This window comes from Cibotium barometz, chromosome 52 (genome assembly GCF_041138505.1).
Source record: "Cibotium barometz isolate CiBa-2024 chromosome 52, ASM4113850v1, whole genome shotgun sequence".
Classification (NCBI taxonomy): Eukaryota; Viridiplantae; Streptophyta; class Polypodiopsida; order Cyatheales; family Cibotiaceae; genus Cibotium; species Cibotium barometz.
In genome coordinates, this window is record NC_141097.1 from 40,559,628 (window position 1) to 40,631,716 (window position 72,089).

The 72,089-nt window shown below is 42.6% G+C and overlaps 1 protein-coding gene across 9 annotated transcripts; it reads left to right on the top strand.

Annotated features, from left to right (window-relative positions):
- The first annotated feature begins 3,891 nt into the window (after window positions 1-3,891).
- Window positions 3,892-42,476, top strand: LOC147609119 (uncharacterized). 9 transcript variants are annotated; one of them, XM_086788494.1, is made up of 12 exons: window positions 3,892-4,311; window positions 15,027-15,093; window positions 18,952-19,069; window positions 21,719-21,758; window positions 21,945-22,034; window positions 40,558-40,641; window positions 40,750-40,794; window positions 40,913-40,959; window positions 41,267-41,353; window positions 41,461-41,520; window positions 41,626-41,677; window positions 42,041-42,476. In XM_086788494.1, the coding sequence occupies exons 1-12, from the start codon at window positions 4,032-4,034 to the stop codon at window positions 42,130-42,132; spliced, it is 1,062 nt and encodes a 353-aa protein (XP_086644620.1). In that variant the 5' UTR covers window positions 3,892-4,031; the 3' UTR covers window positions 42,133-42,476. The 9 variants fall into 9 exon arrangements, with proteins under 9 accessions (XP_086644620.1, XP_086644625.1, XP_086644623.1 ...); XM_086788497.1 differs by having other exon boundaries at window positions 3,894-4,311; window positions 41,482-41,520; window positions 42,044-42,476; XM_086788496.1 differs by having other exon boundaries at window positions 3,896-4,311; window positions 41,288-41,353.
- Window positions 42,477-72,089: the final 29,613 nt, after the last annotated feature.

The window sequence follows — 72,089 nt, forward strand, 5'->3', positions numbered from 1 at the left end:
TGATAAGGAAATCTATCTTAAGTGTCAAACAAAGGGAGCATTAGATCCTCTTTCTCATACCCAAGCTAAGAGAGCTATAAGAAAGAAGGAGAATATATTTTTATTCCAATAAACTTAGTGATGAGGCTGATTCTAAACCAAATGTGTCTTATGATCCTTTTATTTCTAGGTTCCGACTACTTTATGGATGATCTACCTCCTGGTTTACCTAAGTACCATCTAGAGGATCGTAAAATTAAGATAATCCCTTCAGCCATGTAAAGCTCATGGTTGAGTTAACATGCTTGAACAAAAAGAGATTCAAAGATAAGTAGAGGAGTTGCAAGAGAAATAATTGATTAGACCCAATAGTTCTCCATTTGGTGCTCCACTTCTTCTCATAAAAAAGATTAAACATGTATCGGTTATTATGCTTTAAACAAGATAAATGTGAAGAATCGATATCTGATACCTTAAGTGGATGATTTTCTAGACAAGCTTAAGAAAGCATGTCTTTAGAAAAATTGATCTCAAATCATCGGATTTGATTGGATGAAGGAGATATTTTCAAGATTACCTTTAGAACCCAAACATGCCACTATGAGTTTTTAGTTATGCCATTTGGTTTGATTAATGTTTCGGCTACTCTCAGTAGAATAATCATAAGAATATCCTTAAAGTATTGAAAATTTGTTGTAGTGTTGTTAAACCATTCTACAGGTTAACATGGTTTCGCTTGCCCGACCTCCTACTATAAGGTGCTTTGCCATCTCATCCGGGCACCTACCTCTTGTAAGACATCACATGAACATATAAAGCACCCTTACCTTATGCTTACTATCAAATAGGGAAAGTCTATGGACTTAGTGTAGATAGTTTCTTAAGACTAGTAATAGAGGCTAGACCATTTTTAAGTTTGGTTGGCTTAGTGTGAAAACTAGTCATTTGTATTTAAGAATAGCCATTTTTTACAATAATCATTCCCTTAGAATAGCCATTTTTTACAATAATCATTCCCTTGGAATAGTTTTCTTATGATCTCTCCTTTTTCCCTCTTCTTGCTTGCTTACATGCTATTATATTCTTACTTGCTTAATGGATACTTGTTTGAATAGATGTGTCTATAGGTTTTCCTCTTCTATTAGCTTCTTCTTTTCCTATCTTTTATGAAAGAGAACCATAACGAAGGACCATCTTTTATGAAAGAGAACCATAACGAAGGACCATCTTTTCTTGCTTCTATCTAGGGATTGAGAGATCTTCCTTCACCTCTTTGGTAAGAAGCATTTCTGGTGTGACAATGGAGTGAGGACGTGACAGACAAGCTACTGCACCCACAATGGGAAGTTGCATTTGTAGCTCATAGGTAAGACTTGATGACACATGCTTTGGTAAAGGTAAGCTCTTGACTTGAATATATTGGAACTGCTGCTCGGGAGGGATTAGCCTATGGCTTAGCTCTATTTTTTCATTCATTCCAAGTATAAGGATAACCCATTATTGCCTGATGTTGGCCAATGGCCTTCTAAAATATGACTTCTACTTCTACTGATGTGACTACTTATGTGAGCACACTTTGAAAAACATACAGTTTTGGAGCCATTGGTAGGGCAAAACCTTGGTTCTTTGGTGATTTGCATGAAATTGGAGTCCAAGAGGCTTAGATTTCATTATTTTGAGCCAAGGATTAGCTTAGCAATGTGATAATACACTCTAAAAACATGAGCATATCGCTCCATTAGTTTGAATTAGAGTGGGATAGTCAATTTTTGTTTATGCATTGTTAGAATTGGTAGATTAGAAGTATGCTAGACCATCAAAAACACTTAATTAGTGACATCACAACCATTAACTAGGGCTAAGACCATTAATCACATCCTAGCAAGTCCAAAGTCTCTCAAAAAACACTAAAAACTAGGCTAAACAACACCTACTCTTGTGGGTAGGGGATGTGAGCGCATAGTCTCACGCAAAAAGGCATAGTCTCACGCAAAAAGGCATGAGCCTGGACACGTGAGCTGTGAGTCTGGATACATGACCCATGAGTTTGGACACGTGATATGTGCACCTGAACACGTGAATCTACAACGTGAGCCTACAAATGTGAGTCTAGAGGTAGGTATACCTTATATAGTATAGACCAATTATTACTATTATAAAGACTCATATGGACATACATACCCATATCCTTGGAAGATTTTCTTGTCATATAATATATACTAGCTATAAATTGTTCAATTTTTTTTCCTTTGTAATTATTAGTGGGGAATGATTATGCACACCAACCCTATCATGGGCCCAATTCCTAGATTTTCATACCTCATGTAGGTTCATTTTATATAAGGAAAGTACTGAGCTGAGTATAGAGATGTGAATCTAGGCACATGAATCTAGACACGTGAACTTGCATACGTAAACTTATAGGCGTGAGCTTGCAAAGGTGATCTTAGAGACATGAGTGTAGAGATGTGGACGTGGACACGTGAGCCTAGTAGCAAAAAACAACAACAACAAAAAAGTGTATAAAATCATTTTTAGACCTGTTGCCAGATATACCAAGGACCTTTGATGTAAACCCGATTTGATTAATTATTGAAAATGATAATACCGTCAATTGTAACGCATTAAGCCACACTTCCATGAACCCACCAAGCCTTAAATCCAAACAAACGACCAACACTCAACGGAGTGCTCCCCAATTAAGAAGGCTAAACTCCTTTGGATCTATCTCAAGAAGTGAGGAGCTTTGGGAAGAAATGAGTCAACATAACATTAACGTGAGGAGGAACAACGAAAACCATGGAAATAGAAGTTGCCATGGTTCTCCAAGCTTCAAATTCACCAATTAACAGAGCTATAAATTTTATAAGGCATTCAATCGACCTCTGATGCACACACCCTAGCTAGGTCCAACACCTATCCCATGTATTTACAACAATTCATGAATGTACTAAGAGGGAATCAAACCGGCCCTTGCTAGGAAATTCAAAGGGAGCAACCTTAGAATAATTGACTTAGGTGGTACGGACTCCATGGTCTAAGTTTTTGTGGTGGAGTTAGGTGCATTGGACAAAGTGTAAGTGTTGTGGTGGACTTGTAAGATTTAGAGTGTAAGTGCCTAAGTACCCCATGGTGAACTTTATGCACCTAAGAGTGTAAGTGTCCATGATGGAATTCCCAAGTCCACCATGTACACTTAGACAAATACTCCTCCATACATTCACCCAAGCCTACCATGGAGTGTAAATGCCTAAGTACCCCATGGTGAACTTTATGCACCTAAGAGTGTAAGTGTCCATGATGGAATTCCCAAGTCCACCATGTACACTTAGACAAATACTCCTCCATACATTCACCCAAGCCTACCATGGAGACTTATGTGCCTTAGAGTGTAAGTGTACATGGTGGAATACCCAAGTCCATTACAGACACTTGGACAAATACTCCTCCAGTCAAGTCTACCATAGAGACTTCATATTATGCACACCAAGTCCACAATGGACACTTAGTCGCTAGAAACCAAGTACACCATGGAGTTTGTGGAGGAGTATTTTCTCCCACTGTTGGACCCAAGGAATTCCTCCCCTTTGGCTTGATGTGACCCCAAAACGCTCCCTTAATACATTACTTTGACCATACGACAAACGCTCCACATTCACACGTGTCAACCATGAAAGCACACACACACCTACCTTAGAAACCTTAATCCAACATTCTATTTTATTAAATAATCGCGACAGAAATACATTTTGCACACATATTGAGTACAAAGCATGCCTAAAACTGGCTACGTCAAAGTTCAAAGGGAAGAACCATACCAAAACACATATTGAGTTGGGTGGATCTTCCCTAAAACTGGCTACGTCAAAGGGAAGAACCATACCAAAACACACACACGCACAAATTATACATGCACATTTTGTACGTTACTAACTCATGAGAAGCGTACCTTTTTTTTCGAGTTGTAGAGTCAAAATACAGCCGCCTCCCTCTTCTCTCCCTTCTACTCTGTACAAGGATCCCTTCCCATGGATACTTAAAATCGAATTTGAATGGAAAGCAAGTGGCGACTTTGTATTGCCTTTGTTCTCTCTGCTCTCAAACCCCCCGCCACTTACAGCGCAGTGGCTATCGTCGCTCACGCCTGCCATAATCGCTCCCCCTCCTCCACCCTCGTGCTCCTTCTCCTCGTTGCGTTCCTCCCCTTGTACGGTTTCTACTGTTGCAGGCGTAGGCACAGGCACAGCTCATGCGGGAGCGCTCCTGCCTACGCCTCTGTCCTGGGCCATTTCGCTACCGCAGTATTGACGTACATAGTCAAGCTTCTCCCAGGTATATCATAAACCACTCCTCTTGAATCTCCTTTCTAAGGTATAAAAGGCACTCATACAGATGAAGAAAGAAGAAAGGATATGTCAGGGCTTATAATTAGATGAGCGCATACGTCCATTATAATTGCAAGTATGCTTTCAAAAACACATTGCAAATCTGCATGCTACACTTATATGAGAGTATAAACACATTGGTCCAGATTCAGTGGAGATATGCAGACTGGAATTCTCCATTTGCACCATAAAAACATGCCACAAATTAGAGCATTTTGTATGAAACTGCAAGGTTGGAACGATAGCCTCTGCTTTCTACTCCCAAGCTTCATACCTCCAAACCCACTTAGCAGCTAGAGACAGAGGACAACAGAGGATATAAATTTATACCCCCCCATCTTGCTGCAACAAAGATATAAGCAACCTTGGATGACATCATTGGAGCTGAAAAGAGCTACGATTGAATTGCTTAGGAGCAATTGTGTAGGGAGCTGGTTTGGGCCTTAAGATCACTAGACCATCTCGCAGTTAACGACCACCACTGTTCCACATCTACCTCAAACAGAGAGAGTAAGTCTGGTTTTTCTCTCAGGATTTGCTCTTCCTATGCCTTCTAGGTAGTTCAACGCTGCTGCATGCAAAGGCTGGCTGACCAGCTTCATTTTATCCTTGGCTACCACTGGCACCTTGACCTTCTTTTTAAAATCCAGTCAGTTTCCCAGTAGTGCTTGATCCTCTAGCTCCTAAGCCACGGCCTTCCTAAAAGCATAGGTTGGGCTCCTAATATTTCTGCCATTTTTAGGACAGTAATTACCACAAGAAATTTGCATCTTGCTATTTCAAGTTCTTCTCCCCTGACAATGCAAACTGGCTGGACCCTCCTTCGATCCGCCATTTGCACTTGGAGCAGGGTTGGTTGCATTGTTGTAATTCCCAACTTTTTTGCTAGCCCCTTTGACATTATGTTCACTCCAGATCCCCCATCCAGGATTACTTAGGACACCACGTGTCCTCTTATGCAGTGTTGCAATCTTGTACTCTCTCCAAATTCCTGCAGTCTGTGGCTAGTGTCTCTTTATTGATGCTTGGGAGTTCCACCAGCTTCTTTGTGTGGATACTATCTTTTGGAGCAGTTTTTACCTGTAATTAGGCACCAGGTTTAGGAATTAGTCCAGAGTGATGTTGAGCCTTATTTTGCTCAGGTCCATAGCTCATACCCTACACCAGTCCCGCTAGTCTTTTGCTTGCTTGGCTCCCGTTGCTCGGGGTTTCTTCTTTCCTCCCCATTTCCGGTCTACACTCCATTTGCTTCTTGCCTTTGGTATTCACCACTTGGATTCCGTTGCAAGGAGGCTTCGACAATTTGGGTTGCTCCGGGCTATCTTGCATCCTTTCATCTTGCCTGCAACAATTTCTTCTTTCTTCTTGGCCAGAGTGGTCTTGTCCGGATTTCCTATAGCTTGCCCTTGTAGGCGTGGGTTTTCTTGCATTGTCCAGATCACTCCTTCTGCATTCTGCACCAGCTTGGTGACTTGCTCGCGGACTTTCTTCTGCCCCCACCATTGTTCTGGCTTTGTCTGTGTTTTTGAATCAACTCTTTTCTCTGCCATGTCTTTTCTAGATCCTTGTGACCTTGTCACTACTAAACTCTTGGGGGCTTTTTTTGCACTCTCTTGGGTGCAGCATCCGCTTTAACCATGTTCACAATCGGATTTGGTCCTCTTGGAACTACATAGCAGGTTAATCCTACTTCTCTGTGGCCAAACCTTCCACCTTTAGCCCCTCTTCCATAAGGGCGATTATTTTGAGGTGCAACAGCTACCTAATTGATGACTAGTGGGCGGTTGTTGGCGTTGTTGTCTCTCCGTTACCCTAGAATTCTTATTCCTAGTACTATAGTAGTAGTTGTGAGTGGTGTGGTTGGTCTTGTTACAGATGTCGCATAGCCGAGCAGGGCGAAGCTGGCACTCCTCCTTAGTGTGTCCTTGATTTTTGCACTTTGTACACCAGACATACGTCCTTGGTCCGGATCCATTTTGCACTGCATGTCCTCCATCCGTTGCCTGTAGCTTGCCTCTCTTCTTTCGGGGTTTCCACTCATCTTCAGTATCCGAATTTGAACTGTAGTCTGAGTCAGAAGTGTCTTCATCAGATTCTCACACTGAGGATTCTTTTTCTTTCTCCTTACCTTAGACTTCTTTTTCTTCTCTTTAGGTTCTTCCTTGTTTTTACTTAGGATCCTTTTTGCTCTCATTGCTCCTACTACTACTTGTTCAAATGTTAGAGTTTCCAGATTAGATGATGCCACCTCATTCTCGAACGTTGTCCGCAAACCTCCCACGAACCATTGGCTTAGGGTAGCTGCTGCAAGCTTGCCAGCTTGATCCATTATCATCAAGAGTTCTTTGAACTTAGCAGCATAGTCTTCTGTGGGTCTTTTCTTTTGAGTGAGTCCTTGCAGCATCACCAACACTTCTATTGTCGTCTTGTCCTTTCGGAATCTCTTTAGGAAGGTATTCTTGAGCTCATCAAACATCTGAAAGTGATCCAGACCATACTGTGCATACCAACTAGCCTTGTCACTCTGTTGTTGCAAAGAACTCTATTTTTTGGGTTATTGGAGCTCTCGTGGCTAGAAATGTGGTTTCGAATGAGAAGACGTGAGCATCCGGATCGTCATCACTCTTTCCCTTGAACTTTGGGTATTTTAGTGCCATTGGTCGAAGTTGTCTGGCTTCCCTTTGATCTTCTTGTCCTCTATTCTGGTGCTCTAGTTGTTCTTTATCATTGCCTTGTCCTTCTTGAACTTCTTGATTATCTTGAATTCCTCGGTCTTGCTCCTCTTGATCTTGGAATTCACCCTCCCTCACAACTTCTTGTTGCTGCTGCTCCTGCTATTGCATGCCTTCTCCCTAGAGCTGATTAGCATGCACTGGCACACCACCATTTTTGCTTCGTCTTGGCTACCTGCGTCGATAACGCATTGCTCTAGATGAGTGTCTCTTATCCTCCATGCGGCTTTCATATGCATAGCTTCTAAGAACCACTTGTCGTTGCCAAGGCTTCTATTCAGACACAATGATCCTACTCTCTTCACAATCGATCAGGCTACTTCCCTCAGTTCTTCCTGCATGTGCAGTCCCTCCAAACCTCCCCGTTGCTATATTCACAGCAACCAATCTAGCAGTCACCCTTCCTAGAAGTCATTCTCTTAGCTAGCTGGTCACCCTTGAGTCAGACAGGTTTCGAGCAAGATCGCCAAAAGTGTCGTCGTTTAATGGTTTTGGACCACATAGTCGACATCACCTAGCGTGGTTTCTAGCTGTGGCTAATGGGATAAGAGGGCAGAAAATGCCCAACATCCTCCAGCTAGCTCATTGTGTAAAGGCGTAATGCTCACAGGGTGAGACGGTGGAACTAAATCAATTTTATGATCAATCGATCGATTGGGTGGAAGACCAGGAGGTAACTCAACTGGGGAAAACATCGGCAAACTCTGCCTTGATGTTCTCTAAAAGGTAGAGGAGATATTTCACTTGGAGTGATTGGTGATGGAGTGCAAGGAGTGTCTAGAATGATGGAGTGATTGGTGATGGAGTGCAAGGAGTGTCTAGAATGACTAGTGTTTACGGCAATGGAATTTATGGATCTCTAAGGAGATTTGTCATAGTTCTCCTTCTGCGAGAAGAACTTTAATGGTCAGCTGCTCAAATTTGATGATTGCGGTCCTTGCCCTCCAGTCAGTGCTCTACGGTCATGTTTGTATATCCATCCTCTTCCAAGGATGATTTCTTCTAGCATAGTCCGTGCAGTCATGACAAAGAAACTACCTTCCATGGGATAAGAGTTGATGTGGAAATCAAGCTTAACAGATCCTTCATATTCAATTGTACACAGTCTTGAAACGGTTTGCACTAAGGCCTTTATAGGCTTAAGGACTAGTTTTTCCAATGAGGTCCAAGTCTCATAGGACATCAAGTTTTTGACTTGCTCCTATGTCTAACAAGGAAAGTTTCACTACACTCTTTTCTTTTGTTATGAAGTCTTCACTTCTTCTTTTGACCCCCTTTATGGGTCTGACTAGTGCCAAGAACGACTTTTGTAGTTCGCCTTATTTCATGGGCTATGTGAGTTTTGGCCCTTATTTCAGCTGGTTCTACTATTGGCTTGGGAGCCATTGTGGCCGTGTGCCTGGGTTCAACTCTGGGAGGTACCTGAGTATAGGATGGTCCCACATAACCATAGGTTGGTGCCCCAAAAGATACTTCTCTTGGTTGCTCATCAAGACTAACTGAATTAAACTCAATCAATCAGCATGAGATGTCATGGTACGGTGTATCTAGAATACATTGAAACACTTCATAATTTGAATATTTTACTATATTACATTAACTGAGAGTTTACAAGAATAGTGGATGGAACATCAAAATCACCCTGTAGACAAAATTGGACACTGTCAATGACGAAAGATAGCTTATGATCCTTCCAATCTATTTATACATCTTGGTTATGAAACCACTCTTTTCCTATAATACCATCTACTCTATTCAGTTTCATAATCATGAAATCTAGTAGCTCCGAGTAGCTCTGTATAGTTATAGGCAACTGAGACATCCACCGATCCCAAAATTGTTGTGTGACGACGTGTCAACATGATACTGGCGACGATCACTTGGCTGTCTCTCCATTCCCAACTTTTGCACAAGCTTGGCCTTCATGAAGTTGTGAGTACTCCTAGGGTCGAAAAGAATGTGTACAATTTTTTCCGTGCTTGATCCATACATCCGTATTAGGTCCGTAGGACTGAGAACTTTCATGTTTAAGGCTTGAAGCTACAACCCTTGCAAGAACTATGATCTAAAACAATGGTATGTACGGAAGTAATTTTACCTTTAGCCTTGGTTGCATGGGCTCCCTTTGATTGTCACTTACCCTTCGACTGCGGGGAGTTCATCCTCATGTGCCCTTGTTGACCATTAGTGAAGCACCGACCCTCCTTAATGTGTGAAGTGTCTGCTCTGTTTTCTTTGATTTCTTGAATTGGGGTCACCCACAGTCTGTGATTGACTTTGGGGAGTCTGTGAAGTCTTCCCATGCTTAAACTTTTGTTTACACTAGGATCATGCTTGGCCTATCAATGAGGGTTGTTGGGGTTTCTTTGGTTGTTTCTTCGCCATGGACTCTCATAAATCGTAGCATATCGGATGGCATCATCCATTGCTTTGCTTCGATTATTCTTGATTTGGGGCTGATATCCATTGGGCAATCCATCCACAAGGAATTCCAAATTAGTGAAAGGATCCATGCGAGTTGCGAGAGCCTGCGACTCTCTAAATTTCTGTAGATATGTGTCAAAAGTCATATTCTTCATTTCCAAGTTTTTAAACTTGGACACTATAGTCTATGGCATACTCATCATCGGCCCACAGGAACTCTTCTCAAAAAACTCTCTTAAAATCTACTCACGTCGTGGGCTTCACTCGTAATTCTTTTCACTAGCTAAGGGCTTATTCTTTTCAGGAACTCGTGCATCATCTGTATCTTCTTGTCCTCAGGGAAGGATGGAACTCAAAATGTGTAACCCACTTGTGAAGCCATGAGTCAACTGTCTCCTTTGTCTTTTGCTTTTTCTCCCCCATATAGGGCTTTGGAGTAAAAGAGGGTGCAACCAATGTTGTCCCAGCTCCCCCTACTGTCACTAAACCCGCCAATGTTGCTTGCATAACAACAATGGTCTTAGTAAGGTTTAAAACCTGCTGCTCAAGCAAGGTCATCCTTGTGTCAAAGTCTACTTCAGTGACCAAGTCATCATACTGTGGTCATTGTCAAGATGAACATTCTCGTCCATCATTTTGCTTCATCAGCAATGATAATTCGAAGCTGATGTGCTGCTGCTCAAGGAAAATCTCCTGTGTTGAGTGTAGAGATGAAGTGCTGTAAGATCCCGCTCTCCCATGATCTCTAGTACAAATCCTGTCTTGGAAGCTGGCTGAGTTCTTTCAGCCCTCTTGAGGAAGCAGATTCACACTTCTCGTGTGGAGAACTAATGAGCAACCCCCCTCTCTTGCTTCTAGAAAACTAATGTGCTTTGTAGTTTTATGAAAAAAAAGCCTCATGCACTTTTACTCGACTTACACAAAAAAAAAGCAGGAAAAAAAAGATGCTGCTTTTTTTTTTCTTTCTAAAAACAAACCAGTGAGTATTTTTAGCAAAACGTCTGCTTTTTCATGCCAAAATTACTTGAGTTGTTTTCTGAAAACAAAGGCGGCTTGCTGGTTTTCTTCTACGCGCACAGCTGCTGCCACCTCTGCTGTGCCCTGCTCGGCCTTCTCTAGGCGCTGCCAGCCTATTCGTTGGGGTTGGTGTAGGCGGCGACTGTGCTCCACAACTGGCCACAACTGGCTTGCCTAGGGTAGCCAAGCTTGGCCTGCCCTTAGGTGGCTGTGGCTGGTTGCCATGGGCCTTGGTCTGCCCCGCCTCAGCCACCCCCCCTTCTACCTCAATCGGGTACTCACGCTCTAAACCTAACACACATACAAAGCAACACTTCTTTCCCATCTCTCTTACACACAACCAACACCAACCTTGATGCCAACATATCCTTGTGCAACTTCAACAAAGCAATTTGTTTCTAGAGAAAGAGACTTGGAAATCTCGTAACATCTATAACGCCTAGACACACATACCTCTTCAACCTTTGCGTTAGGATTGCTGTGATACCAATTGTGAAGTCCTTCCCAAAATCTGCCCTAAACACTGTTGAAAACATGGTTAGCACGAAACCAAATCATGAGGTAGCAGGCTAGCTCACCTCCCAACCGCAACCGGCATCCACCCGTCTCTAACTCTGGACCTTGAACCTGGCCGATTGCATATGTGGAGACACTGGAGGTGGCCGACTGCTCTGCACAGGTCGTGGACCTCCTTGATGTTGGGCTGACCCCCCCTGCTGGCCGACCGTGCATTTCAGCAGTCGTGGGGTTTTGTGGTCCTGTCGGCTGCCCTACAGCAACCCGACTGCTGTTGGGGGGCCATATAAAATGGCCCCTAGCCCCCCTGTCACCATTGTAGTATTCCGGGATTCTTTTATATAGAGCAGAGTTACATGCCTCTATCTCTCTCTCTCTCTTGTGCTGTGATTTTTTGCATTGCGTTTTGCTCTCGTGTTCCCAGATCTGGTCATCATCTCCGCTGTGTATTCTGACATGGTATCAGAGCCTAGGCTCTAGATAGTTCTTGGGATTTGTGTGAGCAAGAGGGGGATTGTTGTGTTGCTGATTGGTGGACTGTTCTGGACTGTTCGGGAAGAGGAGAAGCAAGAGGACGGCGGGTTGATTAGCTGGACAGCCACTTGCAGGTTTAAGTTCTTCTTTGTTCCCACCCACCCACCCTTTTTTCAAAGTACATCCCTGCAATGGCAGATCTGTTAGAGATGGCCGAGAGGCATGTGAAGATCCCGACACTCCCCACGTTCCCGGTGGACCGTCAGTCGGACGGGAACAACTACGGCATATAGAAAGTTATGATGGAATCTGTTTTGGAGTCTTACGACCTCGTTGATTTCGTCGTTGTTGGGGTTTCACGGCCGAAAGTAGAGGAAGGGGAGTCCGAAGGGACCGGGAGGCACAGGCACAGATGTGGGATCGTGTCAACGCCAAGGTTCGTTCGTTTATCTTTCTCAACTGCACACCGCAGGTAATGAATCATGTAAAGCATATGACGCTGGCCAGAGGTATATGGCAGCATTTGGCTTCTCTTTACAACCGGGTATCGCCCATGAAGAGGATTTCCTTGGAAGTACAGATGTGGGTTATGAGCCCTGCAAAGTCGTTGACGATGCGGGAGCATATTAACAAGCTGCAGGCTCTTCAGCAGGAAGTTCTTCAGGCTGGGAAGGAGATATCGTTAGAGGACATGGCCATAACGTTGCTGTCACACTTGCCCTCTCAGTACTCAGCATTTTACTCGTCTTTGATTACCAATGGCAGGCTCAGCACCATCACGTGGGAGGAGCTTGTGCCCATAGTTTTGGACCAGGAGGAACGATTCACGAACCCTCCTCAAGGTGGAGGTTCGGAGGCCTTAACTGGCCAACGATCGAAAGGCCGTAACACGGGCAAAGGGAAGGCTTCATCGGAGAAGTCTTCTGAGAAGAAGTCCGTTACTGACCGCGAGATACTAAAGGCAGAGAGGACCTGTAATGATTGTGGCGAGAAAGGCCACTACTGGAGGCAGTGTCCCAAGCGGAAGACCGAGAAGGGTGAAGATTCCTCAACAATCATGAAGACTCCGGCTTTTGTGCACCTGGAGGTGGTGAACACCGATGTTTTATTTTCTTCAGGCAGGGAGGAGGTTGGAGGATTCTCCGCAACGGATACTCGGGAGTGGATTCTAGACAGTGGTGCTTCCAGGCACATGACTCCTTCCCGTTTAGATTTACAGGATCTCTGCAAGTATTTTGGTCACATTCTTACTGGGGATACATCCACTATCCTAGTTCAGTGAGGGCAGGATGAAGATAGTTACCGATGGCAGAGGGGGGAAGCATTCCTCCCAGGTGTTATATGTTCCGTCACTTGGTTTTCATCTGTTGTCAGTGCATTAGGTTTGCAAGACTGGCGTACGGGTGGAGTTTGATGAGCATTTTGTTGCTCTCCGGGACAAAGCAACAGGCCAGGTAGTTTGGGAAGGCGGAGTGGAGAATGGAGTTTACAAGCTTTCAGCACTCTCTCTCCCAGGTCCTCAGGTTTGTGATGAGTGGCAGTCTGGTAATGGCCACTTAAGTGTGGATACGCTGCAAGTGCAGGCTTTTCGGGACCAAATGGTGGATAGCTTGCCAGTTGATGGCAGCAGTTTTTGCAGGAACTTTCCAGTATTGATGTTGGTGGTTCTTGTGTTCGTTAGTCAGAGGAAATTGAACAAGTAACTTATGCTCTGATGTCTCGTAGTATTCGGGACAAAGAAACTCCTGTAGATGAGGATGTTCTTTCCACGGCGACCTTTTGGAAAGCCAGGCAGGTGGCAGTTGATTACTTGCAGAAGGAGGTGGTTTCTCTAGGCTTTGTGGTTCCGGATTCAGAGGGGGTGGTTGACAGGTTTCAGAAAGGCCTTGCGTGGTCTTCAGCAGGTTTAACAAGACTTGGTTTTGCACCGTAATAGGTGTTGATCCTTGTGAGCAATGTGATGCCCTCTTTGGCTCAGAAGCAGAATGGTTCATTGATCTGGTTGATGGACACCAGATTGGACGGGAGCTTCTTGATGAGGCAGTTGAGCTCATGGTTGCAGATGACTCTTTGGTAGGCAGGATTGCGTATCCTGTGGTTTTTGCGACATGCAAAGGATCATGGACTCTTTTACACAGGAGGGGGATTGATTGATGGAGTCCGACTCCACGGTTGGAGTGACTCAATTCGGGGAGGAGATGCGGACACGAGGAGATCTACTTCAGGCCCAGGAGCAGTTTTATGGAGCAGTAAGAGGCAGTCATCTTTTGCCTTGTCGATGACAGAGGTAGAGTACCGGGCTGCTTGTGATGCCACCTTGTGAGGTGGTGAGGATGCAGAGGTTGCATTGCAGGATTGGGCTTCTAGTGGAGGAACCCATGGTCATCCAAAGGCACTTTGTTCGTGAACAGATCGTTGCTGCTGACATCTTGCTAGAGTTCTGTTCGATGGAGGACAGTACGGTGGACCTCTTCATGAAGTCGCTATCTCAGGATTTGCTCAGGCGGCATCCCAGCTCCCTGTGGTTGGTTTCACAGCCAGGAGCTGAGAGGGGGTGTTAGAAGTCATCTCTTGTCTATACATATACACCAGGGCCTCTGTTGTGGGTGTGCCCGCCCTTTGCAGGTGTCTTATCATTTTTCCTCACTCCCCGTATTTTTCCCCCATTTTTCCCTATTTTTCTGTGGCATGGGAGGCAGTCTTGTAGTGGCAGGAGGACCTTGAACCTGGCTGACTGCATCTGTGGAGACACTGGAGGTGGCCGACTGCTCTGCACAAGTCGTGGACCTCCTTGATGCTGGCCGACCCCCCCTGCTGCTGGCCGACTGTGCATTTCAGCAGTCGTGGGGTTTTGTGGTCCTGTCGGCTGCCCTACAGCAGGCCGACGGCTGTTGGGGGGGCCATATAAAATGGCCCCCAGCCCCCTTGTCACCATTGTAGTATTCCGGGATTCTTTTGTGTATATAGAGCAGAGTTACATGCCTCTATCTCTCTCTCTCTCTTGTGCTGTGATTTTCTGCATTGTGTTCCCAGATCTGGTCATCATCTCCGCTGGGTATTCTGACAACCATGTGTGGTTATGCATTATTTCATGTGATATGTCAATATGTATGGTGTGCTTTTTTTATATGTTGAGTGGTTTATAACTTCATTGTGAATAAGACGACATTATGAGGCCTAGCTTGTTTGCTATTGTGCCATTGAGAGGGGGAATTTGGAGTTGTGTGAACTTTGAGAGTTGTATAGAGAAAACATTGAAGAGCAGAATTTGAAGCCAATGTTTAACCCTTGGTAGAATATGGTTAAACTTTTAACAAAGGTCAAAGGAAAGTCCTGTTGTGGACAGATGAGGGGTAAGATTATAACATACTCATCGTGGTTTTTAGATTGTGACTGATAGCTCATGGGCTTTGTAAATGTCAACAAAAATTACTTGTTTTGTATGTGACTAAGGATGTTGGTTTGTGTTGCTTGACTCAATTTGTTATGCATTTTGCAGTTGTGAGTGCGAATTTGAGCATAGCATTTCTCACCTTATCCTGTGCTTTTGGGTTCTATTTGATGAGGTGAACACCCAAATAACTAAACAAACTTCATTTGTTGCAGTCTTTGTGTCTCTAAAGGTAGATGAAAGTAGGAAGTATTTTTATACTTTCTTCTGCTTTTGTTTCCTTTCTTTTTGGCATCCTTGACAGACTTTTTACACAGAAATGTTATGCACTCTGAGTCGCACATCAAGCTTAGAGTGCCTAACGAGTAAATCCATGCATTGCATAGTGCTAAAGTCAATTTTAGGTAGGGCTTTCCCTGAAGGAACAGTCGCAAACAACTTATACATGTCTTTCTTCTTAGTCTTACACAGTCAGCAGCCATAGTAAGGTTGATGGTAGAGAGTTTTATGCATCGTTTTGTGTGAGCCACTAGGTCTTTTAAAATAACGGTGTGGATCTTTGATTCCTTAAAGATGATTGTTCTTAAGGTAAGGTGTGCCCAATCAACCCCAACACCTGTGCCTTGCCTTGTCGGCCCCCCTCCCTGCACAGCTTGTGCTCCCACCTTTGCGCGCCTTCAGCCCCTTTGCCCACTGTGCTCTGGCCTGTCTTTGTTCCCTTGCTGCTGCCTACCTTCGTGCACCCGCTGCCCCTCCCCCTCCCGCCTGCCCGCCCTTTGGCTACTGCCTCCCGTCTGCCGCCTTTGCCCCCCGCCCGCCTGCCTGCCCTTAGACTCCATAAATCTCCAGCCTCCTTCGCCTGCTGCCTGCTGCCTCCCGCCTGCCGCCTTTGCCCCCTGCCCACCTGCCTGCCCTTGACTCCATAAATCTGCCCGCCTTCCCCCGCCGTTTGCCAGGCTCTGCACCCCAGCCTCCTCGTTGCTCTTCACCGCCATCCCTCCTTTGCGGTCGAAGCTGCCAGTTGTCCCGCCGTTGCCGCGCCTCTCGAGACCCTGTTCTTCTCTTGTCTTCTTCCGGCGTTGGGGTTTTTTGGTTCTTTCGGCAAAGTTTGGCTCTTGTGGTCTTCTCCTTTTAGGAGGAATCCATGGCAATAGCTCTGTCATCCCTGGCCAAGGCCGCTGTCCCTTGCCCATCTTTTTCTGAAGCGGACCTCCAGCTCCTCACATCAACAGTTGCCTCCCTAGAGGCCTTTACCTTCATGTGCAAGATTGTGGGTAGCTGCCCGGCGTGCGGCAACTCAGGAATTTTCTGTAGGCTAGCCTTGGGAAGACGGGAATGATTACTGATATTCATCCTCTTGGGCGCGGATGCTTCCAGGTGGAGTTTGATTCACTTGTAGCATCGGATTGGGTCATGCAGCTGAGCCCCGTTGCACCGCAAATGGCCCAGGCCTTCTTTGCGAGATGGAAGCACGACTTCGACCCAACATCGGACCCCCTGGCATGGCACGTGTCTTAGGCTTCCCGATAGTTATAGTTTGCTTTCTTGGCCTCAGGAAGGTGTACCTTCCCCTGCCCTCAGTGATCAATTTTCTAAGGGTATTGACTCAAGGAAAGATTGGAGATTGAGGGTTTTAACTTGGGAACCTGTGGTGGTTGAGGATTCTTTCTTTTGTTCCACATGAGCAACATCTCACATAGGATTTTCAGGAGGTAGAAGCTTTGATTTGAGCTTGTATATGATTGTTGGATTGTGAAAAGATAAGGTATATATTAACTCAATGAGGGGGTCGGGTTGCCTGTTGGATATCTTAGATTCATTTATGAGGATGTAAATGCTTGAAGAAGGGAAGTATATTATGTACTTGAGGCTAACCTAAGGGTTAGATTGGCTAATCTTGTGTTAGTAGGGGACCTAAAAGGTTAGAAAGTAGAGTGATTATAGTGGCTAAGGCTCATAAGTTAGTAATCCCATAAGTTTTAGCTATTTATAACTTGTGAAGTGACTTTATAAGCGGGACGAGCCTATAGAGTGGATTATTGTTTTGTCATGTGACAAGATGGTATGTGCCTAGACCATGGATGCAATTCACTCCGGATTGTCCATTCGTGAGGTAGACGATCCACATGGCCTCTTAGGCAAGTCCTAATTGTATGGGACGCCTGGGTTGACTGGTGTGAGTCCGTATGGGCAGAGCATTAGTCCCTATGCTCGGGGGAGATGTTGTGTTGTGTTGTATGGGATCTATGCTTTGGTGGTGAGCTAACATGTGGAACCTTAATCTTGGCTAATCTTGTGCTTGTCCTATGTTTAGGAGATCTTGGAAGGAGTTTTTGTTGTGAGAATCCCTAACAATTAGGCTGCACATAGCGGGGTGAAATGGTTTGTAACAAGGAGAAAGAAGATGCATGAAATTGTGAAGAAAAAACTTAAAAATACCAATTTTTTAGCCTAAAAAGTTTGGGCGAATTCTAGGTTGACATGTTTTCCCACAATACACGCTTTTTTCGTTTTCACGTCTGTCTCCAAAGAGAGATAGATTTTCCTGATGTCACGTGCACCCACTGCACTTAAGGGTGGCATGACAAGACTAGAAAGCGCAAGTTTTAAGTTAGTGATATGAATTGTGTATTTTGTGAGCCCTAGACGAGGGACAAGTCTCTTGTTGCCATTAGGATAGGCAGGCTAAGCCCAAGAAGTTGTACGTGCATAAACTTGGCTTGATTTTGTAACGCACTTGAAGTTGGCATTTGTATAGATGTCTTGACAGCATATTAGGCCTAGTGACAGGGGCCAAACATGTAGATAGAATAGCCAGTAGGCAAGGCATTCGAATGAGGGAGCTAGGCAGCCCATCTGCACAGCACGGTTAAGTGTGGACAGGTCGGGCAGATTCAGCAGGTTGGGCAGCTGGCCAGGCAACAAGTGAGGTAGCTAGTTGTTCAGTAGGTTCATGAGGCTAGTCCAAAGTTTGAAGGATAACTTTCAAGCCTATGTAACTTTGGGTACGTTTACATTGGTTGGTATCAAGGCTAATGATATTAGTTAGGTCCATGGAACATTGAGTGCATTTGCATTGGTATCATCACAAAACAAAGGTCTTCTTTAGACATTGATATCAAAGCAAAGCAAGGCTTGCACACATGACATTGGTATTAGAGCCTGGTTATTGGGATAATTCATAGCTCAGGTTACCTTAGAGACTGTGCATAGTCTGGTATAGTAATCAGGAAGAGGAAGTTTTGAAAGAGGAAACCTATTCTCACTAGCACCAATGTGGGACAATTACAACTTCTATGGTAGACCCCAAGATGTTGCAAATGAAGCAAATGATTTGGATGATGGAGTTTTCCCTTTGTACCCATGCAACATTCTGACAAAAAATGTACACATGGCATTGATCTAACGAGTCTAATCAGACAGCCACTCTAATGCTGCACCTGGAGGTTACTTGCCAGTTTGCAAGTTGAGGGGATCCAAGAGCACTCTCGAGTCTGAGGCTAGACCAACACTGCGCCATGGCTCATCACCCAAGTCCTAGCATCCCATACCACCAGGACCCACCTCACAGTTGTTTATCTTCAGCCTAGCAATGGCCGTTCCAGGTCTGGATTTCCCAAGGGTTCTCCCCTTGGTTCAAAGTGTCCACTAATGAGCCCTCCCTCAATTCACTTATATATAACTAATTAAGCTGTGTACACAATGCTTTAAAATGACACCCCCTATGCTTGGCTTTCTCAACGATGGCCCTGACTAAAACGATATGTTATGAGGTGAATTGGCCGCGTCTAAACTGTTCCTGACCTATAGCTTTGATTTCTTCAGCATTTACGGCTTCTAGACATAAGGGTTAAAATGACTTTCAGGTGCACTCCAGATTTTAGTATAAACATTTTTTCTGAGATCACATGCAAGTTAGTTTTATAAATAATTGACTAGTTAATATGCAAAAGTTGTAGAACTTATACACATTTTTTTTTTCAAGTGCTATGATTATTTGATAAGAATCAAAGTTCTGTTTGATTTGTTCCAGGGTAATTGCAAGTGATCCAGGTCGCATGGATTCTAGTTGTTTGGACAGAGAAGGTGGCTTTAGAGAAGGAGAAACAATTGAAAATTATATTTCAAGCTCCAACAAATTTTGTGCAGGTGTAATGATGATGATGTTTGGTGTCTCTTTTCATTCTTGTTGGAAAAAATAACAATACTTAATGTGAAAGGTTGGAAAAGCTGCACACACACACACACTTTTTTTATTTATAAAACCATTGTTCTATTACTTTACTCTACAAAGAGAAACACTGTCAAGAGAGTGTTTCTCAATAACTCACAAGAACTAAAAACAGTGGAAAACCAAATCTAGATGTATCTGATCTAGCTGTTGGATCCGAAAGTGATGCCTTTGAGCCTGTGGGAAAGATAAAACAAGTCCCTAAGGAAATATGACATCCTGCACAGGGCATATTCCTTTAATAGACAAGAAATAAGATGGTCAAAGTGTTGTAATCGTTAGTGGAGTAGCAAAAGCTCTACTCTAGTGGATATTTTCATGCCTCAATGAATTCCCTATTTGTGGAGGCCTTCCAGACCAATCATAGTAACATGAAATGTTTCGTCCGTTTCGTCATTTCGAAGGTTTCGTTTCGTTTTGTTTCGTCTGCTTTGGACGAAACACAAAGGTTTCGAAATGACACTTCTTATATACACATACCAATTTTATAACATAGCCAACAAAAAGATGAAGATGCACTTTTTTGGGACTAGTGGGTATGAAATTCATGATTTTGGGAGTAGGTTTTTTGGTATTTTCAAAATTTGGGCAAGAAAAGGAGAGAAAGAGAGGAGGAAAGAAACAAATTGAAAGGGAAGAGGAGAAAAGGGAATGAGGTGAGAAGAAAAGGAGAGAAAGTTGGAAGGCAAGAAAAGGAGAGAAAGAGGAGGAGGAAAGAGGAGGGAAGAGGAGGGGTGGACTGTGGAGGAGAAGAGAAAAAGAAGTAAAGGGAAGAGGAAGAGGAGGCGTGAAGGAGAAGAAGTGAAGGAGTGAAGAGGACTGGATGAGGAGAAGAGGTGGAGCAACAGGCTGCAGCCGGGAAGAAGCGTGGGATGCGTGAAGTGGCAAATGGGCAGCAATAGGGGAGAATACGATGGCAAAAATCGCATTTGCAAAAAAGAAAAAACCTTCTGCCCATTTTTTTTAACCTCACTTTACATTTGGTTGAAACACCGTTTCATGGGCAAGTTTCATTTTGTTTGGAAATGCTTTGTGCCAGAAACGTTTTGTGCTGTTTCGAGAGGGCGAAACACGTTTTTATGTTACTATGAGATCAATGCAGATATTGTAGCACTTCTTTCTAGTCAACAATCAATCTGCTTGTGTATGGGCAGCCAAGAATCTTGCCGTGCACATATCCAAATAGTATATCCTGATATTGTAATTGCCATTTGCCAAATGAGCATGTTTGAAACTTTGTACACATTGCTGCTACCATGTAAAAAAAGTATGTAGCAACGTTGCTTTTCTTGCCAATACATGGAAATGAATATTAGGAACATATAGTTCACCATGCATTTTGGGTGAACATACCCTCTCATAACTTAAAAGTCTTAGTGCTTTGTCGTCCATAATACTTTTATTTTTTGTGATATAAAACCAACGATCTGTTTTTTTTTACCATATCAGAAGCGGCAAGAAAAACTGAATGTATGCCATGAGAATAGATTGCACAATTCTAAGCTGCACATGAAGAGGCCAAGTATATGATTGCGAGTAATCTAATTTTTCTTGCACTTTTTGAATGATCCATTCAAAGCCATGTCCATCCTAATGGATATCCCAAGTGCCGAACATGATGGCAATCACGAGAGAGAGAGAGAGAGAGAGAGAGAGAGAGAGAGAGAGTGCACAACTTGAATGGTACTCATATGAAAGAATGAAGGACCCAAGTACATGCTTTTATAGGCACTAAGACCTTTGTCTTTTGACCCTAAACCTAAATAAGGTGTGTTCACAGCACAAAGGACACTAGACTAGACTCCAGACTCTAACTCCGAAATATCCAACCAATCCCCCTTCGGAGTGATGGTCGAGTTGCATGCATTGCCTTTGATAGTCCCGTACACCAACATTAGCAGACACAAGACGTGTTCCCGCTTCAGATTTAGAGGCCAGTAAGCGTGGCTCAAAGGCTGTGAGCGTGGCACAAAAGGCGTAGACTCTAGAGGCTCAACAAAGCGTGGTTCAGAGGCTTAACAAGCATGAACTTGGCGAAAGACTCAGAGGTCAGGTCCTGCCTTGGGCAACAAAGACAGCCTAGATCGGCATACCAAAACAATCCCCCCCTCGCCTAAAGGAGGGGCAAAAAGGGTACGATGGAGAGGAGCCTTTTATAGAAATAAGGCATTACAACATTTTCCCATGATACCCTTTCAGCTGCAATCATATGTGATTGACCACGGGTGTTGTCATTAGACAATGGCAAATTATTAAAGTGTGCACATAGAAATGCATTTGCTAGCCATGGATGCTGCAAAAGTTTGTGCCAAAGCTTAGCTCTTTGGGATGTTTGACCAGCACACAATCTCCAGAAAAAGTATTCAAGCAGCCCTCCCCATCTCTGCCCCCCCACAAGCCAAGCACACATACACGCACAAGCACACATGTACATGCACGCGTGTGCACACACACACATACATGTAGGCACACTGCATAAGGATGGATTCAAGCATGCTATACAGCTATTCTTTGACACATATGCATGGGCATTTTTATCTTTAATTTTCTGGCGTTTACTTCCTGTCAGGACTCACTGGAAAGGTGGCATTTTGATGTAAAAACTTATGGTGCTTTCCGTCCTCTTTATTTTCTGTACTATGTCTCAAAGAAGTTTATATTCCTTATTTTTTGAAAGTTTGCAAGGTGTATTTTGGATCTTCCTTTAGGATTTTGTTTCTGAAGCACAGATAGTTTTTAAGATGACGATTCTGTTTTTAATGTTTTGATTCTTTTTTAACACATGTAACATGCAGATGCTTGTTGGAGAGGAAAATATTGCCATTATTGCCATGCATTTATTGAACGCTATGATCATCACTGTGCTGCTGTTCAAAACTGTATTGGTAAGCTTGTGAGGGGAAACCGCTAGTGAATTTCAGATACTTTTTTTTTTCCTTTTCTTCTTAAAGGAGTCTTCTAATAAAGCAAAAAGAAAAGTAAAGAGTCAATGAAGGATTCATGAAGTCTTCTTGAAATGTGATCACTACTGGTGGGGAGAGAAAGAAAGAAAGATATATTGATGCCTTCAAAAGACCCATAGGGTCTATGAGACCAAAATAGTAGTACAATGTGTCCATGATGAATCCTGAACCATTGAAAAGAAAAGAAAAACTGTGCGAAACTAGCTACGTAAGCAAAAGTATCCATGTGCTGCGACATGGTGACAATGTGTGGTCATAAAGTGATTACTTCCTCCTCCAAAATAGAATGCAAAACAGCTATTGTTGGGTATTTCGGAGCTCCATGTGTGTGTACCATCCTGTGTGTGTCCACTGTCCATCCTGTTTGTGTACCCGCTTGTGTCTGTGTGCGAACAACCCGAAAAAGGGTTGTGTGCGTGTGAGAATAATCTTATTCATGTGTTGGTATGTGTGAACATCTGCTTAGATGTGAACACCCCCTTAAATCTGGACAAGAAAAGTTGCCACATGTCATTAGGTTTGTGTGTGTGTGACATGTGTCCTATGTATGTGTCAAAAGATAAGGCTACTTTTTGGCCTACAAAAATCATGTACTTGGTATAAGCTTTAACACAATTAATCCAAGCTTTATTAAGTGGTGCAAATACTATTCCTCTAAGAGCCTCGATTCTCTCTCTCTCTCTCTCTCTCTCTCTCTCCATCCCCTCCCCCACTCATTGTACTTATTGCACACCCAGATACAGCTTTTTAGTTCAGTATTTTTTCATTTTGTTGGGATGACAGAGGATACCCCATACAGGTACACCGATTTGTCTCATAGGCCGAGTTCGGTCTTTTGGAAGACGTTAATAAAATCTTTCTTTCTTTCTTTCTTTCTTTCTCTCTCTGCACACAGCATGGAAATCTTCCATCCCCCATAGCTGCTCATCGCGTGTATACGGCAGCTACAGCTCCTTCAGTTGGTATTAGAGCCTACTTCTCGTCGCATCTTCTATGCTTGCTGCTGATGCTGCCTAGATCTGCTGCAACTACCTAATATGCTGCTGCCGTCTGTTGATGCCTTCATTGTGTCTTGCTGACAGTGCCGCTGTGCCTTCAAAGACAACAAGTGGCAGCTCGAACAAGCGCAAGTCAGAAAGAAGGCAGCGCTGGTCACTGCCATGGGATGTGCCAAACTGCCCTCTGAAAGTGTCACCATCTTGCTGCCGACCATGGTGTACATCCCTCGGCTGCTACGCTTCACCCCTGTTCTGTGCATCTCCTGCACGGTGCTTGCAGACCCGTTGACCACTGCCCATCGTGTATGTTGTGGTGATCCGTGTCTGAACCGTGTGCTACTTGGCCTTTCAGCTCTCGGCACCAGTACCTGTGACTGCAAACGTCAGCATAATCATCAATTTTGCCCTTTGTACCTGGCTGAGCTGCTGCGTCGTGCCCGGGCTCGACGACACAGTGCCCTGGGAAGGCTTACCTGAGTCCCCTTGTTTTTCAAACCTCTCCTTCGGCTGCCATCTTTTCCGTGTGGGTTGCCTCTCCTATAGCTCTATTCTCTGTGCTTGTTCTCAGCCACATCATCAGCATCAACATCGTCAGAACTTGCAGAAAATTTGGGTTTTTCAAATCAAGGTGATAATTCTCTAATTTTTTTTTTCGTACACACCCGGGGCCCACTCAAGTGGGTGGAGCCGATTTCCCCTTCCAACAATTAGCCAGTTATCATGGCATTCAATTAATTTGGGGATCTCAGCAAAATTGATCCATTAACATCAAATTGAAGCCTCTGCAAACCCTAAAAAATTGGGGTTGTTGGACATTGCCCTTTTCCCCGGGTCTAAAATGATTGGCCAAGCATCAATAGCTTGGCACCAGCCCTGGCACCTGCAAATGCCATCTGTTGTAGGGGGAATCTAATCTCGTATCAATATTTATGTTTTTATGTGTGAGTGCCATGGGTCTTGTGCTTGGGTTGTCCCTCGAAAAAGATTTGTAATAAGTGTTCATCATGTATGTCAGTTTTTTTTTGTGTGTTTGTATTGCCTTGTGTTATAAAAGGCTCCAATACTTCAATTTATCCTTGTTTAGGTTGAGGGGGGTTGCATGTGGACATGTGGTAAGTATTGGTCAAATTGCATTAATTTATCTCTTAGGACTTAGTGTTAATTCATAAGTGAGTATATTCACACTTCAATAAGTTTTGGGCGACCAAAGCTCACTTATAAATTATGACCAACCTGTGTACACACACGTTGAAGTCCCGAGGTGGTCGCAACTCAGTGTCTAGGTGCCCAAGCCTTATCTGATTTTCTAAGAGACTGATGTAAGTGAAAGTCATGAGTGGTCAAGCTCTTTTGGCACCTGTTTCCTAGACCTCTGAGTCTCTGTACGTCCATGCTTGTTAAGCCTCTAAGCCATGCTTGTTGAGCCTCTGAGCCTTTTGTGCCAAGCTCAATGGCCTCTGAACCACACTTACTAGCCTCTGAGTTTGTAGCAAGGAACATGTCTTGGATGGAGTATTAGTGTGGTGTTGAGGCCAAATCACCGTGGTTATTGAAGGTTGTCTCAAGTCACTCCACCATCTCTTTGAAGGGGGGTTTGTCGAGTATTTCAGAGCTCCCTCTGTGTGTCGATCTTGTTTGTGTACCCGCTTGTGTTTGTGAGTGAACAGCCCCTAAAAGGGTAATGTGTGTGAGAGCAATCTTATTCATGTGTAGGTGTGTGTGACCACTTGCTCCCCTTAAATCTGGACAAAATAAGTTGCCACATGTCATTAGGCTTGTGTGTGTATGACGTGTCCTACGTATGTGTCAAAAGATAAGGCTACTTTTTGGCCTACAAAAAGCATGTACTTGGTGTAAGCTTTATCACAATTAATCCAAGCTTTATTGAGTCGTGCAAATACTCTCTCTCTTGGAGCCTTGATTCTCTCTCTCTCTCTCTCTCTGCACACCATGGAAATTTTCCATCCCCCATAGCTGTTCATCGCGTGTATATTGCAGCTACAGCTCCTTCAGCCATAACATCTCCCCTCTGTGGTGGGAGCTTGCCATGTTGTCGAAGGAGATTCTAGGTTTGCAGCTGCCGGGTGGAGGGATGATCCACAATATCAAGCATGGGGCTAATGAGAATGGCCGAGAGGTCTCCGTCAGCTACATCATGTGGAAAGGTAGCTTGATGGTGATGGAGATTAAGTGTCTACTAAAGACTGAATGGGCCTATGAGACCAAAGTGATACAATAATGTCCATGGCATATCTCATCATGGAAGGGAAAATAAAATATAACAAGTCAAAACTCTCTCAATGGTTGTGTGTGTGTGTGTGAGAGAGAGAGAGAGAGAGATTAAGCGTCTACTAAAGACTGAATGGGCCTATGAGACCAAAGTGATACAATAATGTCCATGGCATATCTCATCATGGAACGGAAAATAAAATATAACAAATCAAAACTATCTCACTGGAGTGATGCAAAACTCTCCATGGAAATCTCATCATGAAATACAAGGAATATGAAACATCTGAGGAGCATCAGCCCCCAATAGACGGTATACCACTCTCCACAATATCAAGCATGGGGCTAATGAGAATGGCCGAGAGGTCTCCCTCAACTACATCACGTGGAAAGGTAGCTTGATGGCGACGGAGCATGTACTGGATCTCGAGTTGATGAGGGGATCGTGGATGGCATCCTGGGTGGTCACAGGCGCACATAGGAAAGCGGAGGCCCTGTCCGACGTAACTCCTATCGGGCGAGGGGTCCCCAACAACCCGAGGTGGGTCCATAGGATCCACTATATTGGTGTCCTTTGTTAGACATCATCCCCTTGCTGTTGGCTTCCTGTGTGGTGTCCTATTTTAGCCTTTAGGGCTGACCATGTTAGCTAGAGGGGCTGGTCACCCCTCACATCATTTACCCACCTATTTTCTCATTTTATGGAGTCATGGCATTTATCCCTAGTCGCGAGCTGGTCGGCTACCTCTACATGGGCATATATATAGCCGGGCATACCCTCCCTCATTTTCATTGCATTGCTTGCTTTGTGCCTCTTGCATGCCTTATTGCCTTTGCATATTGGCTTGTTGTAATCCCTCACATAAGAGGTCTTCTTCCCCTCTTGCTCGGGACTTGTATTCTTGTTTGGTGATATTGATAGCAGGTATACACCTCGAGTAGAGGGATTCCAGTGTGGGAGTCAGCATACAGGAGGACCACACGCCAGGGTACCTCGAGAGGGTCGGGGGGAGTAGCAGTTCTATTCAGACGGGAGCTACAGGGGAGACTGAGAGTGGTAGCACAGGATCCAGAGGCCAGATACATGTGGATCAGCTTACAGCTCTCACAAGACAGGGTTATATACATAGCCCTATGTTACTTTCCTCCATCAGGATCCTCATATGTCATTACAGAGGACATGCCACAGGAGGAGGAGACAGGAGCCTCGCCATACACTTGTCTGTCAGAGGAGATTATGCATTATTCTACACTAGGGGAAGTATTTCTTACGGGTGACTTCAATGCCCACACACAGAGCAGATAGTGTGAGGTGTATGACTATGATGACACGGAGATCCTCCACCCTGTGGATCCAGAGGAGATAGGGGCTAGTCGGGCATCAGAGGACACTGGACCAGACAGAGGACATTATGGGGACCAATTACTAGAGTTGGGAGCCAGGCATCGTCTCGTTATTTATAACGGGATGCTACAGTGACCGGGATCAGGAGGGCTGACATGCTTCCCACATGGGGGTAGTAGTAGACTACATTATGGGGTCTTTGGAGGCATCATAGCTTGTCACCTCATTCTCCATCCCACCTCGTCCTATTGGGGCAGATCATACATACTTGGCATTTTCACTAGCCGGATCACCGGTATCACCAGCCCCCCACATACCGACGCCACACACTACCATCTACTTCACACATGACATGGCAGACATATACACTGGCAGAGTAGAGGATGGGCTTCTACTCATGGATCCCTTGGCACCTATGGATACCATTACAGCCCAGCTGGCATCACTCGTACACAGCTGCATTACAGAGCTTCCCACATCGTGTCCACTCAGGAGAGCCTGCGAGGTCTGGGACTATGCCCCAGAACAGATGGTATGATGACGAGTGCAGAGCCCTATACTCACGGCTCCGCATACAGAGAGCCTTGGGAGCCATCACAGAGCAGGAGTCGAGGAGAGAGATGAGGAGACTTACTCGCGGCAAAAGTTGGGCCTTCGCAGAGATACAAGAGCTAGAGATCTTCCATTTCTTCATGAGTAGAGATAGCCCTATCTCATGGCGGCACTTCAGAGAGCCCCGGACACCGACACCCATTGCAGACCCACAGACATGGCACACATGCAGAGGGCCTATACCACACCCCACAGCAGCCAGCTATACCTCCGCCACAGGAGCCTCGACCTACCACAGCTAGCTTCTTTACCCACTCGATGGTAAAGGAAGCTATCCGCCGCCTACAGCATGGACGGGCCGCCGACCATATGGGCCTACAGGGTGAGCATCTCATATATGCAGTAGATTCTTTGGCTCCTTTTCTTGCACACCTGTTTAACAGGGCACTAGCAGAGGGTTTGCCTGCAGAGTGGATGATGCACACCATTGTGCCGATCCACAAAACAAGGGATATGCTCGATCCGAGCAACTATAGGACGGTTATGGTTGGCCACGTGTTGGCCAAACTCTATGGTGCAGTGTTGGAGCAAGAGCTTAGCTTATATGCTGAGCGAGCAGGTTTTGGCTCATCAGGGCAGGCAGACTTCAGGAGAGCTTTCTCTACCACTGACCATGTATTCACTTTGAGATGTATGATTGATCAGGCCAGAGTGAAGAAGAGAAAGCTCTATTGCTGCTTTGTGGATTTCCGCAAGGCATTTGACACAGTACCACGAGAGAGGCTCTTTCAGCGCCTGCAGTCTCTTGGCATACCAGCAGATATGACATGGGGCATCTATGCATTATATGAGCAGGTTTTTGGGTGAGTCAGATGCCCAGGAGGTATGTCCGAGACTATTGCTAGCACCATTGGTGTGAAGCAAGGATGCCCACTTTCCCCCACGCTATTTGGGTTATACATTGTTGAGGTGGCTGACTTCATTACACAGGGAGGCCGAGATGGAGTTGATCTAGTAGGTACCTCAGTACATATTATGCTTTATGCTGATGATATTGTATTAGTGTCTGAGTCTCCAGGAGGTCTACAGCAGCATCTACATGCACTCGATGATTTCTGCACACAGAGGGGTCTTACTGTGAACTTTGGGAAAACCAAGGTTATGGTCTTTCATACATCGAGACAGTGCAGGAGTCAGCTGACATTCACTCTCGCAGGACGCCAGGTGGAGGTGGTGACATCATATGTGTACCTAGGGGTTACCTTCTCTGCAGCAGCCACATGCTTCACCATGGGTTCAGCAGCCAGAGCTAGATCGACACGGGGATATGCAGCATTGGCTATGCTAGAGAGACAGTGCCACCACGCGCATTTTCAAGAGCCCCGGACGAAGGGGTGGCTATTTGACACATTAGTCACACTGGCACTGATGTATGGAGCAGCGGTATGGGCGCCAGGCCTTGCTACCCATTGGTGGACACAGATAGAGAGACCACAGGTCCTCATGATGGCACGCATGATACGCAGCAAACCGTCAGTACCTCATGGCATTATCCGAGCAGAGTTTGCTGCGCCTCCTATGATGGTAGAGGCCATATTCTAGACTATATGCCTGCTAGACAGATTCAGAGAGATGCCACAGGACAGATTGTCATACAGAGCTTTTGAGGCATCTAGACAGCTGGCTGAGGCAGGAGACAGAGGATCATGATATGCACAGGTCACACATTGGTTCTCACAGCATGGCCTAGACATGGATCATCTACCACCATTCCAGTATGACAGGGATGCACCACATATCCGTCTCTCTCATAGTGAGAGGAATAGAGTATTGAGACAGGACCTATGGCAGCTCTATACACGAGAGACATGGATATCGCCTACACAGCCTCTTCCACCAAAGATGCTATACTAAAACGATCACTTCATGAGTATCATTGATGATGGATTTATAGAGAGGCCTAGATACATGGAGGGCTTTTTACCACACGGCTCCCAAGTGGCTATTGGTCAGCTTAGAGTTTTATCACATCGATTGGAGATCGAGACTGGCAGAGCAGCACGGATCCCTCGAGAGGAGAGGGTATGCAAATTCTGCAGAGAGGTGGAGAGTGAGGAGCATTATGTATGCAGATGCAGAGCATATACAGCCATCAGAGAGAGATATCCCATTTTATTTAGAGAGCCACATTCCCTACGCCAGATCTTTGAGGCAGCAGACCAGCGCATACTGGGGAGATTCATTCTAGACATACAACGTCACAGAGAGACATCATTACAGGCTCAGACAGCACTAGAGGGGGGACGACAGACATAGATTACTACATTTTTTCAGAGGTCCATCCCACTCCCAGCCCCTACATAGCAGGGAATTACTCTCCAGAGAGCAGAGACACTCAGAGCCCACAGGAGACAGAGGACACCTGGCTTTCGGACACCACGCCTATACCAGAGAGAGATGACAGAGATCAGAGCTCAGTTTCACAGAGAGGGTGCGGAGCGACTGGCCGCTTCAGAGCAGACCCAGGCATGTTCTTCAGGGAGCTGTGGACACCCCCTTCATTGATGTATACCATTTTATACCCCCAGTATGATACAGGATGGAGCTAGCTAGGTTGCATATCATGATTGTATACTCCATGCATATAGCTTTGCATTCTTCTAGTGGTATAGCTCCATCCCCTCCCCCCCACTCATTGTACTTATTGCACACCCAGATTCAGCCTTTTTTTTTTAGTTCAGTACTTTTTCATTTTGTTGGGATGACAGAGGATACCCCACACAGGTACACTGATTTGTCTCATAGGTCGAGTTCGGTCTTTTGGAAGACGTTAATAAATCTTTCTTTCTTTCTTCTGTGTTTCCACTTTCCATGTTCCGCTGAGCATTCTACAATAGTATCAGAGCGTTGGTGACTCGCAGTGTTGGATGCTCCCTCCTCTCCCTCTTGTGTTTTTTTTCTCAGTTTTGCTACCGGACAGTCTGCCTCTTCCAGGCGCTTCTCCACTGTAGTTTGTGGTCATCCATCATCAGTTTTGACCCCTGAGACCCCCTGTATAGCTGTTGGCCTGCTCTGTTTTAGGGCAGCAGCATTGCTGGTGTTGCTTTTGTCATCTACAGGTGGTTTGCAGGCGGTTTGCCGATTGGTTTATTTGAGGCTTGGTGGTACCTTTCACTTTTGCGTTTCCAGAATCTGCCCTATCTACTGTCCCTTTTACCTCTGCGTATTCAGATTTGCACCCCTGTTTTGCTGCGTTTTCTGGACTGATTTTGCTGGTAGCTCTACCTTCATTTGGGCTTCTTCAGTTGGACCCGAAGGTACCTTCTCTTCAGCACAACTCGTTGTTGAGAAACACGGATCCAACTCTCCTAAACAAAAGACATCTACTTGCTCAATGGCACCACATTTCTCAACACCCCCCTCCTTGGTGCCATATTTCTTATAGGCTACTGTGAGGTGGTTGGATGTGTGGTTTACAAATACTTCACCTCTCCTTAATGTAGGTGGTAGGTGGATTGACATTTTAGCTTGAACATGGGACATCTCTCCCCCTGGGTGCTTTGATTAGCTACTCTTAGGTGATCAGGAATGTTTACATTTGCATCACTTTCCTTAGGTGCTCTTTGGCTACTCATAGGTGATAAAGCGTGCTTACAAACACATAGAGTTGCCTACTCATTTGGTGGCTTACAACATATGAATTGATAAGGTTAGGGTAGTGGTTGGTAGCTCCTTTGTTGCTCAGTGCTTCTACTTGCTTGAGATCTCCTTGCTTTAGCTTGATGAAGATCTCTTGTTGCTTCCTTCATGCTTCATGTTGATGTTGTGTCCTTCTTTTTCTTCTTTGCATTGTTGGATGCTTCTTGGCTCTTGGTCTTTGAAGTTTGCTCTTTGGCTTGACTCTTGGCTCTTTGACAACCCCTTTGGTGTGGACTTGATGCTCTTTGACTCTTATGCTTGATGCTCTTTGACTCTTATGCTTGATGCTTGCTGATTGAGTTTCACTTTCTTAAGTGCCTTTGATGCATTATGTGTGGATGCCGTGGTTTGCAATGTGGTCATCTCATGCACTTGTGCTTTTGGCATGCTTAGGATAATGAATTGTGCATCTATGCTGTGCTTTGTGAGATGCTTTGGATGTGTATGTACATGTGTGCCTTTTTGTGCTTTCTCAAGAATGTTACTCTTTCCCAATGAGTTTACTCATGCACTTGGTGCTTCTTGCCATGATGCGGTCTCACTAACAAGCTTTTGTTTTGCTATGTTAGCAATGTCTAATCTCGTACAAGATTGGCAATAAAAAACTTTTGATTTCTTTCAACGATTTGACGCAGTGCAAAAGAAAGATTTGGAAAATTGTTTTTGCTTGTGATGATAATGCTTGAGTGCCCAAGAGAAAACAGGTGTGAACACCTCCTGTGTGTAAGGCGAATGGGAACAAGCTCTTATGTATAGAGCTTTTGTGTGTGAACACACCCTTACAAAAGTCTCTTTACACCTTAGATTAATTAATTAATTAATTATTATTTAAACCTTATCGCCTTTGTTTGTTGCCGAACGTTGTGGTGCTTGAGGAAATCACAGTTGTGGCGCTTCTGCAAGTTCTTTGTTTGGTGAAAGTCATGACGCTGCTGCTGATGATGCTTGCTTCTCAATTTTCGCTGCGACTTCTTGCTGATGTGTCAGTGCTGCCCCTCTCCACTGCTAGTCGCCATGGTGCTGTTTTCCTTCTTTTGTGAGCACGATGATAAGAGGCCGGCAGAGACGTGGAGGGTGAAGCTGCACTTGTTGTAGGCGGCTAGCTTTCTTGCTGTGCAGAAGTTGACCCGATGCACCAAGCTTTGATTTGTGGTCTATTCAATGCCTATTTAGGTGATATTGGAGCAAATGAGCACTCTGGAATGCAACGCAGAAAACCAGTGCAGAAAACAGGCAAAACTATGTAAAAACAGCCCTTCCTCGTACTGGAGTGGGTGCCTAGAGATAGGAATCACCTTCTTGACACAGTCGTGGATAAGATGAGATTTAGGTGCTTAATGAGAAGTGAGGTGATTAGTGACTAATGAAGTGCAGATTGAGCTAATTGGAGTTGAGAGAGTGATGTGGGCTTGAATAGAGAGCATAACTTTGCTCTGATACCATGTTGAGAAACACAGATTGAGCTCTCCTAAACAAAAGACATCTACCTAATCAAAAGCTAATCCTACACTAATGACAATGCTAATACTAATCTAAGGTGGATCAAAGTGAAGTGTGCTAATTAAGATGCACTCTAGTACAATTAGACGCAAAGATGAATTAACTTGGATACATAAAGAGACTTGAGATAAGTGCAAGTGATATGTTCATTGCTTGAAAATGGTCTCCTTTTATATGAGGAGGTACACCTGTTGGCTTGCACATCAATGTGGGATAATTCCCTTTGCTCTTGCTTGGCTACTCATACTCACTCTCTATCTTTTCCTTGTGCTCAATGGCACCACATTTCTCAACACTCGCTGCCAATCCTCATTATATAAATTTGGCTTCCAGAAGGCTGGTCCATACATCAAGGTTGGAGAGAGAGCGAGAGAGAAAGCAAGAAAGAAAGTTGTATTAATGTCTTCAAAAGGCCAAAATGACCTATGAGACCAAAATGTTTCATCATGACAATGGAATACATCATCATGGTACTGAAAGTAAAACTAAAAGAAAATATACGTGAAAAAAATCAAAGAGCCTCAAGCTCTAGCGTCAACCAAGAATATCTCGCATAGGGCGCTGCAATATGGTACCCAGTGTAGTGAGGCTGATAGGGTAGGAGAAAGTCCTGTGGTGGTGGGAAATGATGGCTCTGATCCTCATGAGGTGACGTGAGCGTGAGAGAGAGAGAGAGAGAGAGAGAGAGAGAGATTTTTATGTCTACAAAAGACCCAAATGGTCTATGAGAGCAAATGTAATACATGTGATATGTGGGTATTGTATGCCACCATAACATGTAAGGATAAAAACATCTACCAGTCGAGTGCTAGTAGTGTGTTCTGGCTCTGTGTCCCCATACAACTTGAAAAGCTACTCAACAAACTGTCGCGCCAATTCAGTTGCCTTCACTGTCACTTTTGGTGCCATCTTCGTCGATTTGTCTATCACCACCCAAGCCTCTGTTGGTCTGTGGCAAACCTACAATGAAGTCTATGGAAATACTCTCCCATTTACCTCCTAGGATCTCTAGAGGATGTAACATACCTCCAGCCCTAAGGCGTTCAGCTTTATTCACTTGACATTGACGACACTTTACCACATAGTCATGAACATACGCCTTTATCTTAGGCCAGTAGAACGTCTGTTCTACTAAATCATAGGCTCGTTGTACCCCACTCTAGGAGTGCCGTGACATTCATATTGGATCCTCTTCCTAATCTCAACGTTATCCAGTACACAAACCTTCTCATTCCGGAATAGCAATCCATTCTGAATAAGCAAGTGACCACCTACCACACTCATGGATGGCATGACTCCAAAGTCTCCATCTAAATTTATGGAGCTCCCTGCTTGGACCTGTTGCCAATATCGACCAAAATGACTTTTGGTCTCACATAGTCCTCTCAGAGAGTCATAAAGGTCAGCCCTAATCTCGGTGAAGCTCAAAAAGTTCACCTCCTCAATTCTACTCAAGGCATCCGCTACTCTATTCATGCTACCCTTTCGATACTTTCATCTCCATATCAAAATCTTGCATCAACTCATCCCAGTGCGTCTTCCTCCCCCTCAACTCAGGTCTATCACATATGTACTTAATTGACTCATGGTTGGTCAGCATAACAAACTTGGTTCCATAAAGATAATGTCGCGAAGTTTTTAGAGCGTGTATAACCGCATTCGGCTCTTTCTCGTGAGTGTGCCATCTGACTTGGGTATCGTCAAGCTTCTTGCTTTCAAATGCCACATGTTGGCCATCTTGGAACAATGTTGTGCCTAACGCGGAATCACTAGCATCAATCTTGACCACAAATGGTTTGCTAGGATCTGGCAAGGCCAATTGTCATGTGCATCACTGATGCCATGGACATTTCCAGGGCTAGATCCAGAAGAGGCAAGCAGATAAAGACTAAGAACTCATAGAAGATGGACATGGAGCAGGGTTTGGACCATAGCATGGATCGGAAGGCTGTCGGCTGCAAGAAAAGGGATGCGGGCTGCTAAAGGAGCTGTCGGCTGAAGCCATCAGAGAGGATTGGGCAGCAGGCGCATCAGTGACAAGGACAAGCAGTCGGCTGAATTAAAGGGGGCTTTAATGAGCATGTAACTGGCCGACCAGCAGTCGGCCAGTTCATCATTTATCCCAAGGCCTATAAAAGGGCCCCCTTGCTCCTTGTTTTATTCATTCCACCCACTAGGGGTGTGGGTCACTTAGAGGTCCCATAGGGGACAGAATTTAGGGTTAGGAACCTTTTTATGAAGGCAGCCCATGGCTGCAAAGATCTGTACCTTTTTTGTACATAGTATATACTGAATTTCCAGCACTTCTCACTCTCTCTCTCTACTCTCTCTCTACCTGCGTTTTTGCATCATGGTGCGTTTTTGCATCAGAAGGTCTTCAAGAGTGTTTAGGGCTGAAAGAAGACTACCCAGAGCTTCCGCGCGTTACATTGGTATCAGAGCATCAGGCTCAGCAAAGCTAAACACTGATTCAGTCCCAGATGATGAGCATCATGGTGCGTTTTTGCATCAGAAGGTCTTCAAGAGTGTTTAGGGCTGAAAGAAGACTACCCAGAGCTTCCGCGCGTTACACCAATACATGTACTTCCTTCACTTCAAACTTGAGAGCTCGAAAGCCTCATCAAGCTTCTCATTCCAAGAGATTGGGCTATTGGACTTACGTCCTCTACCTTTAAAGAGGTTCGTAAAAGGTACAATTAATTGTGAATAATCCCTAGACGGTGAATCCCAAAAAATGCTCAAAGTTGCTTCACAGTTTGAGGAACTGGCCAATTCAAAACCTTCTGTATCTGCCCAAGATATATGCTCATCTCGTCTCGAGAAATACGATATCCTAGACATATGAGCTCTCTTTTGAAGAACTCACAACTTCTCCCGTCTCAGAATCTTCAAGACGATTTGGAGCATAGTTCCTATCATAGGTTTCATACACAACATTGGAGCAACGTGTACTCAACCTTTGATTTCTTCCATGATGATTACACTTACCATGAGTTGCATCCATGCCTAACTTTCATTACTCTCCCTTGGCACAACAGTGGAGCGACCTCCATCATGTATTCAACTTTAGCATCTAAACTCTGTCCATATATTAGCCGTCACATAAAGGTGTCATACCCTCCTCTCTCTCTCTCTCTCATAGACCCTTCAGGTTTATAGTAGATGTTGACAAAAGCTTTTCGTTCTTTCCTTGTGTGTGTGTGTGTGTGTGTGTGAGAGAGAGAGAGAGAGAGAGAGAGAGAGAGAGAGAGAGTCTTTTTAACAAATGATTTGTTGAAGCTTATCCAAAGTCACCTCCATCTTCTCATACCCTCTAGCCTTGATTTTAGGTATGAGTCGAAGATTTGCATGTCTATAAACTAGCGTCTCAGCATTTGATGCCTTCAACCTGTTCCTTCTTTTTGTATGTATGAGAGAGAAAGTGCTCCAACTCCTCTCACATGGAGAAGTTGTACTCCCTTGAGAAAGCACACGAATTGCAAGTTGTTGCAATTTGGGAGTACTTGCAGCAAATGCCTTCCGCCACTTGACGACATGATGCATTCTCTTCTCATCTTTTGCGAGTGCACAAGACAAGAGAAGGAAACCCCCTTTGATGTGTATACATGCAACTCATCTGTCAGCACTCCTAGCTCACCCCCGTTATATCCACAATAGCGTTGTATGAGAATCAACCCATCCATTATGAACTGAGAATCAACCCATCCATTATGAACCTCTCCATCAAACTCGTCTCCTTCCTCTCCAAATAGGATGCAATACAAAACTTGCAGCATGTAAGGGGAGAGTGCATCATGTTCCATCGTTCAACACACAAATCCTTTATTTCTCCAAGCTTGGCAACATCAACACCATCCATATTTTGTATCTTCTCTACCATGCGATTTGTGAGCTCATAAATTAGTCCCATTGTTGCTCCCATCCTGTCAGCCAAGCGAAGAATCTTCAAGATTGGGGCAAAAAGCTCCACAATCAACTTGGCATCTTGCCAAAAAGAGCTTCCCAATATGATATACTTGACACTCATTACAGACCACCACTTGGCATTCATGAAGTTGTGAGTACTCCTTGGTACAATTTTCTCCACAACTGACCCATACGTTTCATATGTAGATAGATGGGACATCTTGCCAGAGCTTGTCCTCGTCGCCAGTCCAGGAGACCGCCTCCCGTGTTCCCCCCCCCAAGGTAGGTCTGTAGGACTAAAAACTTTCATATTAAAGCTACAACCCTTGCAAGAGCTTTGATCTAAAACAATAGTCTAAACAGAAGTAATCTTACCTTTAGCCTTGGTCACATGGGCTCCCTTTGACTTTGACTTGCCCTTTGTCTTTGGGGTCGTCCTCATGTGTCCTTGTTGCTAACCACTACGTAGGTTAGTCTCTGAGCGTTAGAGGTCAGTCAATTGTTAGTACTCTTAAAGCCACTTGGAGAAATCATCATACAGCAGCATGTAGGTGTTTGCCATAGCCATAGCTGCATGTGTAGGCATGTTTAGGACCATTGCATAGAAGGGGCCAGCCCTAAGGCCAAGCCCTAAGGCCAGCCCCAAGGCAGCCAAACATGGCCTAGCCTTGCAAGGGGTAGTAAACCCCTAGCCATACAAGGCAGGCTATGCAGTCGGCCAGCCCTTGGTGGCTTAGGTGACTGGGTCAGTCAGTCGGCCAGCACCCGACCAGCTCTACAGCAGCCGATTGGGCATTTATGCCAGTCGTAGGCTTTTACAACAGCTGACAAGGTATTTTCAGCAGCCGACCATCTTCATTAGTAGCTGAATGAGCATTTAATTTAGTCGCGGGATTTTACAACAGGCCGACAGCCCTAACTGGCAACCGACCAGCAGTAGGAGGCCATATATAAGCATGTGCCTCAGTCCCACACAAGTCACTTAGGTATTCAGCAACATACAAGAGCAGTTCAGTATTCCAACTCAACTTCAGGCTATTCAGGAAGCTCCTCTTCACATTCAGCTGGCATATGTGCAGTCCTACAGCTATCTGGACTTGCATCAATGGCCAAAAGAGTCTTCAGCAGAGCCTTGGATTAGGTGGATATGCAGTCGACATATGGTCTTCCTCGTCCTTGCGTTGGGCATTCACATCGCTTGTTTTCTCTAGCATTGTACAACATTCTCCAAAGAATCATATAAGCAAATACTCCTGTTTGCGCCGTGAGGGGGGTGGGGGGGGTTGTATATTTGGGACCCAATATTGTGTCGTCTTCTACATTCTCATTCTCTTCTCTCTCTCTCTATTCTTTAAATTGGATGCCAAAGATTTCCACCACATAAAGGTATAAAGAAGGCCCTGTTGTGCGTTATCATGGTCAAGCTCAGTGCATGTAACAGGTTACCTCTCAGTTTTGTAGAGTTCAGATAGGTGATGGTCTATTATACGGATAGTGCCCATGCTTGTTGTGTGACACAATTTATGTGGCAGCCATTATTCGGACACATGTTTTATATGGCAAGATAGGTGGCCATAGAGTCACTGTCATGATTGACGATGGTGCCATTTACAACTTCCTTAACTACTCGTTGGTTAAGAAGTTGCGTTTACCTGAGACCAAAAGTGACCATAAGTATATGGTCTCGTTAGCTAATGGTCATGATAGCACTGTTTGGGATATGGTGGTCTTAGGAGTGTCACTAGCTATGCAGGATTATGAGGCTATGTTAGATTTTTCAGGTCAGGCATCTAGCTAGAGCGGATGTTTATCTAGGCAAGGAGTGGTTATATAACCTGGTTGTACCCTGAGTTGTAGCTACCAAGATAATAGCCTAGAATTTATGCCTGAGGGAAGATTAGTGAGGCTATCGGGTGAGTGTGAGGTACCAGCTGCACCCCTTATTTCGTCCCCAGAGTTGTGCCGTGCCATCGAGGAGGGGGGCGGGGGGGGGCGCGGGGGGGGGGGGATTTGGGACCCAATATTGTGTCGTCTTCTACATTCTCAGTCTCTTCTCTCTCTCTATTTTCTAAATTGAATGCAAAATAATCTCACCACATAAAGGTATAAAGAAGGCCCTGTTGTGCGTTATCACGGTCAAGCTCAGTGCATGTAACAGGTTGCCTCTCAGTTTTGTAGAGTTCAGATAGGTGATGGTCTATTATACGGGTAGTGCCCATGCTTGTTGCTGCGTAACACAGTTTTTGTGGTAGCCATCATTCGGACCACATGTTTTATACGGCAGGATAGGTGGCCATAGAGTCACTGTCATGATTGATGATGGTGTCATTCACAACTTCCTACTCGTTGGTTAAGAAGTTGCATTTACCTGAGACCAAAAGTGACCATAAGTATATGGTCTTGTTAGCTAATGGTCACGATAGCACTGTCTGGGATACGGTGGTCGTAGGAGTGTCATTGGCTATGCAGGATTATGAGGCTATGTTAGATTTTTCAGGTCAGGCATTTAGCTACAGCGGATGTTTATCTAGGCTAGGAGTGGTTATATAGCCTAGTTGTACCCTGAGTTGTAGCTACCAAGAAGATTAGTGAGGCTATAGAGTGAGCGTGAGGTACCAGCTGCACCCTTTATTTCGTCCCTAGAGTTGTGCCGTGCCATCGATGTTGACGATATTTACGAGGTACATCTTTGTACCCTCTTACATAATTTTGTTTCCGTAGATGAAACATATGTTTATAATGTTGTTTCTATGGATGAAACAAAGGTTAATGTCAATGTTTTCGTAGATGAAAGTGGTATAAGTAGCGAAAACTTAAATGGCCTTGGGAGAGACTCCTATTTGTTGAAATCTATTTTGTCTTCGTGTGAACAAAACCTAGAACTCAAGGCAAAAAGCGAGATAGTAAAAACTAACAAGTATGCAGGGAGTTTTTTCCATACGATTTACCGGAGGGTGTTCCGCTTTCTAGAGATATTGACTATAGCATTGAGGTGCTGCCTGGTTCGAAACCGATAAGCAAGCGTGCTCACATAATTAGCCACTCCGAAGCACAGGAGGTGGAATAGCGGCTAGCTGAATACGTGAAGAAAGACTACCGTGTGCTTAATCAGATTATGATTAAGAACAAATACCTAATGCCAAGCATTGATGAGTTGTTTAATCAACTTAATGGTGCGAAGTATTTTTCTAAAATTAATCTTAGATTGGGGTATCATTAGTTCAAGGTTAGGGAATAGGATATTCCCAAGACTACGATTAGGACTCGTTTTGGACATATGAGTTCCTAGTCATGCTGTTTGGCTTGACAAATGCTCCAATGACATTTATGACCCTGATGGACAATGTGTTACATCCATATTTAGGAGAATTTGTAGTAGTTTTCCTAGATGACATACTTGTTTATAGTAGGTCCAGAAAGGAATACTTAAAGCATTTACGTTTGGTGTTCGAATTACTTAGGAAAAATACGCTATTTGTGAAGGAAAGCAAATGCACATTTTTTTGCTAAGGAGATTCACTGCTTAGGCCATGTTGTATCCATTGAGGGAACGCAAATGGATCCTGAGGAAAAAACTGTGCGCTTTTGTTTAGTTACCTTCCTAAGGTGCTTGACCAGCTTGCAATAATACCTGTTGGCCAGCCCCGCTGTCCAAACCTCTCGAGAGCACATGGTTTGACCGCCTGTGGGCTGCCAGCTTATGGCAGAGGCTATCTACCTAGCTTCCGTAACGTGCCGGTGACCCTACTGATGGTGATGACAGGCTGGATGTGTGTGACAACAATGTACCTACATTAATCAATCCTTTCCATACTGGTACCATTCACGCACAGTACATCGGGTATTTAACATTTTCAACCACCTTTTGTGAAACCTTGAAACTATAAAGCTTCATAAATCTTCCTATGACATAAGCTCACAAGGACTTAGTTTGAGAAACTAAAAATTTGCCTCCGATCTAAAATTTTCACTTTTTACTGCATTCAAATGTCACGAGACATAACTAAGTGAGTTTTTTTCTTTTCCTCATCCTTGTGTGTTTCATGAAGCTCATCTTTACTTCTTTGTTTCTTTAGCGAATGCTTGTGGAGAATCCAGTCCACATGTATGCAGTTAGTGTGGTCATGTACCTAAGTCTGCCTGCGAAGATAGTATTATGTGCAACTATCCCAATGCATGCTATAATTTTACTAATAGAAAATTGCTTTCATTTCAGGCCTGAAAAATCATGGGCTCTTTCTACTGTTGCTGGTCAGCTCCTGCTTAACTGAGTTTCTATATGTTGCGTGCTGCACCTTATGTAAGTTGCCATAAAGTGTCTTAAGCAATATGACATGCTAACAGTCTGCACTGACACTCTGTATATTCTATAAAATGTAAACTATTGTTTGATTGCTAATCTGTGTAGACTTGAAGGATGCCATTGGGCCTTCAGCTGAAAACCAGATGGAAGGTCTTTTTCTTCTATTGCTTCTTCTGTCTTGGTATTTTTTGTGGTGTGAAAGCTGTAGGCTTTGCAGATGATGTCAAGTTGATGATGTATAACCTTAAAAAGGCTCAGTAATTAACAGATGGCGATGGCATGTCCTTCGATGATATTCTCTACATGGCTTGGGAGGTATGTCTTATGCATCTACGCATGCATGCATCTTTGCATGTTTGTATGTATGTATGTAATGTGTGCATGGAATGTATGTATGTATGTATGCTTGTGTGTGTGTAATGTATGTACGGCCATATGTTTCAACATATGTTAACATATATAATATATGTATGTATTTAATCTGATGTATGTTAACATATGTTTCAACATATCACATATATACTATATGTATGTATGTATCTAATCTGATGTATGCATGTATGCATGCATGCATGTGTGCTCAATGATACTAAGTCTCTTGAAAGGGAATACTTACCTGCAGGCTTTGTTAATTGCATCTCAGCTATTTTCCAAGGAGGCATGGATGATTAGTATCACCTCATTTGTAGGGTTTCAAGTTATTTGGCAGGTTGGTCTTTTAAAATTGATGCAAATAAAAATTCAAAATTGATTTTCGGGCAAGATCAGCTTTTCAACTTGTTTATTGTGTGAGGTAGTTCGTGTGATTATGGGCAGGTTCCTTTTCTGATTTTCCAGATATATCTTGTTGCTATCAACTTGACCACTGATGAGTGGGTAATGCATTTGGTTTTTCTAAAATGTTGGTGCTTTCAAAGCCGACTGATTAGATTTTCACATAATTAATCAATGCAATTAATGATGTTTAGCTTTCATTTGAAGGTCAACTGGGAGGAGAATCCAAGGTTCTACAAAGAGACAGTAACTTTGCCTGGTAAGTGAAGAAGCCACAGGATTTGTGTATGAACTTCAGGTGATAAAAGAGGAATGCATGTTTGTATTCATGTATGTGTGTGTGCATTGCATGTGTGCATGTACGTATAATATAGTATCTATTTATGTATGTATGGTATGGTATGTGCATATATGCATGTGTGTGTATGGTAGGGAATGATATGCATGTACACATGTATGTATCATCCAGTAAGTGATTACTCCTTGGCTGCTCTTTTGCAAACACAACACATATCATGCACTCTCTTTCGGTATGTGAGCGTGCTGCACTGGTGTGTGTTTGTAGCTCTTGTAGTTTTTCTTTGGGGAAAATGGCAACCCCTCAATTTCTTCACTTATGCAGGAGGTTTATCCCGTCAGTCTAAAGCATTTGTGAATCCTTATGACGAGGGATTTCTAAGGAACTTCAAGGCAATGTTGCAGGAATGGAAGTAAGAGGGAAGTATTTGTGCAATAAAGCGCAGAAGTTGCAAAGTGAGTCTCATCACACCAACTGCTCTAGTGGTACAAGTATTGTGATCAAGGAAACATATTTCCCAGACTGACAGTTGATTGATTGGTGTCCAAGGTAGAACAGGTAACTCCTGTAACTTAGCTAAGGGAAGCTTTTACTCTTTTCAGCAAGGCTTGCATAGATCTTAAAATGTCAAATCTGGAGATTAAGGGGCTGCAATACTGAAATGGTGCTATATCTTTTAGTCAAAGCATTAATCTGATCTTGAAGTTCATCACAAGAGTGTAACTTAAGCCTTTTGAATATTTGTGTGCATTTTATCGCATGGGGGCAACTTGTTTTGTGACACTGTAAACTGAGGGAGGAATAGCAGGAAGAGTCTGCAGAGAACAGAAGTCATGATGGGGACAAGGGTTTAATCAAACTGTTACACTCACAGAATATCATGAACAAAAAGTGGTGGTGTGATACTATTGAACTTGACAGCAGAAAGACATTCACAGAAGCATACACCAATAAGCAAATCCTTGAGAATATGCACTCAGGTATAGCAGATGACTTGGAATAGAGAACATGGTAGTTATTCCACCATCAAACGATATGTTCATGATCAGCCATGAGCATTGAATGGTATTAACTATATATGTAAATCATTGCACACCCGATATAATAATGCATCTTAATTGGAAAAATATCAAGTGCTCTCACAAAGCAATTAGCCATTTTTTCAAAGGTTTCGAGTTTTGAAACATCATATGCGGATAAATGAATTGAGGGCATCATGCCTGCAATAGTGAGCTTATGTTCTAAATCAACATGCTTTTAACGTTGGATAGAGAAAGAATCGGAAATTCTTATTGTTTGCGTTGACATATGTAAGAGTGCCTGAAAACACCCACTTTTTTTGTTGTTGTAAAAACCACTATTACTATTATGTCAAATGGTCAAATGTGTAGAGAGAGAAGGAAAGAAAACTAAAAACATTGGAAAAACAAATCCAGATGAGATTGATCTAACTGTTGTTGGTAGCAATCATATGGAGATTGTCGCAATGATTGATGAAAATACTGATACTTGTCAATTGAGGTCGACTCGAAAACTAGTTGATTATGAGCAATCCACATTGTCTAGGGAGTCCAAAGTTGCATCCAGTGGAAATCTCTACTCAAATCTACCAAATATTCAAAAATGTTGAAACATGCACTTGGGAAATCTAGCATTCAAGCATTTAGATAAATGAAGCAGGAAATCTTATGCGTGAAGGTCGTGATGAATTTTCTCATTCAATTAAGAACATGAAGGACAATGAGCATAAACAGTCTTCCTTTTTGCCGAAATGCTACTAAGAGGAAGTATTCCTACAATGCAACACCAAAAGAAGATTCTATTTGAGAGGCAACTTGCTTTTCCATAGCCTTTGCAAAGTTTTTGTCCACCGCATTGTTGACTTACTCATATTTCGTAGCATATTTCCATGCTCCGAAAACCATGGTGGTGGTATAGTTCATCGTAGACTCTTGTTGGTTTGTGAAAAAGGAAATATCATAGAAACACAAGTCTCCTCTCTATGGAATATCCAATGTTCTAGTCTACCTTGGTCGAAAGCTAGTACGATGGAATATCCAAACTTCCAATCTACCTTGGTTGGGATCAAGTACGACATTTTGGAAGGGTTGAAGGTGTGTTTGGATTTTTTTCCCATGGAGGCTTGCAATGCATTCTCAAAACCCATCTTCTTTGAGCTTGCGAAAAAGAACATGTCCCTCAAGGGATATTACATCTTGCACAATACATATGCCTTTGACAGATAGAAAGTAAGCTCATCTAGAAGCTATAATTGACAATGGAGCAGCAAAAGCACAACTCCTATGTATGTTTTCTTGTCTAAATGATTTTTTTGGAAAAGAAAACACATGCGCGCACTAAAACACACAAACATATATGGTCATGTTATATAGCATGCATGCTAGTGTTATATGCAACTGTATAATTGTCTTAAGGAAAAAAAGATACGAATGTGGTTAAGCATTCACACATTTTCTCTCAAAAAATCTTAAAACCCAAAATGAATCCTTTCATTTTATTTTTTATTTTTTATTTTTGAGTATAAATTAAAAAACCCTATCCTAGGTTATGTATATACAATGTTCTCATTACACATGTATATCCAAAGCTAGAAAGGCTATGTTTATACAATGGTCCAATGACATAAGCTTGTAAACTCGGCTAGAACCTAAATCAATTATAATGATAACTCTTAGCATGCAGATGCATACAAAGGTCATGTTAACCAATGTGGTTAACATAGTAGATATCAATGGTGTAGAAACTAATGTAGAGTAGTTGAACTCAATTGTGAGAATGTCATATTTGGCCATGCTTTGTATTTATGAACTTTTTTCTTGTGTATCTTTTTTAAAGTAATTACTATGAGCGATTGATGGATCGATTGAAAATTCAAATCATTGAATTATTATTTCAATTATGAAAGTATGCTTTTTTATTTCATTGTAATCCCAAATTTTTGAGCCACTTTTATTAAATTGTATGGTGCTCATTTTTCATGAAAATAATCATATGTTCCTTTACTCTAGAGTAGAGAGATTTCCAAAGATGTTAAAAACACCTTTCTCTAAAGAGAAGATTCAAAATGTTTTGTATTGGCACATAAATACCCCATTTGTTATGTCCATGCACTAGCTCAAGTGGTTCATACGAAAGCTTGCCAATTCGCAAATGTTGGGTTTGAATCATGGCTTTGTAATTTGGTACCCCTTGTATTAACACTCAAAAATATTTATTGTCCATTTATTGTTTTAAAGTCTCTTTAATAATCAAAAGCCACCACCTTAATGAGACCAAATTATTTCAACTATGAAGATGCCAAAATATCTCATTATTATGATTATTTAAGACAAGAGCAGAGATGTACTCTTTTTTTAAAAATAATTTTGCAATTGAGTCATCAATCTCTCCTCTCATAAGTCATCGATCTCTCCTCTCATAAGCATGACTCCAATAAAATGCTTACATGCTCCTAGGAAAGAATTTGCCCTCATAGTAATGTCGAGTGTGGGGAAGAGATTTTGGGATCCACCGAAGGGTTGAGTGCGTGGGTTTAGGGTTCGGTTGAGGGTCGGAACACTTGGGACAGCGCGTAGGTTTGCGTCGATCATGTACCCTGTATGCTTGAGGTTGGCAAATGGGGGGCCTACACTGGGGACAAGAAACTCTGGATGCCTGTTGGTGAGGGGGATGGTGGGACCTTTTGGGGATCCACAATGAAGATGCTCCCTCATAGTAGCCTTGTCCTGCAAGAAGGATCTTGGGCACCCAGTGGAGAGATATTGAACCTTGTGGAGATTCGCTAGTATGGTTAGTAGTGTTAGTTTGGTTAGTGTGATGTGGTAGGGAAGCTGCTTGGCTTTGATTTGGCCATGTGAGAGCGTGTTGCCACTGTGCATGGTGGTGGTGTGGGTGTGAGAGGTGTTGATGTGGATTGCATGTTGAACGGCCTCTTTTTTGGGGGAACGGAGTGATAAGGGTGAGGTATTGGGGTACTTGTGGGTGGTGGAAATGGGAGTGCTTGGCATGGGGAAGCAACGGGAACTAGCTCTTTATATGTCATTAGGACAGGAGCTGGCTCTTCATCTGTCATTAGAATGGGAAACTCTGGATGCCTGCTGCTGGTGAGGGGGATGGTGGGACCTTTTGGGGATCCACAATGGAGATTCTCCCTCATAGTAGCCTTGTCCTGGAACAAGAAGTTGCTTGGGCACCCATTGGTGAGATATTGAACCTTGTGGAGATTTGTTAGCATGGTTAGCAGTGTTAGTTTGGTTAGTGTGATGTGGTAGGAAAACTGCTTGTGATTTGGGCATGTGAGAGCGCATTGCCACTGTGTGGTGTGGTGGTGTGGGTGTACGAGAGGCGTTGATGTGGATGGCATGTTGAACAGCATCTTTTTTGGGGGAACGGAGTGATAAGAGTGAGGTGTTGGGGTACTTGTGGGTGGTGGAAATGGGAGTGCTTGGCATGGGGAAGCAACAAGAACTGGCTCTTCATCTATCATTAGAATGGTAACGTGGCCAGAAGTCAATTGTGGGGTGGCCGTCTATGCATCCCAGTCGATGTTGCATTTGTTATGGCCCATCCATCCCCTATTAAGGAGGATCTCTTCATGCATAGTTCCTATAGGCATCACATAAAACTTCCCTTCCAAGGGATTATTTTCAATGTGGAACTACAGTGTGACTGTGCCGATGCAATGAATATGTTGTGAGAGGCAACTTTGGTGATAACGGCAAGTGTTTCTTTCAATGTGGGTTCCCCAAGGGAATGCCATGTTTCATATAGGACAGTAAATTGTAACTAGCCCCTGTATCAACAAGAGCTAATTTTTGGACAAAGTTGATTGGTGTGGTCATTCCTAACCATAACCGAGCTGGCTTCACCTCCCAGTCTTCTTCTTCTAAGTCAACTACTTGGGCCATGTTGACCATGATATGCTTTTACCTCAGCTTGGCTTGCCTTGCTTTGGCCTCTTCTTGCGCAGTTTTTTTCATATCCTCATAGTCTTTTTTTCGTTGTTTTTTTGTTATGGATAGCTTTTAAGGTGGCCTCTATGAGAGGTCCATAGTAGCGTTTGTGTTTACTACCATTAAAGTAACCAGCCATCTCAACACCATCATCAAGTGTTTCAATACACACAGCACCTTGTGGTGTGATCTCAAAGACTAAGAAAGGTCCTAAGCCCCTGAGCTTGAGCTTTTTCTTATGCATTTTGGTGCTAAATAAGAGGACCATATCACCCTCATTCATCTGTTTATCCTTGAGCTGATCATCAAACCATTGTTTATGCCTGAGCTTCTCTACAATCATGTTGCAAACTACTGCAAAGAGTCGGGTTTCATCAAGCTTTTCAAGTTCAAACAGGTGACAGCTTAAAGCATTTTCAGTGAGTTTTTCGTGTAATGCAACACGTAGACTTGGGACTAAGAACTCCATGGGCATGATTGCTCTTCAGTACCGTAGGTTAAACTGAAAAGGGTAGCATTGGTTGTTGCTTTGTACAAAGTTCTATAGGCCCAAAGTGCAGTTGGCAACTTCTATTCCCAATCGTTGGGGATGGCCTCCACTATTTTGGTGAGAATGGCACATAGGGTTTTGTTTGTGCTTTTGGCTTGGCCATTCGCTTGAGGATAGTAAGGGGAGGACTTCATGTGGGTGACAAGGAAATCTTGCAAGAGGAATTTGATTACCTCATAGATGAAATGTGTTCCATTGTCACTGACAAGCTTGACAGGACAACCGAAGCGTGTGATCACACACTCATAGAGAAATTTAGCCGTCGATCGAGCATCAACTTTGCGGGTTGCGCTAGCTTCTACCCACTTGGTGTAGTAGTCTATGGGGCAGCAATTATGTATCTAGCTTCAGTGTATTTGGCTGCCGGACTGATGGGTCCTACAAAGTCTATGCCTCATTTTTCAAATGGTTGTAAGGACACGATGGGGTTCAGGGCATGTGATCCTTGAAACGAGGGATTACTACACGCTGGCATTCATCACATCGTTTGACATACTCACCACGTCAGCCCATTAAAGTGGGCCACCATAACCCAGTTGTGAGAACCTTACAAGTAGTGATATATCTACTGCAAAGTGCCCGCTAGCGCACAGGCAAAGTGAGCGTGTTTAGACATACTCATCTTCTCTAACACGCCTTAGGATTTTGTCCTTGTCCTACTTGTAAAGTTGACCCAAGATAAGCTAGTAAGGGGCCGTTCTTTTGTATTAAATGACGGGCACGGTCCTTGTTGAGGAGAGGATCAACTGGTAAGCCATTGGCTAAGAAGTGAGCCACTTCTTTGCTCCATTCAAGAATCAAGCAAAGTTGGAAGAGCAGGAGGATTTGGATATTCTATAAGCTTTTTGGTGGGTAGCTGATGGGTGTCAATGGGTTCTTGGGCTCACGCGGCGACACATAGCATATCTTCTTCTTCAGATGAAGAAGTCAAAAAATGAGTTGTTGTGCCAGAGTTAGAACCTCTTTTGATAATCATCAGCTTTCTCCCTTCCCAACCTTGGTGGATTTTTTTCGTGAGCGGCGCTGAGTTACTCGAGCTTGTTCAGGGGCTCTTGCTTGGTCTTGGTTTTGAGAAGTTGATGCCCTTACAGTAGCAGCATGTGTTGTAGCCCTTTGCTTGTTTTGTAGCATGGTCATTGCATTGAGAGAGGGACTACTCAAATGAAACCATCGCTAACACTCATCAGGTTAAGGTTGGTGCTGGGATTAGCTTCATGATCCTTTCTAGTTATTCCTAGTCTTAGTGGGCAGTTATTGTACATATTATCGATACCACATCCAACGCACAATGGAGTCAAGGCGGGAGCACCTGCAGGGGCACTTGCCATTCTATTCCTGTTGGGACACTCGGCCACTCGGTGAGCTCCACCACAACCATAACATTGTATGGGCGGTCTTCTCGTTGTTCAATTCATATCCCTAGCCCGTGATATTGGGGCTGCTAAGTACACAAGGTACATTTGATCTCCCTCCATAACATAGTGACTGAGAATTTGTGAGGGCGGTGGGCTCCGGGCTCTTGGGTTTCATAAGTGGGAGTCTCCAGGATTACTCCTTCATTCCCATCATCCTAATGAACTGTCAAGGTTATCTGATGAACTGGTGTGACTCTAGGTAATGGGGACTGTTGAAATGTGCAATGTAAAATGAATGGGTTATTTGGTTGAGTGTGTGAACGCACCCTAGAGGTGCAAGATATTGTGGTAAGATAAGAATGCCACATGTAATATTGAATGGTGTGTGAGTGTTGACCAAAAGAGTGGAAAAGGAGTTGCCACATGGATGATGACATGTAAAGTGGGATAAGGCTAGAAAGCCTATATCATTGTATGGTTCATTGTGAATGCAATAGTGCAATAGAATTGAGTGTTGAGTGTGCAATCTCTCTCTCTCTCTCTCTCTCTCTCTCTCTCTCTCTCTCTTATGGAGTTCTTAGTGTGGTCCTAATTATTTTGCTTAATCTATGTCTTTCACCATGATCAATCTCATTTTAGATTATTTAACATGGTATCAGAGCTTGGGTGGGCTCTTGGTCATGGTGAATATTTATGTATAGTTTTTCTTGGTTATGGGTTCTTTGATTAAGCATTATTTTTAGTTTATTATGAAAAAAAATTAAGCACTCATATTAACATTTGGATTTGCATTTGTGAGGGTTTGAGAGAGATTTGGAGATGCCATTCTTAAGTTTAAGAGAAGATTTGCAACAAGGAGGTTACATAGAAGCTTCCCAAGAGAGTTGCAAATGGGAGTTTTGCAAGATGGAGAGCCTGCTCATCATCAAAGAAGTTGAAAATGGAGATTTCAGCAAATATGAAGGCTAGGGAGTCTTCTGTGTCAATAAGGAAGTTGCCAAGAAAAGATTTAGGTATTTTGGATTTTGTCTCATTAATTTTTTGGTTTGAGCATGGAAGAATGCTCAATGTAAAGAAGGGTTGCTGATTTATGGGATGAGTGAATCCCATGGCTCTTGCAAGTTGGCAAAGAGCATGTGTAGAGGTGCATGCTTGCCTATGTGAGAGAGGCAAGCAATAATGGGCTGATTTGCAGCTCATGTTGGAGCATGTTGAAAGGGCATGGCTCACAAAGTTGCTTATGGAAGATGGGCAACAATGGTGGAAGCACTTCATAGCTTTCATATGCTTGGCACCTAGAGATTTCTTGTGAGAAATCTAGTTGAAGGCACCCTTGGAGTGGTTTCCTTGTGTGAGAGAAGCCGCATGATGGAAAGCTTGCTTGTCAAAGATGGAAGAGGTAAGCAGTTATGGAGCTCATGTGTGAGCTCAACATGGCCATGTAAATGGCTATGATGAAACCTTATGAAAGAGGTTGAAGAGGCAAAGATTTATGCATCAAGAAGGATACATTTGTGAAGCATGCTATGGCAAAAGGCATGCAATTTGGAGCTCAAGGAGCCATATTTATGGCCACACTTGGAAACCTCAACTTGGAGGTGTGAAGAGGAAAACGAATGATAGAAAGCAAGAGCAAGCAATCTCACAGCAGATTGAACGAGAAGTAAAGGCAGCTGAAGAAGAAGGAGCGCATCAGACGTGCGTCCAAAATACTGGTGTGGATCCAATTGAGGTGCAGAGCCATTTTGTCCAACAGATTGAACACTTCGTTTGCAGCAACTGCTGGGCAGCATTAGTGAAGCCCGAATCTTTGGCAATCTGCTCAGCTAGCTCCTTTATACTAGGATCAGGATAGAAGGTTTGACATGGCACAGAAGTCGAACGGATGCCCTCCTGGATGCCTGTTTTGTTGTGGGAGAGCTGCGCTTGTATCTTTTTGGCTACGGTAGCGCTATCGCCATGATGACACTGCAGCACTGGCTATTGGACGAAGGCACGGGCCCAGCATGTACTGCTGGCAGCTAGACATCAATGGCCCTACTATATTAGAGGGGAACGATGCCGCTACAGCACCCCATGAGCCCCATGACATCACAAGAAGAAGAAGCGAGAACAAAAGCAGGCAACAGTGCCATAGGTAGCATTGGTGGTCCATGGGCGAAACGATGGGGATCTGTCAAGCGTCTGCTTCCATCAAAACAACAGAGAAGGAGCTTGGATTTGGAATCGAGAAGAGAGAGCCGATATTCATTGTAGCAGCAATCCATGAGTAGGATCATGTGGCGGATATCAACAAGTGCCCTGCACCCTGAAGATAATGTGTTCCATTATTTTTTAAAGCAACCTACACTTAATATTTTAAAGTTTTGATAAGACCAATATAAAAATACTTTACCAATCCCTTGTTCAAGGCGCTCAACAACCTCAGGAATGGAATAGCCGAGCAAGCCATAATAATGAAGTGGAAAATCGTGTCCATGCAAGACACACAGAACTGTAAATTTCTTTTCTCTATCTCCTGAAATAGCGGGCAAATATCAACTTGTAAAAATGAAGCTGTGGAAATTGTTTTGACCACTTAGATTTTGTGGATTACCCTGCCCTTGCTTGCACACATAAAAAGGATTGTATTTTCTCACCCAACTTATGAGGGTCCCCTACTTGAGTCCAAGGTACTCGAAATGGATGTATTTGTGGTGTGTGTTGAGTTGTGCACGCATAGCTGTCACATTATGGGTTGGTTCCTTCTCCTTCGGGCACATGGGTGTCCAAAAAGCACTCGGTGGTTCCGTCAGAGCAAAATGGTGCTCGAAACGAACTTGAGGTATCTAGGTTCGCTAGACACATGCACACACTTTTTGAACACTCCAATTTACATTGAGGGGGAGTGTTGAGAATAGTAATGCCAAATTGGTTGGGGGTGAGAGTGAGTGATAAAATTGATTGGAGAGATTTTATGCACACACCAAAGTTTACAATGAGGAGGGGTGTTGAAATGTGCAATGTTAAATGAATGGGTTATTTGGTTGAGTGTGTGAACACACCCTAGAGGTGCAAGATATTGTGGTAAGATAAGAATGCCACATGTAATATTGAATGGCGTGTGAGTGTTGACCAAAAGAGTGGAAAAAGAGTTGCCCCACATGGATGATGACATGTAAAGTGGGATAAGGCTAGAAAGCCTATATCATTGTATAGTTCATTTTGTGAGTGAAATAGTGCAATAGAATTGAGTGTTGAGTGTGCAATCTCTCTTTATCTCTTATGGAGTTCTTAGTGTGGTTTAATCCACCCTAATTATGTTGCTTAATCTATGTATTTCACCATGATCAATCCTACTTTAGATTGTTTAACAGGGACTGAGGTAGGAGAATTGGGGGCAGGCGATAAGGGCATTTCTAGTACCCTACTAAGGATTCCTCTTTGGGCCACTTCTTCTTGGCCAGGTTAAGGAGCATTGTGATGTGTAGGAGCTGGTAAAGCCAGCAGGGCTGTCTGAGGTTTACGGGTAGTACCTGAGGCATTGCTTGAGCTAAAGCAGCCTTGTCATGATAGCAGTAGTTAGAGATCTCGTGATTGCCCCACTTTACAATATAGGTATAATAGAGACTTGGTCGGGGTCTCATATGAGGACATTCAATGCCAATATGGTTTTCTTGACAAGTCGGGCACCTTACAAGTTCCCTTCTAGGATAAAGATGTGGATGGCCCCCTTGATTCCAGCCTTGGTTCATTCTCCATTGCTGGGTCATTTGTTGCATTAGGGTGGCGGCTAGTTGCTCCACACTTTATCCAGATGTGGACTGCTTTTACGCATTAGGCTTTGTGCTGGTGGTCTTGAAGGAGGCTTTTGATGCACCTTCATGGAGTTGTCGGGAATGTGTTCCCTTGAAGTTATCCTCAAACTTTAGAGCACTCCTACATCATTGTTCAAAAGAGGTGTGACCCAAGGCAAACAAGGTATTGTGTAGGGAAATATCTTCAAGTCTCTCCAAAAATCTCCCAATCAGTCTCTTATCAAAGAACTTGTCTACAGTACTACATCGTGAGTGGAGATATCTGACTCTGTTTATGTAATCTCTAATGGTTTCTCTTATTGAGATTATTGAGCTGTTCAACAGGGCTCCATCGGGTACCTTGATGAGAATACCCCACTCTGAAAGCTCCTTTTAGAGCCTCGAAGGAAGATTTATCTTATGCTGTTCAGAAATATTAACCATTGTCTAGCTTTGTTATCCAAGGTAAGGCCAAAGGCACTTATCTTAGCCTGATCATTTATATGGCCAAATGCTTCACAAATCTGATTAAACATCTCTAGGTGAGTAATGAGGTCACTTGTTTCATCAAACTTTGTGATCAGCTTAGAGATGTTTTGCTGGTTTGGTTTGTTCCTGCTGCCTAGGTTGAACTGGTGCAGGGAGAATAATGCTAGCGGCTATTTCCATGGCAATCCTTAACATTTCAGGTGTCAACCCTGTCATGGCAAGAGCAGGTGGTGCAGGTTGTGGAGGAATGGGACCAGGAGATAGTAGACCAGTGGGGGTCTTTTACCTCTAAGAAGACCAGGTTGTGGCCCACGTGGTCCCATTTGGTATAGTGTGTGTGCCCCTTGAGGACTGATAGACCGGGCTCTATTGTGGCAATGGGCATGGGTAGACCCATTCTCTTTGGTATGATGTCTCAGGCCTTTGGGAAGATGGACCTGGTTCTTGGTTTGGCAAGGTTTTTGGATCTTTGAATGAGTCTGCTACCCCTGAGACAAGTATGTCTCTCTAGTCTGTTAGCTGGGTTTGGGTGATGGCTCTCGCTCTGGCCAACTTCCACTCTAGGGTCTAGAGAAGGAGTGGCCCAATTTCTTGAGGTTGATCAATATCTCTCACCCTGGTTTGTGGTTCTACAGATTCTATGTTTTCCAGGATAAAATTGCGAAGCCTTGATACAAGGCTTTGCTGAGAATGAGTTAGAGAGATAGGAGCAGGTTTCTGGATAGATTGTCTTTCCATACAATGTGGTTCGGGCTCTCTTGCCTTAGGGTCTGGAGTCCCTCAGCCATTACTAGGGGGGTCCTTACTCTCACTAGTACTGTTATAAAGACGAGCACCGTTTGACTCCACACAATATTTACTGATGGGTCTGATCTAATTTGCGAAGGGGAGTCTAGAGAGCTCACTTCATCGAATAGAGGGTTATTTCTCACAAACCTACCCGAGCGTAGGTGCATGGGAATATACAAGTACTGTGCAGAGCCCTCAGAGAAAAGATTTTTAAAAAAAGAAACTATCGTATGCTTGTGAAGGAACAAGCGTACGCTTTTCAGGGAGTGAAGGAACAGGCGTACGCTTTTCAGGGAGAGAAGGAACAGGTGTGTGCTTCTCGAAAAGAGAAGGAACGGACGTTCAAAGTTGGATGTAGTGTGGAATGGGCATTCGCTCCTTAGTGTGGGCTTTCTCTTTTGGCACAAAATATAACATGTGTTTGCTTCAGGTGAGGAAGGGAACGAGCATTTGAAATGAGACGAATTGGAATGGGCATGTCAAGGTGATGCCGCAGGCGTTCGCTTCAAGATTGACATGGGCATTTGCTCACCCAAAGGAGACGGAACAGAGGTGTGAGTTTATGGGCTGAGTGGAACAGAAGTGCGAGTTGAAAAAGGAAACTCGAATGGGCATTCGCCTCCAGGATGAGGAGCGAATGGGCATGGCAATCCTTGGAACGGACGTGCACTTCGGAGCGTACAACCATGGCACTATTAGGCAGGGAATTTTTAAATTTGACTGGCCTAATGGTGGCTATAGGTCTAACAACCACTCTAGCAGTACAAAATTCTCTTAATTTAATGCACTTCAATGCACATGAATCCCAATTAAATGCAATTAAAATAATATTAATGCTCTTGCCAAATTTAGGCACCAAATCTACTAGATTTAGGTTGCATGCAAAAGAAATGGGCATTCCAGAGTTGGAACGAGCGTTCCCTGCACTTACCACGGATGTTCGCTTCTTCTCAGAGAAACCTGGTAGAATGTGATTTCGCCTAGGAACCTCTCCAATCAACAAGCAGTTGTGATATTGGCACCTTCCCAGGGTTTTTTGATGTTTTTGTTTTTACAAGGAGCTAGAGCTAGTCTCTAGCTACTTATTGATACCTACAATGCATAGTTTAAGCTAATGGATTGAGATTAATTGAATGATTAAATAAAAATACAAAAATGAAGAAAAACCATAAAAAATTGAAATTGCTTGAATGTTGAGGGCAAATAGGGGCACTGACTTGCTTCTCCCCGCTCCTCGGTGAAGACTTAAATGCTTCGATGCTCTATCAACAATACAAACTTCGGGTAATCCCGACAAAACACAAAATAGATAATAATATTAATCAACCCGGTGGATTTGCACTCCAACCGGGCTAAATCGAGCTCTAGCTAATGAATCAAGTAGAGGACCCTAAGCCAAAGAAGTTAATGGAATAACATACTACCTTACAAGCACAAGAGAGAAGAAGAAGGAAGTGTATGCAAGGGTCAAATCCAATGATTAGCACTTGGCCAACCCTATTAGGGTTAACTCCCCGATGTGAATCCGCTAGGGTCTCACTCAACACTATCCTTGTGTTACCCAAAGAGAGATCCAAGCAAGCTAGGTAGGAGCGATAGGGAAGGATCTATGGATAGCTCCACCTCTACCTCATGACAATCATATGCAAACAAGACAAGGTGGAGAGTAATGAGAAGGGAGTGAAGGAGAGAAGGGAGAGCAACACCATTCCTATTCACATACACCAACAATCACAAGTAAGCAAGTATCACAAGTAAGCAAGCCACCATAAGCTTAAGAGAGAGAGAGAGAGGGGGAGAAGGCAAGACTCAATTGAGATAAATGGGATTGTCCCCCTTTCATATTTTATAAAATGTCTTATATACATGAGCTCATATTTACAATGTTCGGCTACCCAATTACAAATGGGAGCCCAAAACTAGTCTTCCTAGTTTAACTAGCTCTATGTCCATCAATTCCTTATGACCGGCATTACACGAGCCATAAGCTTGGTCATCCCATGTCTCTTTTATAATTAGTGCTTAGCACTGTTGCAAAAAGATGAGTTACAGAGGAGGTATAGTAACCGCACGAAAGGTCATGTTAACCAGAGTGGTTAACACAAATATTTAGTGACTTTCCAAAATCATCCTCGTGAAGATGCAAGATGGGTGCCTAAGAAATATTTTCGTGCTTTCCCTCAAATCCTCCATTCTTTTCAACAGACCGGCAATTGAGGCCAATTGCAAACTCAAGCAAGAGGGAATGTTATGGGAATATATTTTAAGCCCTCTTAAAAATATTATTCTACCCTCTTAGATAATTTGGGGATGCTTGGATTATCTTTGCGTCAAGCCAAATTATGTTAATATTATGGGTGATGTCATTATAAATATTAATACGTTTGGTGGATATTGATATATGTTTGGGGTCTCCAATTTTTATTTCAGTTGGTTCATATGGAGGGGTGATTCCAGGGTTACTTATGCCTAGCAAACATGTGTGTGGCTATGGTTTGTATGCTTATGGAATATTTGTTTCACCAATTTATTATTGGTTATTTTATAGGTGAAGAGGATTCTGAGGATTGAAGATAAGTTGCACAAATTTATTTTTTGGCACATCATTTTTGTAAATAAACTTTGTATATATATGCGCTAGCTTGTGCACATTTTGATTTATTTAGAAAGCCTTAGTTTATCAAGCATAGACTTGATATTTCATATTTTTGTAAAGCGTGATATACTTTAAACCCAAGCCTCAAATTATGGACACTCTATTTTTGAAGATAAGAGAGTGTCGTGCAAGAAAAGCACCTTTTTGTATTTTTGGAGGCTATAGCCTAAATTGGAATAAATTATCTCATAAATACTCATGTGTGGCGGAAAAAAGGCCATACACACATGAGGGGGGATGATTGCACCACCCAATCTTGGAGTCATGCTTTATGAGCTAATTATTTTTATTTGTTTTTCTCTCAATTATTTAATATGTTGAGCATGTGGTGTTTGATGAAATATTTGAATTAAATTAATTCTTGCAAGTTTCTTTAAATTCTCTCTCCCTGGAAAATTAGATCTGTAACACCAAATGTATGGTTAGATCAATGACCGTAGAGTCATCAATCATAATGATCAACGAAGCCACACACAATTTTCTTAACTATGCATTAGTTAAGAAATTGAAACTACCTGAAACCATAGCGATCATAAGTACATGGTATCATTGGCAAATGGCTTTGATAAGACCATTTGGGATACGGTGGTTTTAGGAGTGCCTATCTCATTCCAGGGTTATGAGACCAAACTTGACTTTCAAGTAATACACTTGACTAGAGCTGATGTGATACTAGGGAGGGAGTGGTTATTCCTTTTGGGCCCTAGCCTATGTCATAGTTACTAGCACAATAGCTTTGAGTTTATGCATGAGGGTAGAATTATTGCATTGCATGGTGAGCATGATGTGCCGGCATCACCCTGTTTATTTCTTCCATGGAGTTGTACCATCCCATTGAGCTCGATCAGGTATATTCTTTTACTCTTTGTTTTGATGATGTTATTATTTTTGTAATTGAAACATAACACATTAATGACTTTGGTAAAGACCATTGTTTCTAAACCCTATTTTATCTGCTTTCAAACAAAACATAATGTAGTCAAAAGTCCAAAATTGAAAATTTGAAAAATCAAGAGTATGTATTTCCTTAAATTTGATGTTATTATTTTTGTAATTGAAACATAACACATTAATGACTTTGGTAGAGACCATTGTTTTGATGATGTTATTATTTTTGTAATTGAAACATAACACATTAATGACTTTGGTAGAGACCATTGTTTCTAAACCCTATTTTATCTGCTTTCAAAACATAATGTAGTCCAAAGTCCAAAATGAAAATTTGAAAAATCAAGAGTATGTAATTACTTTAAATTTGTTAATATATGGATATTTTTCCTGAAGACTTGCCAGATGGCATTCCACCATTGAGGCTGTTGATCATACCATTAAGGTATTGCCTAGTTCAAAACCAATAAGTAAGCCTGTTATAGACTTAGCACATGAAGTAAAACAGCAGTTGACCAACTATTTGAAGAAGGGTTTTATTAAACCTAGTTCTTTGCCTTGGGCATCGCCCATTCTTCTGGTAAAGAAGAAAGATGGATCTATATAGATGTGCATAGACTACCATGCTCTTAATTAGATAATGATTAAGAATAAATATCCAATGTCTAGTTATTTTATCATCTCACTAGAACCCAATATTTTACTAAGATAAATCTTAGGTAGGTCCGTATACGAGAGCAAGATGTTCACAAGACTATGTTTAGGACTAGATTTGGGCATTGAGAGTTCCTAGTTATGCTGTTTGGCCTACGAACACACCAGCAACCTTTATGACATTTATGGATAGTGTTTTGCGTCCATACTTGGAAAATTTGAAGTAGTTTTCCTAGATGACATACTTGTTTATAGTAAGTCAAAGAAAGAACACTTATAACATTTCCATCTAGTATTTGAATTACTTAGAAAAAAATTACTATTTGCGAAGAAAAGAAAATGTGAATTTTTTGCTAAGGAGATTCACTATCTGGGCCATATTGTGTCTGCCGAGGGAATTTGCATGGACCTAGAGAAGGTGGAATCCATTCTCAAATGGCCAAGACCAAAAAACCTAAAAGAATTACAAACTTTTCTTGGTTTGTCAAGATTTTATTTTAATAGGTTTTAATAATCAATCACGAAGGAGGTCACTACAACACATCGAGGGCATAGCAGCATTTACTAGCAGCATTCCATAGCGTTTTTCTTGTCGAGATGTCAGGGATTTTAGTCCCTGTCTCGCAACGAAATAGTAACAAAATTTCGCTACTCAATAACACCTATAGCAGTGAAATTTTATTACCTACAGTAACAAAATTTCGCAGCACAGCGAGCATAGCAACAAAATTTCGCTGCTATACTGTAAATTTGCTACTGAGAGCAGCGAAAATAGCAATAAAGTTTTGATGATATTCTCGCTACATAAAATTCTAGAGAGTTATTGAGTACTAAATTTAAGTTATACATGTCACATACACACAAAAATGATTATAGTTTTAAAAAAACATCCATCAGAACCCTTGGATCCATGTTTTGAGCAAAAAGAAAAGAAAAAAGAGTTGAAAACTTTTGAGAAAGGAAACAATGTCAAGATCATGTTGGAATTAGGGTTGTAGGAAAGCACACAAAGCTTGGAGAAGAAGGAGCAAGAATGCACACAACACAAAGTATTAGATTGTGTCAATGTACAAAAGATAAGTTAGCCCTAGAATGATGGGCGTATATATAAGCCGGGGGAAAAAACCTCCTAAAGAGGGAAAAAGTGCCCCGGTGGTCCTAAGTGTGTTCACACACATCACTGCCTATATATATGGCAACAAATCCCCCCTGGGAGTGATGGTGTGAACGAGAGCTAGCACTCATGTATAGGGGAGTGCCATGCCTGAAGTAGATCAATCCACAAAGGGGAGCAAGCCCAAAGCTTTGCGGAAAGCTTCGAACTTCTCATGAGGAAGAGCCTTTGTGAAAAGATCGGCGAGGTTGTCCTGTGTTGGCACATAGGTCAAGCTGATCTCTCCTACTGAGAGTCTCTCCCTGACATAGTGATAATGCACCTCAATGTGCTTTGTGTGAGCATGAAAAACTGGGTTTCTCGCAACTGCTAATGCGCTCTAACTATCAGTGAAGATAGAGGTGGCAGACTCCTGTCCAACACCAAGTCAGCCACCATAAGCCGTCTGAGCCACACACACTCAACCGTAGAAGCTGTGAAAGCTGCCCTGTACTCAGCTTCACAACTAGAAGTGGCCACAGTCTTGCTCAACCAAGATATGCATGAGCTACCGAGCATGAAACAAAAACCACTTGTGGAGACTCTTGTGTCATAGCAACCAGCCCAATCTGAGTCCGAAAAAACATGTAAATCTAGCGGCAATGATCCCCCCTTGGGATAAAACAACCCAAGATGTATGGTGCCACTCAAGTAGTGAAAGATGCGTTTAACTGCCTTCCATTGCTGAGACCCTGGGCTATGCATAAACCTGCTCACCTGTGAGAGTGCAAACTGAATGTCTGGCCTCGTAATGCATACATAAATGAGGCAACCAATAGCTGTCTGATAGAGTGTGACATCAAAGTGATCTCCAGCATCATGAAGACTCAACTTCAAACCTGTCTCCATTGGAGTAGCAATAGGCTTGCAGTCTTCAAGGCCAAATCTCGGCAACAATGTCTCAATATACCTTGTCTGACACAAAGCAATACCTCCATCACACTGCTTAAATTGTATCCCCAAATAATGATGCAAATGCCTCAAATCTGACATCTCAAAAGAGGCATTCAAATCAGCCTTAAAATCAGCAATATGACTCTCATTTGGTCCTGTGAGCAGCATGTCATCGACATAGAGAGCAATGATTAGATGTACATCATCCACATGTTTAACATACAAAGTGCTTTCTGTTGGACTATTCTGAAAACCATGTGCAGTCAAATATGCATGTATCTTTTCATACCAAGCTCGTGGAGCTTGCTTTAAACTATATAAAGCCTTTTTCAACCTGCACACTTTGTTTTCCTGCCCTCTTTGAACAAAACCACGAGGCTGCGATACATACACCTCCTCATGCAAATCTCCATTCAAGAACGCAGTCTTTATGTCTAACTGATGTACATTCCAACCATTATGAGCTGCCAATGCACAAATGCTACAAATGGTAGTCATACGACAAGTGGGAGCAAAGGTCTCATCAAAATCAATGCCCTTTTCTTGAGCATAACCCTTTGCAACAAGTCTAGCCTTATAGCGATCAACACTGCCATCTGGCTTTCGTTTCAATTTAAAAACCCACTTACATCCAATGGCCTTTTTACCAAAAGGCACATCACACAAAGACCATGTACCATTCTTCATTATAGCATCATATTCACTTTGCATTGCAGCCAACCAATTTTTTGAATTTTGTGCCTCATCAAATGAAAGAGGTTCTTCCTCTTCACACATACTAGACACAGCCAAAGCATAACAATCTGATGCGTAAGAGGCATGCTGAAAACCTGAACGAGTATGACTAGTCATAGGTGCATCAATCTTACTATCACGCAAGGTTTGCACCAGCCATTTAGGCATACCTCTAGCCTGCTCATTTTCAGCCCTATCCTCATGAATTATATCCTATAAATCTGCATCAGAAATAGGCTGATCTATGATGTCGTTTGAAATCTGCATAGGGTGAATATTTACCTCATTAGGACTTACATTTGAATTTCCACCTGTAAAGAGAGGCAACAACGTATCAAATACATCCCGTGAGCTCATACCTGTCTCTTTGGTACATGATAACAAGGGCTGCACAGCATCTTCCACAAAAACAACATCTCGACTAATCAAGATACGCTTTGACTGCCGGATGATACAATCTGTAACCCTTGCTTTCAGCACTGTAACCAACAAAAATGCATTTGACAGCCTTATCATCCAATTTTCTACGTTGTTGCACAGACACTAAAGCATAGGCCAAGCAACCAAAGACACGTAAGTGACCAATAGAAGGCTTCCTGCCATGCCAAGCTTCGTATGGAGTAATAGACCGCAAGGCCTTAGTGGGACACCTGTTGAGTACATATGCAGCACACATGACAACCTCAAGCCAAAACGCATGTGGCAAAGCTTGGCTCTTGACCATACATCGTGCCATCTCCATAAGTGACCTGTTTTTCCTCTCAGCAATACCATTTTGCTGAGGGGTATACGACACTGTACATTGGTGTTTTATCCCACGACTAGCCAGAAATGCATCAAACTCTTTAGACAAGTACTCCCCCCCTCGATCAGAACGGAGGGTGCCCACAGTACAATTGGATACATTTTCAACCATAAGAAAAAACTGTTTGAAGCACAAAAACACTTCGGACTTTGCCTTCAGTGGATCTACCCATGCATGCCTCAAGTAATCATCAATGAAAGTCACGAAGTACAAGTGTTTACCAAATGACGGAGTTTGCATAGGCCCACATACATCACTATATACAAGTTGCAATTTGCGAGTGGCCCGCACAGAACCATCCTTTGGAAACGCAGAACGCTGCATTTTGCCCAAAATACAGCCTTCACAAACATGTTTCAATGGTGCCTCAAGAGGGGGCAATGAAGCAACCATATCAAATTTCTGCAAACGCAGCAAACTAGCAAAGTTCAGATGACCAAAACGAGCATGCCATAGTTTTGCATCTGAAACTGCCTTTTCATCAGAAAGTGCATTTGCTGAATCTTCCACACACTTGTCATAAGAATTGAGCCTATACAGCCCACGAAACAAGGTGCCAGATGTAATAATCGTATCACCAGAAGTCAAATCATGAACAGTACATCTGTCATCCACAAATTTGATTACAAATCCAAGTCTAGCAAGCGCAGAGACAGACAATAGATTCTTCTTTATCCCTGGCACATACAAAGCATCTGAAAGTGTGAAAGCGCTACCATTTGCAGCAGTAAGCATAATTTTACCAATGCCCTTCACTAGGTAAGAAGCATTATTAGCACATGTGATAGTATTCCCATTAGAGACAGCCTCAAGACAAGTGAACATATCACGATGCGAGGTAATGTGCTTTGTAGCACCACTATCAAAATACCATACATTAGAGTCAACAGAAACTACCAAACATGCATCATGTACAGATGGGTCATACTGGCAATACACGCTAAACGCCCATTCTGTATCCTGCACAACATTTGCAGAATCTGCATTTGTAGAAGCATCCGCTATTGTGGCTGCATTTGACTCTTTCTTCTTTGCCTCTTTAGCCTTTAGCTTAGGGAAATTCTTAATGACATGATCATTTGCCTTACAATAGTTGCACTTGGTCTTTTTCTTGCCTTTATCAAGAGCCTTCTCAGACTTATTGTTGCTACCTGTGGAAGGAGAAGAAGTTGCAGACCTACTAATAGGAGAAGAAACAGTGGAAGGGGCTGCCTTACCACTTCTTCTCTGCTGCTGGGCAGCAATAAATGCTTGATCAACTGCATGCTACCTGGCCCTGTTTTGCCTGGACTGTGCTTCTTGCAAGAGCTTGTTGACTAAAGTGTCATACTTGACAGCATCAGGTCTGTCCTCATTAAGAAGTCTCCACGTGGAAGCAAAAGTCTGATATGTCTCAGGTAAAGCATCAAGAATAGTCTGCACAAGAGAATGATCAGGAATAATCTCACCTGCAGAAATCAACTGTTCTTTGAGATCTTTAATCTCAGCAAGAAAAACATTCATGTCATCATCTTTCTACATAATCTTCAATTCTAGCTCTTTACGCAGGTAAGAGATTTTTGCCTCGTTACGACCTGCATACAAACCAGCTAGAATATCCCAAGCCTGTTTTGCTGTTTTAGCTGAACGAATATGTGGAGTGATGTTACGTTTGACAGAAAGTGCAATCAAGGCATGAGCCTGCGCATCTTTACCATTCCCAACGAGCTTGTTCAGTAGTGGGTAAAACAGCAGCAGCGACAATAGAGCTGCTAGATCCTGCAACATCCTCAACAGATCCTACATCCACAGAACCTAGACGTACATCCCATAAAAGCAATAAGCTCTCTTCTTCTTTTGATTACTTACATGTTTTTCCTTTATTATACCCTTGGGTGCTGGGTTTAGGTTTAGCTTAGGTTTACCTCTATGTATAGGCTCTTACAAGCTTTATGTATAAAGCTTCTATGTGTAGGCTCTATGCGTGGCTTTATGCATAAGGCTCTATGCATAGAATTAGCTTAGGTTTACCTCTATGCATAAGCTCTTGCAAGCTCTATGCATAGACTTTATGCATAAGGCTCTATGCATAGGCTTTATACATAAGGCTTAATGTGTAGAGCTTAATGCATAATGCGTAGAGATTTATGCATAAGGCTTAATGCATAGGCTTTATGGCTCTATGCGTAGGCTTTATGCATAAGGATCTATGCATAGAGCTTTATGCATAAGGCTTATGAAAGATCTATGCATAATGCTCTATGTGTAGGCTTTATGTATAAGGCTATATGCATAGCTCTTTGCATAAAGCTTAATGCATAAGGCTCTATGCATAAGTCTCTATGCATAGGATTTATGCATATGCTTTATGTCATAAGGCTCTATGCATAGAGCTTTATACATAAGGCTCTATGTATAGGCTTTATGCAGAAGACTCTATGTGTAGAGATTTATGGATAAGGATCTTTAAAGCTCTATGCATAAAGCCTATGCATAGAGCATTATGCATATAAGACTCTATGCATAGAGCTTTATACATTAGGCTCTAGGCTTAAGGTTTTATGCATAAGGCCTTTATGTTTTATGGTTTAAGAAATTTACTCTTATGCATGTATTTGGGTTGGGTTGTATGTATAGGCAATGTCGATCGACCCAGATGTCGCAAATCTACTATCTATCATCAACAAACGATATGGGCAGCAAGCTTAGTCATCGTTTACTCAGACACAAGTATGGCTTAATAAAACCTTTTCACATACACAAAGCTAACCCTTTATGCGTTCTAATAAGTCTTATCTTTTAATCTTATATGCAAGCGGGCTTACCATCGGGCTAGTCAATGCCATGGGAGAATCTACCCCACTTGGCCAGTCAAGGCAGACCACACCTTTGATAAGCCTAGGTCTGAGTGGTGCGAGTCCGAGTGGTGCAAGCCCATCATGGTATGATGGCTGTGATGAGCCTACACTACTACCTAGCTCAACTAGACCCACCCCTTCTCTTGCACGTCTGTCTTCACCATGATGACAACATAGTAGGGAGTCAAAGGGGATAGTAGATGTGCTTGTGGGGGGGATCACGCTGCTTTTGCTTTAGCAAAAGCAGCACTAGGTCTCCCGATCCATCTCCCCAGTAGTAGGGGACTCTTCATCTGCTCATTTGATTCACACACCCTACCAACACGTGGATGTTGATGGTGCCCTCATGATGGATGCACGAGGAAAGCAAGTCGTGAACATCATGCATGTACTTACTAACCTAGAGGTCATGAACTCCTTCAAAAAATGGAAAGCACAAGATGACATTTCAAAGCAATATGTCATTGATGTGCTTAAGTCAAAGTTCCCTGTTCCACATGCGGGCCTTTGCTTCTCGGAGGAGTGGATGAAAAGAAGAATAAAGCTTTTTCTCTCTAATAAGAAAGCAAACATCAAGAGAGCGACAAAGAATAATTTGGAAAAGCCCAGTGTTTACACGCACGAGGAGTGGAGGCATGCACATAGCTTTGTGAGAAAGCACCCACATGCTTTTCAACAACAAGTGGCGGGGGTGAGTACTTCGTGACTATGGAAGCGAGGGGCTTCACACTTTGACTCGGGAGGAAAGTCCTCCTTCATTGCTCATTTTGTAAGTACCTATTTTACTAATCATTTTCTTCTCCTCTTTCATTTTGTTTTGTAATATATTATTTTCTTTAACTAATTGTATATTTTCTTTTTCTTTTTTGTAGAGGAAGGTTGTTGGACATGACCCAACAAAGGAGGAGAACGACTATGGCTACATAGCCCCCCGTCTCCACAATTGTGGGCATGGATGCATATATGAGATGTACACTTGGATGAATCCGTTTTGGGGACTCAAGCAAACAAGATAAGTAGTGAAACAACCCTTCTCTTATCTATATCTAATTGTGTTTTATTATATTACATTGTGCTTGATGGCATATAAATAGGATGAAGGGAAAGAGGAAGATCATGAGCATGAAGCGGTGAAGGAAGTGAAGAGGAGGACAAAGACGATGATGATGAGCATTCGAAATCTGATGAAGATTTCGATTAGCCACCTCTTCTTTGATATATTTTTTGTATATATGGCCAAAGGCCCAACAATTTGCAAAATATAATAAATTTTGGTCTCACTTGCATTCTTCTCAATCTATGTATTTTTCATGTTTATGTTTGTATCACAAAACTCTAACTCTGTTTTAATTATAAAAAAGAGCTAGGGTAGATTGGAAGTCCTGTGCAGACTCCCCAGTTTGCCCCAACTTTTTTATATTATGTAGTACTTTTGCTGTTGAGTAGCGAAAATAGCAGCGAAATATCACTACTCAACAGCGATATTTCGCCTGAACAGCAAAATATCTCTTCTCAGCAGAGCGATATTTCATTGCTCATCAGCTGCGAACCCATTGCAGCAAAAATAGCCCTACATCTCCTTACCCTTCTAGTTATAAAAGCACTGTTATTTTTGCTGCTACACCCTCATTCTGTTGTAGTGGGTATGTTGAAATTTTTTTCTTGGCCTAAACATTATGCATTCTATCTATTGGCTTCATTATTTGGAGTGGTGATTTTCTTGGAGAAAGGAGGGGAGTGGTGGATCTTCTTTATATCTCATGGGGTTAAGTCAAGGGGTTGCTATTATATTAGCCTATATACCTCTTGCTATTTTCTTTAAAATTTTTGCTTTTCTTTTGATCAATCTCGATTTCAATTGGTTGATTTGTTCATTAAAAATGATTATTTATTATTAGTCTTTTATCTTAAATTTTTATTGATTATGTCAATTAATGATATAATTAAGATGTGATAATTAAGATGTGATTGTTTATTATTTATCTTTTATCTTAAGAAGTGGTAATAAGGATCTCTAATTCTCATTATAAATTAAGCTATATGTGTTGGTAATTATGTAAATTGGCAAGACTATGTATCAAAGGGCATGAGAAATTCATCACCTCATGATTTTCTCTCTTCTTTTTGCATATATTATAAAGAGTAGGAAATAAGTGTGTCTATTTTCTAAGTGATTATGAGTTTTGATTAAGGTAAATGGTTAATTTAATTAGTTATATAGATGCATATATCCTAGGTCTTGCATAAGATTAAGGATAAGGGATAATCAAGTTCTATAGCTATTCTATAGACATTGACAAATGGCACAAGTGCATTGGTCATGTGAATATACAGCAACTGTAGTCTATGCAAGTCGAGAATATTATTGTAGGTTTGCCAAAGTTTAAAGTTGATGGTATACATAAAGTATGTGAAGCATGCCATCTTGGTAAGCAGGCCAAATATGCTTTCCCACATGAAAAGCATGTCAGTACAAGGTCATTAGATATTATACATTCAAATATATGGGGACCAAGCAAGATTGCAATTGAAGGTTATAGGTATTATGTTACATTCATTGATGATCACACTAGGAAAGTATTGGTTTATTTCATGAAGGAGAAAAGCGAGGTGTTTGCTCACTTTTAGAGTTTTAAAGTCTTGGTCGAGAAGGAAAAATACATACACATAAAATTCCTGAGATCAAATGGTGGGGGAGAGTATTTCTCTAATGAGTTTAGTGATTTCTTAATAAGAAAGCAAAGAATCAAGAGATAATTCACATGCATGTACACCCCGAAACAAAATGGTGTTACAAAAAGAAAAAATAGGCACATTGCAAAAGTGGCACGTGCCTTGATGTATAAAAAGAAAATGCCACATTATTTTTGGGTAGAAACAATAGCAGCTTCTGTGTACATTATAAAGACGACCCTTATTATAGTAGCTATTCATGGTATGACGCCTGAACATGCATAAAATTGGATGTGTCTCATTTGAAAGTGTTTGGCTGTACTTCATATGTGTATGTTCCCAATGAAGTGAGAACAAAGTTAGATCCAAAGGCACAGAAATACATCTTCATTAGTTATGATTTTGAGCATAAAGGTTATAGATGTTATAACCCTACCACTTTTGAGATGCAAGTAAGAAGAGATGTCTTTGATGAGATGAGTAGCTAGTATGCACCAACACTGAGGCAACAAAAGATGTAGATGTAAGAAGTACTGATGTTGCAGCACATGTAGAGTAGAAATCACAAGTGATTAGTGGACCTGGAGAGTCATCTAGTAGTGGATCCAATGTTAGTCCATGGTGAGGTAGGTTGAGGATATATGTAAGTATACATGTATCATGTAAAGGGAAGGAAAAGGTAGATCAATCTTTTGTGCATAATCTGTCAACAGGTCACTCATATGTGGACAGTGACTCTACTAGCTCTGAGTAAAGCCTTGATAAGAAGCTTGGCATTTTGTTTGTGGTTACTCATGGTGTAAGGAGAACCAGGGTTGTTTTGAGGACACATGGTAATGATCTAGGTGTACACAAGTCTTGGAGGGTTAGGTACCCTGTTCATATGCTCTAATACCATGTTAAGAATCCTAATATGGGATTGATCATGGTATTGTGCAGCATAGATTAACCATAAACTATGGTGGGTTAAACCACACCAAGAAAGCCATTGCTAGAGAGAGAGAGAGAGAGAGAGAGAGAGAGAGAGAGAGAGAGAGTATAGCACACTCAACACTACTCTATTGCATATGTTCTCAACCATACAATCAAAGGCTTTTAATATAGATAGCCATTGACCCATCCAACTGTACATGTGCCACTCTCTTTTCCACATGAGTGGCCATAACTCACACCACATAATATCTAACACTTTTAGCGTGCTTTCCCACACACATAAACTGAGCTTACATATTTCAACAAAAAGCATGCAAGCATAAGGTAACTTGAATGTAGGGTTAGGATTTTCCATGGAGCCATAGCTAAGGCTTGACTTTAAAGCTAAGAAATCATGGGGGCATCATCACACCCATGGTTTCTTCATGGGAAAATCCCTATTGATACTCAAGTTCTTGTGCTTGCTACTTTACATGCACTCATGAAACACCCTTTCTTTCTTGCATTTGGAGCTGCAATAAGTAAATGCTTCACTTCCATGGCTTAATGAGGTACTAGGCACCACGTAAATCTTGATGAGCAAGAGGCAGTAAAACTTTAGTGCATGGGTTGAAGAGGGGTAGTTACACCATGTAACTTTTTATGACAAGTGCCATGCATGGGGTAAAGAGGCAATTGCACCATTGAAAATGAGGTTTTAGCCCCATGTAATCCCTAGATCCATGAGAAAGGAGAAGGGGGAAATGTTGACACACCTCACCTTTATCACTTGTGGATCTCCACTCTTTGAGGAGCTCCACAAGTAAGAAAGGAGGGACATGTAGGCTTAAAGGCATGGTGCAACTCCCATGGTGCAGCTGGCCATTTTGTTGAGGCCCCTGGCCATCCAAAATTAATGTTTCCAATGGCCCTATTCTTTAGCCATAGGAAAATGGAAAATTTCCATAGTCTTCATCACCCATGTTTTAGGCTTCTAGCTCTAGGTAAGCTTCAGACATAGCCACACTCAAGTCCTAATAGTACATATACCATAGCAACTAGCCATTCAAGTATCCTATAGTGACATAGTCCATACTCATCATGTCTCTTGATCTACACAATGCACACACACATAGACAAAACCATGTATCTCTATTTGCACCATTCACACACATACACACATACACACACACATACACACACACACACACACACACACACACGCATAGAAAACCATGTATCTCTATTTGCACCATTCACACACACACACACACACACACACACACACATAGAAAACCATGTGTGTTTACAAGTAAAGATTTTTTCTCAAACCCTTTAGCAGGCCTACACCAACTTGGTATTCTTAAAGAGGGGTGAACCAGTTTCCTTGGATCCATGAGAAAGAAAGGGACATACTCCCCTTTCTTGCTCATGGAGCTAGGCTTAAAGGCCATGTAAATGATTATTTAACTAGTTGAGGTGGTTTAAGAAGAAAAGTTCACAACCATGAGAATGGTGAAGCCCATGGTGATGCAAAGGCAAGACAAGAGCCTTGAAGCACTCCAATTAAAGAGTTGGCATCTTCATAGGCCATCTAGGCCATATAGACCATATGCAATCCATGTAGGCTAATTGCTTCATAGTTGATGGATCTTAAGTGTTAACTTAAGTGGTGATAAATGCTAAAGAAAACTTCATAAACCATGTAGGCTGTTTAAGTCAAGATATTACCTTATCCTTGCTGAAACAATTTTCTCACTAGGTCTTGCCTTCAAGCCTACCTTGGAGCCACATGTGAATCCCCAATGTAGGTGTCTATCTTGTTTGCCATGTCCTCACTCCATTGTCACATTGGAATGCTAGAGTGAAGGTAGGGTTCTCTATGTATACATGGAGGCAATGGTATAGTAAGGAGTCAAAGGGTTATCAACTATACAACTTGGAGGCAAAGAAAATAATTGTGCAGCTATGATGTGGTGTTTAAGGAACAATCTCATCAAGTGGTGGAGGAGAAGGCTCCATCCACACTATCCTTCAATGAAGAAGTAACCCAGCAGACACAACCACCAATGACAATACCATCTCCACAAAGAGGTGGATTTATCAGATGATGAAGAAGAGAAGCATGTAACACCACAAAAGGGCCCAATCCTAAATGCATGAAGTAGCTTTTGGATGGGAAATCTCTGTCAAAAATCATAGAAGACCAGGTAGCTACTCGAAGATCTAAGAAAATAGAAGAACAAAAGAAGGCCTCCGCTCACATTATCAATATGATCTTGATGGGAGGGCTGAGATAATGAAAGTACAGGAGCCAGCCATGAACTGTGAAGGGTGGCCATGATGTCAGAGTATAACTCAATTTTGAGAAACCACACTTGGGATCTTCTCCTGCAAAATGAAAGGTATTCAACACTAAGTGGATTTTAAAGGCCAAGTATAAAGTTTGATGGTACATTTGATAAGTATGAGGCAAGTCTCATGTAAACAAACAAAGGGTGTTGCACAAGTCAAAGGGCTCAACTTTGATGGTACATTTGATAAGTATGAGGCAAGTCTCATGTAACAAACAAAGGGTGTTGCACAAGTCAAAGGGCTCAACTTTCAAGAGACATTCGCCCCCCCACATCTAGATTGATCACTATTCATAGCCATGGAAAGTTGCCGGTATTGTAAATGGATGTGAAGTCAAGATTTTTGAATGGCCATCTCAAGGAGGAGGTTTATAGCCATCCAAATCTAAGATACTTGGTTTGCAAGATTTGGAAAACATTGTACGTCTTGAAACATGCCCCTCAAGTATGGTACGGATAGATAGATGCTTTGTTTGCAAGTATTGGTCTTTCTAAAAGCTCATTAGATGTAACTTTGTATATTTTCTCTGATCAAGGCTAGTACATAATCATTGTCCTATATGTGGATGACCTTATCATAATGGGAAATCATGAAGAGAAGATTTAACATCAGATAAAAGAGATGTTGAGTTCAGAGTGGTTCTATATGATAGACCTTGGGCTTATACATTTCTATTTGGGGATTGAGATCTAGCAAGAGTAAGATAGAATCTTCATTTCTCAACAAAAGTATGAAGGAGAAATTTTCAAGGCATTTGGCATGGCTGAGTCTAAGTCAATGGTGGTTACACCCATGGAGAACTTTTCAATGCATTTGGCATGGCTGTGTGAGTGCAAGTCAATGGTGGTTACACCCATGGAGGTTGATGCAAATCTTCTGTGGAAGATGCTTCTCCACTTATGTATATGAAAGAGTATAAGAAGTTGGTGGGGAGTTTGATCTTTCGGTGCAATATACATGGCCTGACATCACCTTTGCAATTGGTGTCCTTAGTAAGTTCTCAAATTAAACCTAAGAGAACCACTCGAAGGTAGGGTTACGAGTGTTAAAGCACATCATAAGTACTATATTCCTTGATTAGATTTTGTGACTCAGATTGGGTAGGAGAATGTGATAGCAAGAAATCTATTTTTGGTTATTCGGTTTGGAATTTTGACTGCTTTTACTGTTGGGAGAAAAATGCCCTACTCAACACACTCTTTCAAGGCTTTTACTACTGGGGGCAAAATGCCCTACTCAACACACTCTTTTAGGAGCTTTTACAGCTGGGGAAAAATTCCCTACTCCACTCACTCTTTCAGGTTCTTCTATTTCTTGAGAGGCAAAGTGCCTTGGCCACAACAGTACTACTTTTGAGTGCTTTTAATTGTGTTTTACTACCTTAAAGTGCTTTGAGATGATTTGGACTGCTTTTACTACTAGGGAGGCAAAGTGGCCTCAGCCCACTGCTTGTAAGTGTATTTATTGCTTGAGAGAAAAAGTGCTTTTGAGTGCTTTCTACTACTTTTAGGTGCTTTTAGATGACTTTGGCTACTTTTATCACTAAGGAGGCAAAGTGCTCTCCTCAACACATTGCTTTTAGGTGCGTTTATTGCTTGTTTGAGAGACAAATCGCCATGGTCAAAGCACTACTTTTTGGTGCTTTTAAGTGCAATTTTTAGTGCTTTTAAGTGCTCTCTACTACTTTTAGGTGCCTTGATGTGCTTTTGAGTGCTAGGGAGGTAAAATGCTCTCCTCTAGCCACTGCTTTTAGGTGGTTTTAAGTGATTTTAACTACGATTAGGTGCTTTTAGGTACTTTCAATGCTAGGGAGGAAAAGTGCTCTTCTTAATCCACTTTTTTAGGTGCTTTGAAGTGCTTTTGACTACTAGAAAAGTAC

Excerpts from the sequence above, each read along its gene's own strand:
- LOC147609119 (XM_086788494.1), top strand. The coding sequence starts at position 4,032 with ATGGAAAGCAAGTGGCGACTTTGTATTGCCTTTGTTCTCTCTGCTCTC. Across the intron at positions 15,094-18,951 it reads TTTGGGTTCTATTTGATGAG|GGTAATTGCAAGTGATCCAG; the intron begins GTGAACACCCAA and ends GATTTGTTCCAG. Across the intron at positions 41,521-41,625 it reads ACTTGACCACTGATGAGTGG|GTCAACTGGGAGGAGAATCC; the intron begins GTAATGCATTTG and ends TTTCATTTGAAG.